At 48.9% G+C, this 71371-nt stretch overlaps 2 protein-coding genes across 2 annotated transcripts; one reads left to right on the plus strand and one right to left on the minus strand.

Annotated features, from left to right (window-relative positions):
• The first annotated feature begins 18307 nt into the window (after positions 1-18307).
• On the plus strand, positions 18308-35916 carry RRM1 (ribonucleotide reductase catalytic subunit M1). Its single transcript, XM_077298946.1, has 19 exons — positions 18308-18484; positions 23503-23591; positions 26296-26473; positions 26685-26785; positions 28323-28382; positions 28453-28492; positions 28806-28968; positions 29063-29204; positions 30974-31057; positions 31528-31689; positions 31805-31884; positions 31972-32173; positions 32669-32818; positions 33325-33546; positions 33629-33705; positions 33964-34099; positions 34174-34269; positions 35166-35354; positions 35516-35916. Exons 1-19 carry the CDS (start codon positions 18361-18363, stop codon positions 35711-35713), a joined length of 2493 nt encoding a protein of 830 aa, XP_077155061.1. The 5' UTR covers positions 18308-18360; the 3' UTR covers positions 35714-35916.
• Positions 35917-68433: 32517 nt separating this feature from the next.
• LOC143817846 (olfactory receptor 52Z1P-like) lies at positions 68434-71174 on the minus strand. The gene is made up of 2 exons (XM_077299310.1): positions 71125-71174; positions 68434-69470 (listed from the first exon to the last, which is right to left on the minus strand). Exon 2 carries the CDS (start codon positions 69442-69444, stop codon positions 68434-68436), a length of 1011 nt encoding a protein of 336 aa, XP_077155425.1. The 5' UTR covers positions 69445-69470; positions 71125-71174.
• Between the last annotated feature and the right edge of the window lie 197 nt (positions 71175-71371).

The following is a 71371-nucleotide window of genomic DNA, read 5'->3' on the forward strand; positions in this document are numbered from 1 at the left end:
CTCATATATCCATTTTAGCTCTGTTCTTAAGGAAAGAGACACGATCACCACCCCGTCTTAATATAGGTTCATCATCAATAACGCGATATCTGAGTTGAGTGACCGAATGTCCCATTTCATGAAAATGCCTAGGAACTGGAAGGTCAACGAGCTTTGTTCTTATAGTACTTTTATGTTTTGAGATCTTCGCTTTAACTTCCATCGTGGTCTCCCCTACATAGTAGAGACCACAGGGGCAGCTCAGGATATAGACCACAAAACTACTTTTGCACGTATAGCGTTTCCGTATCATATATTCTTTCCCCGTATGGGGATGACAAAACACTGCCCCTTTAATCAGGTTATTACAGCACGCACATCCGAGACAGGGAAAATTACCCAGGCTCGGACGGCTCAAAGTAGTTTGTAGGTCCCTCCTCGAGCTGCCAACATCCGATGTAACCAACTCATCCTTCAGATTTTTATTCCTCCTATACGAGAATAATGGGGGCAGCTGAAATTCACTCACACTAGTGTGCCCCCTTGCTAATACTGACCAATGTCTCCGAATTATATCCGAAATCAAACCACTCGAACCATTGTATGTTGTCACAAATGGTATCCTCTTTTTAACCTCAGTAGCCACTCTAGGAGTCAGGAGTTCAGCTCTATCTTTAGCGAGTGCTTTTATTTTAAATTTATTTACATCCCTCTCAGGGTATCCTCTCATGAGAAATTTTTGGCACATTTCATTAAGCCTCATATCTACAATAGAGTCGCTTGAGACAATCCTCCTGACTCTCAGAAGCTGGCTCCAAGGAAGAGATTCTACCATTTTTCGTGGGTGCTCACTAGAGAAATGTAGGATATTGTTTCTGTTTGTCTGTTTGACAAATAAATCAGTTTGTAGAAATCCATCATTCTTATAGACACATGTATCCCAAAATTGCATTTTGGTCTGAGAGCACTCCATGGTGAACCCCAACCCAGGGTAGATGTTATTCAAAAATGAATGGAATTGTGTCAACTCACCAGAGTTACCGTCCCAAATCAAGAAGATGTCGTCAATGTAGCGCCGCCAGCCCCTAACATGACCCCAGAATGGTGAAGTGTACACGTGTTCGCCCTCAGAGAAGTCCAAGAGAGATCTGAACCAATACTGAAACAATGACAGCTGGCATGAAGTAACGATCTGAGTGGAGTTAAATAGGGAAGCAGCTTAGCAATAAACGAGAGCAGCTGATAAAGCCAACCTCAGTGACCAGCAGTTCCGCTCAAAGCCACCAGAGGGAGTCCAAGAGCAGAACCAACCAAAGTACCATTCATGACCACAGGAGGGAGTCCGAGAACGGAATTCACAACAGTACCCCCCCCTTGAGGAGGGGTCACCGAACCCTCACCAGGGCCCCCAGGCAGATCAGGATGAGCCAAATGAAAGGCACGAACTAAATCGGCAGCATGGACATCGGAGGCAACAACCCAGGAATTATCCTCCTGACCATAGCCCTTCCACTTAACCAGGTACTGAAGCTTCCGTCTCGAAATACGAGAATCCAAAATTTTTTCCACCACATACTCCAACTCCCCCTCAACCAACACCGGAGCAGGAGGATCAACGGAGGGAACCATAGGCACCACGTACCTCCGCAACAACGACCTATGGAACACATTATGGATGGCAAAAGAAGCTGGAAGGACCAAACGAAATGACACAGGGTTGAGAATTTCAGAAATCTTATAAGGACCAATGAAACGAGGCTTAAACTTAGGAGAAGAAACCTTCATAGGAACATAACGAGAAGACAACCAAACCAAATCCCCAACACGAAGTCGGGGACCAACACAACGATGGCGGTTAGCGAAACGTTGAGCCTTCTCCTGGGACAACGTCAGATTGTCCACTACGTGAGTCCAAATTTGCTGCAACCTGTCCACCACAGAATCCACACCAAGACAGTCAGAAGGCTCAACCTGCCCCGAAGAAAAACGAGGATGAAAACCAGAATTGCAAAAAAAAGGCAAAACCAAAGTAGCCGAACTAGCCCGATTATTAAGGGCGAACTCAGCCAATGGCAAGAAGGTCACCCAATCATCCTGATCAGCAGAAACAAAGCATCTCAGATAGGTTTCCAAAGTCTGGTTGGTTCGTTCGGTTTGGCCATTTGTTTGAGGATGGAAAGCCGAAGAAAAAGACAAATCAATGCCCATCTTAGCACAAAAGGACCGCCAAAACCTAGAGACAAACTGGGAACCTCTGTCCGACACAATGTTCTCCGGAATGCCATGCAAACAAATCACATGTTGAAAAAATAATGGCACCAAATCAGAGGAAGAAGGTAATTTAGGCAAGGGTACCAAATGGACCATCTTAGAAAAGCGATCACAAACCACCCAGATGACAGACATCCTTTGAGAGACAGGAAGATCTGAAATAAAATCCATGGAAACATGCGTCCAAGGCCTTTTCGGGACTGGCAAGGGCAAAAGCAACCCACTGGCACGAGAACAGCAGGGCTTAGCCCAAGCACAAGTCCCACAGGACTGCACAAAAGAACGCACATCCCGTGACAAGGAAGGCCACCAAAAGGACCTAGCCACCAAATCTCTGGTACCAAAAATCCCAGGATGACCAGCCAACACCGAGCAATGAACCTCAGAAATAACTCTGCTAGTCCATCTATCAGGGACAAACAATTTCTCAGCTGGACAACGGTCAGGTCTATCAGCCTGAAACTCCTGCAGCACCCGCCGCAAATCAGGGGAGATGGCAGACAGAATTACCCCCTCTTTGAGAATACCAGCCGGCTCAGGGACTCCCGGAGAATCAGGCACAAAACTCCTAGAAAGGGCATCCGCCTTCACATTCTTAGAACCTGGAAGGTATGAGACCACAAAATCGAACCGGGAGAAAAACAACGACCATCGAGCCTGTCTAGGATTCAACCGCTTGGCAGACTCGAGATAAGTCAGATTTTTGTGATCCGTCAAGACCACCACGCTTGCACTTTATAGTATTACTCCACTTTTTTGCTGGGCTGCCGGTCTCTGGCAGTTAGCTGTTAGCACACATGATTGTGAAAATATACGAACTCTATATATATATACCTTAGGATTTGTATGTCTCGTGCTGGTATTCTCAGCTCACCATTGTATCCACGGATGTAGTCACTATGTCACTTTATTATAAGTGGTAATATTTTATTTACTATCTGACTGTATCTTTAATAAAGTTTGTGCTATTTGATTTAAATACGTTTGGCAACCCTTTTTGACTCATGGTTCTCCAATTAGTTTTATGTTTTCCACTTCATAGCTAGCAGCTCCCGATTGCCAACATCATAATTACGCTCAGCAGGCGAAAACTTTCTAGAAAAGAAGGCACATGGCTTCATCACAGAGCCATCAGAACTTCTTTGAGACAAAACAGCCCCTGCTCCAATCTCAGAAGCATCAACCTCGACCTGAAAAGGGAGCGAAACATCTGGCTGACGCAACACAGGGGCCGAAGAAAAACGACGTTTCAGCTCCTGAAAAGCCTCAACGGCCCCAGAGGACCAATTCACCACATCAGCACCTTTCTTTGTCAAACCAGTCAAAGGTTTAACCACACTAGAAAAATTAGCGATGAAGCGACGGTAAAAATTAGCAAAGCCCAGGAATTTCTGGAGGCTCTTCACAGATGTAGGTTGAGTCCAATCATAAATGGCCTGAACTTTAACAGGATCCATCTCGATAGTAGAAGGGGAAAAAATGAAGCCCAAAAAGGAAACCTTCTGAACTCCGAAGAGACATTTAGACCCCTTCACAAACAAGGAATTAGCACGAAGGACCTGGAATACCATTCTGACCTGTTTCACATGAGACTCCCAATCATCCGAAACGACCAAAATATTATCCAAATATACAATCATGAATCTATCCAGATACTTTCGGAAGATGTCATGCATAAAGGACTGAAACACAGATGGAGCATTTGAATGCCCAAATGGCATTACCAGGTACTCAAAATGGCCCTCGGGCGTATTAAATGCTGTTTTCCATTCATCGCCCTGTTTAATACGCACAAGGCTATACGCCCCTCGAAGATCTATCTTGGTGAACCAACTAGCCCCCTTAATCCGAGCAAACAAATCAGACAGCAGAGGCAAAGGGTACTGAAATTTGACCGTGATTTTATTGAGAAGGCGGTAATCTATACAGGGTCTCAGAGAACCATCCTTCTTGGCCACAAAAAAGAACCCTGCTCCCAACGGTGATGAAGACGGGCGAATATGCCCTTTCTCCAAGGACTCCTTTATATAACTCTGCATAGCGGCGTGCTCTGGCACAGATAAATTAAAAAGTCGGCCCTTAGGAAACTTACTACCAGGAATCAAATTTACAGCACAATCACAATCCCTATGAGGGGGTAGGACACTGGATTTGGGCTCATCAAATACATCCTGGTAATCCGACAGAAACTCAGGGACTTCAGAAGGAGTGGAAGCAGAAATTGACACCAACGGAACATCGGCATGTACCCCTTGACAACCCCAACTAGACACAGACATTGATTTCCAATCCAATACTGGATTATGAACCTGTAGCCATGGCAAACCCAACACGACCACATCATGCAAATTATGCAACACCAAAAAGCGAATATCTTCCTGATGTGCAGGAGCCATGCACATGGTCAACTGAGTCCAGTACTGAGGTTTATTCTTGGCCATCGGCGTGGCATCAATTCCCCTTAATGGAATATGATACTGCAAAGGCTCCAAGAAAAAACCACAGCACCTGGCAAACTCCAAGTCCATCAAATTCAGGGCAGCGCCTGAGTCCACAAATGCCATAACCGAGTAGGATGACAAAGAGCAAATCAGAGTAACAGACAAAAGAAATTTAGGCTGTACAGTACCAATGGTGACAGACCTAGCGAACCGCTTGGTGCGCTTAGGACAATCAGAGATAGCATGAGTGGAGTCACCACAGTAAAAACACAGCCCATTCTGATGTCTGTGTTCTTGCCGTTCAGTTCTGGTCAAAGTTCTATCACATTGCATAAGCTCAGGCCTCTGCTCAGAGGACACCGCCAAATGGTGCACGATTTTGCGCTCGCGCAAACGCCGATCAATTTGGATGGCCAAGGACATTGATTCATTCAGACCAGCAGGCGTGGGGAATCCCACCATAACATCCTTAAGGGCTTCAGAAAGACCCTTTCTAAAAATTGCTGCCAGGGCACACTCATTCCATTGAGTAAGCACAGACCATTTTCTAAACTTCTGACAATATATCTCCGCTTCATCCTGACCCTGACACAAAGCTAGCAAGATTTTCTCTGCCTGATCCACTGAATTCGGTTCGTAATAAAGCAATCCAAGCGCCAGAAAAAACGCATCTACATTAAGCAATGCAGGATCTCCTGGCGCAAGGGAGAATGCCCAGTCTTGAGGGTCGCCACGCAACAAAGAAATAATAATTTTTACTTGCTGAATGGGGTCACCAGAGGAGCGGGGTTTCAAAGCAAGAAACAGTTTACAATTATTTTTGAAATTCAGAAACTTAGATCTATCCCCAGAAAACAAATCAGGAATCGGAATTCTAGGTTCTAACATCGGATTCTGAACTACATAATCTTGAATGCTTTGTACCCTTGCAGTGAGATGATCCACACAAGAGGACAGACCCTGAATATCCATATCTACACCTGAGTCCTGAACCACCCAGAGGTTAAGGGGAAAAGAGAGACAAAACACACTGCAAAGAAAAAAAAATGGGTTCAGAACTTCTCTTATCCCTCTTTTGAGATGCATTAACACTTTTGGGCCAGCTGTACTGTTATGGACCTGGTGGTTAGGAGCACCCGGAATGACCTGATGAGTAAATTAAAAATCGGGACTAGCTCTGGGTAAGTGGGAACTCTGCTGACCGCAAACCCTACTCCTATCACACACACTAGAAATAGCCGTGGAGCGTACCTAACTCTCCCTAGACACCTCTTCACAGCCTAAGAGCTAACTACACCTAAAGATAGAAATAGAAGCCTTACCTTGCCTCAGAGAAATTCCCCAAAGGTAAAGACAGACCCCCACATATATTGACTGTGAGTTAAGAGGAAAGTCACAAACACAGGAATGAAACAGGTTTTAGCAAAGGAGGCCAGATTTCACTAAATAGTCAGAGGATAGAAAAGGGAACTATGCGGTCAGCACAAAAGACTACAAAAAACCACGCAGAGTAAGCAAAAAGACTCCCCACACCGACTCACGGTGTGGAGGTGCCACTCTGCACCCCAGAGCTTCCAGCTAACAAGGGAATATCATGATAGCAAGCTGGACTAGAAATTAGCAGTAACAACAAATGAACTAGCAAAGACTTAGCTTCTGCTGGAGTAGACAGGTCCTCAGAGAAGTCCAAGAGAGATCTGAACCAATACTGAAACAATGACAGCTAGCATGAAGTAACGATCTGAGTGGAGTTAAATAGGGAAGCAGCATAGCAATAAACGAGAGCAGCTGATAAAGCCAACCTCAGTGACCAGCAGTTCCGCTCGAAACCACCAGAGGGAGTCCAAGAGCAGAACCAACCAAAGTACCATTCATGACCACAGGAGGGAGTCCGAGAACGGAATTCACAACAGTACCCCCCCCTTGAGGAGGGGTCACCGAACCCTCACCAGGGCCCACAGGCAGATCAGGATGAGCCAAATGAAAGGCACGAACTAAATCGGCAGCATGGACATCGGAGGCAACAACCCAGGAATTATCCTCCTGACCATAGCCCTTCCACTTAACCAGGTACTGAAGCTTCCGTCTCGAAATACGAGAATCCAAAATTTTTTCCACCACATACTCCAACTCCCCCTCAACCAACACCGGAGCAGGAGGATCAACGGAGGGAACCTAAATGCTAATGCTAAAATCTGTTTCATTCCTGTGTTTGTTACTTCCTCTTAACTCACAGTCAATATTTGTGGGGGGGCTACCTTTACTTTGGGGAATTTCTCTGAGGCAAGGTAGGCTGCTATTTCTATCTTCAGGGGTAGTTAGCTCTTAGGCTGTGAAGAGGCGTCTAGGGAGAGTTAGGTACGCTCCACGGCTATTTCTAGCGTGTGTGATAGGATTAGGGATTGCGGTCAGTAGAGTTACCACTTCCTCAGAGCTTGTCCCAGGTTTTTCCATTTTAACCATCAGGTCATTTCGGGTGCTCCTAACCACCAGGTCCCTAACAGTCTCTGTCCTGTCCTGCTTCCTTTGTGTCTTCCCCTTCCCAGTGCTCCTTTGGGCTCGCCTGTACTCGGCTCTTACCTAACTGTACTTCATCTTACCCTGCTCTGTCCGTCCTACGCCCAACTTCTCTATTTTGTACCTCCTACTACCTGTCTCCAGGTTCCAGCTTCTGCGTCAATAGTCTCCCTTGGGTCTACCTGGTTAGCTCACCCTTGGGAGGTTAATTGTCGTGGATCTGCGGGTCCACTCCAGGTATTCCAAAAGATCTTACAAAACAGACAGGCCATGGACCCCGCTGGTACCCCGACTCCTACCCAGAAGGAATTATTGTTCCTTAGGGAGAATCATCTAGGATGTCCTTTTTGAAAACCTTGGAATCTCGTCTCTCGTCCCTGCAGGCCTCCGATCCTGGGAGCGCTTCGCAGTTAGCAAGTCTCCAACAGGAGCTGGCCCAACAGCGTGACACTCAAGCTCATATTTTAAATTTGATGGTTTCTGTGGATGATCGTCTTCGCGCCCTCCAGTCTTCAGCTCCCGTCTCTTCTCTGGCCTCGGCTCCTCACCCACCTCCCTGTCTGGCTAAACCTCCTCGCTATAGTGGGGATCCAAAGTTATGTAGAGGGTTTTTAAATCAATGCCAGCTTCATTTTGAGTTACTTCCCATGCAGTATCCCACTGAATGTTCTAAAGTGGCTTTTGTAATCTCTCACTTAGAGGGTGAGGCTTTGGCATGGGTTAATCCTCTCTTTGGGAGCGGGATGATACCCTTGTTTCTCAACTCTCCACCTTCTTTGATACTTTTCGCAAAGTGTTTGATGAGCTGGGTCGTTTGGCCTCTACCACCGAGTCTCTGTTCAACCTTCAACAAGGTATGCTTTCGGTGGGCCAATACGCTATCCTTTCATCCGAATTAGGATGGAATAATGAGGCTTTGGTGGGAGCCTTCTGGCGGAGGCTTTCTCGTCGAATTAAGGACAAGTTGGCGGGTTGTGATACTCTGACTTCCTTGGAGGATCTCATCTCGTTGGCAACCCGCATTGACTTACGTTTTCAAGAACGTTCTCGAGAATCCGCTAGAGAGAGGATATTTCCTCGACTTCCTCCTGTTTCTCCTAGCTCTTCCCGTCCTCGGTCTGAGTCTTCTTTTGCTAATTCTGCCCCAGAACCCATGCAGGTGGATCGTCTTAAGCCTGTGGAGCAACATCGGAAAGAGAGACTAACTCAAGGTCTCTGTTTATATTGTGGTAGTGCGTCTCATCTTTTGTGTTCCTGTCCTTTGAGGCCGGGAAACGCCTCCACCTAGGATTGGTAAGAGAGGTCTCCCTAGGTATCCCAGAACCCTCTCAACCACTCACTCTTTCTGTTCTTTTACATCTGGGTAATAAACGTTTCTCTGACTCTGCTTATATAGATTCCAGGGCAGCTGGGAACTTTATTCAACTCGAGGCAGTTAGGAGATTGCGGATTCCGGTCAGATCCCTGGAGACTCCTCAACAGATTGTGTCAGTCGATGGCCAACCTCTGCGGGAGTCCGTTACATTGGTAACCGAAGAATTGGAATCCAAATCCAAATTGAAATCCTGCATCCTGAGAAGATCGTCTTCTATGTGCTGCCTTCATTATCCCACACGTTTCTTCTTGGATTTCCTTGGTTGAGGACTCATGAGCCTTATATTGACTGGCGGTCTGGCGAAATCCTGCGTTGGGAACTCTTCTGCCAGAGTAACTGTCCGCTTCCTGTTTTGCCAAAAAACCTTCTCGTACAATTTCGGTATCTTCAAATTTACCTACTTCGTATTTGTCTTTCCAGGATGTCTTCAATAAGAAAGAGGCAGAGACTTTACCTCCGCATCGACCCTACAACTGCCCAATTGATCTTGTTCTGGGCTCTACTCCTTCCCGAGGTCGAATTTACCCGTTGTCTCCTACCGAGACTCAAGCCATGACTGAATACGTCCGGGAGAATTTATCCAAAGGTTTTATTCGCAAATCCTCCTCCCCTGCAGGTGCGGGTTTCTTCTTCGTTAAGAAGAGGGACGGGTCCTTTCGTCCTTGTATTGACTACCGTGGTCTCAACAATCTCATGATCAAGAATAAGTACCTGCTACCGCTCATTCCTGAGTTGTTTGATCGCCTGAGTGGAGCCCAAATTTTCACAAAATTGGATCTTCGCTGAGCTTGCAATCTAATCCGTAATCGTTCAGGAGACTAATGGAAAACCGCTTTTAACACGCGAGATGGCCACTATGAGTATTTAGTCATGCCTTTCGGCTTGTGTAAGGCTCCAGCAGTGTTCCAGGAGTTTATGATGTTTTCCGAGATCTACTCTACTCCTGTGTGGTGGTATATTTAGACGACATTTTGGTGTTCTCCTCAGATCTTGCTTCCCACAGAAGGGATGTCCGCCAAGTGCTGTCTCGTCTTAGAGAGAACCGTCTTTATGCCAAACTCGAGAAGTGCGTTCTTGAGCAGTCTTCGCTACCATTTCTTGGCTATATCATTTCTGACTCTGGCTTGCAAATGGACCCGGAAAAAGTGTCTGCTGTGCTTAACTGGCCACATCCTCAGGGAGCAAAAGCTATCCAACGCTTCCTCGGGTTCGCAAATTACTACCGGCAGTTTATCCCACATTTCACCACTCTGGTCGCCTCAATTTCTGCTTTGACTCGCAAGGGGTCCAACCCCCACATCTGGTCTTCTGAAGCTGAAGATGCTTTTCGCTCTCTGAAACAAGCCTTTGCTTCGGCTCCTGTACTCCATCGGCCTGAGGTCAACAAGCCCTTCATTCTTGAGGTAGACGCTTCTGCCATTGGTGCTGGTGCGGTACTTTCCCAAAGATCCTCTTCCGGACATCTGGCTAATTGTGGTTTCTTTTCCAAAATCTTCTCCGCCTCAGAAAGGAACTACGCCATCGGTGACAAGGAACTATTGGCCATAAAATTGGTGCTGGAAGAGTGGCATTATCTGTTGGAGGGAGCTGTTCACCCTTTCAAACATTTCATAAGAATTTGGAATATATCCGTTCGGCGCAAAGATCGAATCCTCGACAAGCCAGATGGTCATTGTTCTTTGCCAGTTTTGACATCGAATTACATTTTTGACCTGGAAACAAGAACTTCAAAGCCGATGCTTTGTCCAGGTCATTTCTCGCATCCGATGTTGAGGAGGAGCCGGCACACATCGTGGATCCCAGCAAAATTATTCTTGTGGCTCCGGTCAGCATGTCTTCTTTACCACCAGGTAAAACCTTTGTCCAGGTGAACGAAAGGTCTCGAGTCCTAAGCTGGAGCCATACCTCAAAACTAGCAGGCCATGTAGGATACAAGAAGACACTCGCTCTCATCCACGCTCCACTATTGGTGGCCGTCTCTTCTTCCGGATGTTCAAAGTTTTGTCGCCTCATGCGCAATAAACAAGATCCCCAGACATCTGCCCTCCGGTCTCCTACATCCACTTCCAGTTCCTTCGGCTCCCTGGCAGCATATCGCTATGGATTTTATTACCAACCTTCCTTGGTCTTCTGGTCATACGGTCATTTTTGTAGTCGTGGATCGATTCTCCAAGATGGCTCATTTCGTCCCTTTGCCAGGATTAACTTTCGCTCCTGAATTGGCGAGAAACTTCATTGCTCATATCTTCCGGATTCACGGTTTTCCGTTGCACTTTGTCTCTGATAGAGGAGTTCAGTTCATCTCTTGTTTTTGGCGAGCTCTATGCAAACTGATGAATGTTACCTTGGATTTCTCTACAGTTTATCATCCTCAGACCAATGGACAAGCAGAACGCACAAACCAAATACTGATGACTTATCTCCGTCATTTTTCCAACGGTCATCAAAATGACTGGTCTGATTTGCTTCCGTGGGTTGAGTTTGCGTACAATAACCACATCAATGAGTCTTCTTCCAAATCTCCCTTCTTCATTGTCTATGGGCAACATCCTGGTATCCCTCTACCGGTACTTCCTGTCTCGGGTGTGCCAGCGACTGATCTTCTGTTCGAGGAGTTCTCCAGGGTCTGGCAGGAGACCAAAATTGCCTTGGAACGGGCACAGGCCAAACTGAAATTGCCCGCTTCTCTTCGCATACCTAACTCTTTTCACGTCTCCCTTTTGAAACCAGTCATCTTCAATCAGTTCCATGTTTCCCCTGCTCAAACTCGTTTACCTGTCTCCGACCCAGATGTCTTTGAGGTTAAGGACATTCTTGCCATGAAAAAGTCTCGAGGTAAAACTCTCTTTTTGGTTGATTGGAAGGGTTTTGGTTCCGAAGAGAGGTCTTGGGAGCCCCGTGAGAACATACAAGCTCCTCAGATTTTATCCAGGTTTCTGTCTGGTCTTAGAAAGGAGGGGAGTAAGGGGAGGGGTACTGTCACAGCCACTCCTTCTGCAGCCGTGCCTGCTGCCGGGACCACCGCCGCTCCCCCGCTCATACTTACCCGCTGCGGCGCGCTCCTCCTGCAGGCGCGCATCCTCTGCTTCATTCTTCTCCGCTCCCTGGTTCTCGTTGGGTGCGCGTGCGCACCGCTCACTCCAGCACATCCTCTTTCTGATTTACAGGTGCTCTGTATCTCCTCTCTGTGATCCTGGAGGACCGTGACCCAGAAGTCCTTCAGCACTCCATGTATTTAAGGCGATTCCTTCCTCTGCTCCTTGCCTGTCTGTCATTTGTGCTTCTGTGACTCAGGTCCACCTTTGTCTTTGCTCTGCCTGTTCTGAGTCTCCGCACTGTCCAACCAGTTCAGCTTCTCTGTCTCTCCCAGGCTTTCTTGTCTCCTCGTCCAGTCCAGCCTTCCCAGTGTCCGCTCCGTACTCTGTTAGTCTGGTGTCTCTGTCCTGTCCTGCTTCCTTTGTGTCTTCCCCTTCCCAGTGCTCCTTTGGTCTCACCTGTACTCGGCTCTTACCTAACTGTACTTCATCTTACAATGCTCTGTCTGTCCTACGCCCAGCTTCTTTATCTTGTACTTCCTACTACCTGTCTCCGGGTTCCAGCTTCTGCGGCAATAGTCTCCCTTTGGTCTGCCCCTAACGCTCCCTGTATAGGGGGTGGTCTACCTGGTCAGCTCACCCTTGGGAGGTTCGTTGTCGTGGATCTGCGGGTCCACTCCAGGTGTTCCAAAAGATCTTACAGCACACTGCAGCGAGGGCGATATAACTACTCCCACTCAGGTAGGAACAATAATTATCAATCCCGCCGTCGCTACAAAGCCTCCCAAACGCACAGGACAACTCCGCTGCCACCAGCTCCGAATTCTTAATTATTAATGGAGCCAACCCAAATCAGTAGCGTAATTCACTTCAGAGGACGTGACAGTATGTTATAGAACAAGGAGAGACAAGCTAGTAATTTTATATATTTTACTCCAAAAAAGGTAGGCAGTGTTTACAGAAGTATAAAAAGATATTTTAAAATTAGACAAGTCATGTGTACAGTAGAATTACAAATAAAATGGGATTAAAGTTGAAAAGAAAACTTACATTTCGTTAGGGACACATCAAGATGCATAGCACATCTGCATAGCAGCTAGACCCTGGACAAAGACCCGTGAAGACTCCTGCTTCACTCACTTATTTGCTAGCCTAAAACCAAGCCACTCCCCCTGTGGTGACCTCACTTAGAGGCTGAATCCTCCCCTTTTCTTAGAGTTATGGCACCCATTTTTATGCCTAGCTCGCTATATGAACCTTGCAAAAGACACAATGATCAGGATGTGCCCCACATCAGGGGGATTTTTTTAAGTGTAAACACAGTGTAGTTAAGGAGAAACCTGCTCCTTGCGCTCGTTGGGTTTAGCCTCTAGCAGTTTCAGTGAGATATAGATCTCTCGATGGACATCCGGAATCTATAATCCTTATATCTCTAGCCCAGATTGGTGCCACTGGAGCGCCCCCACACCGCCGCAGGGCCGAGGGGTACCCGGAGCTGGGCCTCTAGGTCTCAGTCCTGGGGTTGTCACGGTAGCTAGACCCGGTCCGTGGCCCTGTCTGTCAGTGGGGGACGTCCGGTGCAATAAGTGATGTTGTAGCGGTGCAGTTGTGGGGTGCAGGTCGCGGTAAATAACGAGGACACCAGGTTGCAGTCTCTTTACCTCTTTACTGAAGCTCTCTGGGTCCTCAGTCCGGAATACGGCTCACCAGGCTGCGCAAGTCCGGCCGGTCCAATGGCACTTCCAGAGCTCTCCTTGCAGGTGGAAATCGGTGCCTTCCTTCTAGCGCTATGTGTTGCAGTCCTTCCCTGCTGTGCTTACGGAAAGTACCCCACAACTGTTGTGTCTGTTTCTCGTGTTCCCTCACAACAACTTAATTCGCAATGATCTTCCTCGTCCCTCCAGATACTATGGTAGGAACGCACCCGTATGACGGGGAGGCTCGGAGATCTTCCGGGACTCTATCTGCGCCCCTCTCCTGTTGGTACCCCCCTTTGCCTTCCTGGGTGATGCGTGAGACAGTCCGCCTCAAGCTAACTGCCCTGCCGTAGGTCTGAGGTATGGCTTGAAACTCTTTACCTCCTCGGCGTTCCGGCCACCGGTAGTGCGCCTCAGTAAGGTGCTGCCTCTTTCAGCACAACCCTCACTGGTATCTCCTTTCGCTTGATTTCGTTTCTCACTCAGCACAATCTATCTCGCTTCTTAGTCCTTCCTTGGGCACCGCCGCTATGCTGAGCAGGCACGGTCCCTTTACGTTCTTTCCATGCCAAGCCTCTGCCAGGATCCCACCCCTGGCAGAGACCCTACAGTCTCTCCCTTCACAACACCCTCTGCCACCAGGTGTTGCTCCGTTCAATCCCGTCAGCGTTCTCTCTAACTTCCTGCCTGACCCCCAGTTTACCCACTATGGTGGGGAGTGGCCTAATGAATAGCACCCTTAGCTCCCCCCGGAGGCCCAGCTGTGAAATGTATTGGTGACTGTGATACCTGCTCAGAGAACTCCTTCCGTGCCATCGAACGCAGCATGGCCCCCCTTAGTGGCTGAACCATGCTACTGCAACGACCAGGACTCTGGGGCGCTGCACTCCCCCCTGGTTAAACACAGTACTCCGGGACTGGGAAGAAAAACAACAATACAGGTTAGCAAAAAGACATACAATTTTGTTGAGTGCAAATAACAATAAGTATACTTAAGTAGGCTTCCCTTTATGGGAGGTGAGGACACTTGTAACGTTACAAACATAATTAACCTTATAATTTACAGAGTATAAATAACTTCTGTTACCCAACCGGGTATTCTATTTAGTGCAATTTTTGAAATAGTAACTTAACATTGCCTTTAAGAAACTCACACTCTTAGTCTATCAAAGGCCTTCCTATAATCACATTATAAGGCATTTCAACTTTACATTCTCCTTCTTGTGAACCTGCAGGACCGCCTGTCCCTACGGCACCAGGCCTACTGCCTCTCCTTTCTTCTACAGGACCGCCCTGTTCAGCCAGGGCCTACTGCCTTTCGCTACTATACACAGTATAGACATAACATTCCTTTCGGTTGAAGAACTCTGAGCCAGCTCTACTCGGCCCCTTTAAGGACTCACTCTCTAACCCCTACGGGTTCACTCTCTGTCCTTAGCAATAAAGTAACTTTTCAATGGGGACGCAGGGTTTACCTTCTATCCTCACCCTCATTATTACTTCTCTTACTTTCAACTATGCAGGCTTCTACTTCTACCCCTACGGGCTCTCTGCATCTTTCCTGTCTTCAAAACATTATTCAAATTTCACATTTTAACAAATTCAACACATATAACTTAGCATGTAAAACAGTTACATTTCTTTTCAAGGCATCATTATGGCATTACTGTTCTGCAACAGTATCTCTCTCAAGTTCAGTTTCTCACATCCCCTTTAAGAGGAGACCAAGTCTTTCTAAGATAGCTCGTCTCCTCAGCCTACCGGCCCATGCAAAGGTTCCGGCATGGTATCTTCGCAAAGTGTCTTTAACTAGAACCGGTAGGAAAGGTATCTTCGCAAAGTGTCTTTGGCTCAAACAAATAGGACAAATATCTTCGCAAAGTGTCTTTGGCTAAAACCAGTAGGGAGCACCTTTAAGAAGGTGCAAACTATTTACAAGGGAAGTTCGAATCATGCGCAGTTCATGATTTCTGCAGTTCTCTTTTTTAAAACTGTATAAACTTCAGGAAAACAACAGTGACCCCGGGTCAACAAAGGGGTCACCTTTAACCCTAGACGGGTTTAGCAGCAACTTAAAGGAATAAAAGACAAACAGTAACTATTTACATTTTCATGGTATCGAGGTTTAGTTGGACGGCTTCCAGGGCTGCACCTGGCACTTAACCCTTCTCGGCCTGGGCAAAGTGAGGTCCAGGGTTACACCCAGTGTTGGACAAACGCCGTTAATCCGTCTTTCATGTACGATTAAATCATGCGCAGCGATGGAGGTCTGCGCAGCTTGAGTATGGACATCTGCTGCAGCAGAGGTAGCGGCTGCTGCAAGATCAGTCACTGGAACGGAGTCAGCAGCTGTGGCACTAGCAGTCGCCGGGGTGGTGTCGGTCGTCAGGGCAGGGTGGCTCTTCCTACCTGCTTCAGATGCGGTTCCTCCGGTGCCGGTCTGCTCCGTCTCCGCTGGGGTCTGGAACGCTGGCTGCAGGGCCTTGTTCTGCGACGCTGTCATCTCTGCTTGCAGCACCTCGCTTTCCGGCAGGGCCTTGCTTTCCAGCTTCGGAGCGCTGGGACTTCTTCCCTGCTCCGGACCAGATGAGGCTGCCGACAGATGTCCGGTGAGGCTCCTGATGATGGCCTTCTTCCACCCGGCCTCGGTGCTCAGCTGCGTCCGCCGGGGTCGGTCGCTGAGCTCGTCCACTCCGGCCTGCAGGAATTCAGCATCAGCGGTGGAGGCCTGGTTGCGGTGCCCCTCCGGGTGGCTGGGGGAGTCCTCTGCTCCGACCCCACGCTCCGGCTCCGGGCGGCTCGCCATGGCGTCCTCCATGTCGCTCGCTCCTTCTTCCTGGTCCTTTTCCCGCTCTCTTCTTCGTGGGCGGTTTCGTTTTCGTTGTCTCTGCCCACCATTAAGGATCAGGAGGCGGATCTCGGCTGCTGACGGACACGTCCTCAAGGGGCCGAGATATTTAGACTGGGCGGCCATTGTCTTTCGCGCTCTTCAGCTTGTTCACGCCCACTTCCACGCCCTTCTTCTTCTCCTGCGCTCTCCTCAGCGCTGTAATGGCGGCGGTTTTGGCGGGAACTTTTGGCGGTAAATGGCGCAGCACAGTCTTTGCAATAAAGTACAGTCCAAGCACAATAAATCACAGTTCCAAGGCACACATGACCTGATTCTTCAGGCTTAAGTAGATCCTGTTCGTGACGCCAAGTTGGAGCGCCCCCACACCGCCGCAGGGCCGAGGGGTACCCGGAGCCGGGCCTCTAGGTCTCAGTCCTGGGGTTGTCACGGTGGCTAGACCCGGTCCGTGGCCCTGTCTGTCAGTGGGGGACGTCCGGTGCAATAAGTGATGTTGTAGCGGTGCAGTTGTGGGGTGCAGGTCGCGGTAAATAACGAGGACACCAGGTTGCAGTCTCTTTACCTCTTTACTGAAGCTCTCTGGGTCCTCAGTCCGGAATACGGCTCACCAGGCTGCGCAAGTCCGGCCGGTCCAATGGCACTTCCAGAGCTCTCCTTGCAGGTGGAAATCGGTGCCTTCCTTCTAGCGCTGTGTGTTGCAGTCCTTCCCTGCTGTGCTTACGGAAAGTACCCCACAACTGTTGTGTCTGTTTCTCGTGTTCCCTCACAACAACTTAATTCGCAATGATCTTCCTCGTCCCTCCAGATACTATGGTAGGAACGCACCCGTATGACGGGGAGGCTCGGAGATCTTCCGGGACTCTATCTGCGCCCCTCTCCTGTTGGTACCCCCCTTTGCCTTCCTGGGTGATGCGTGAGACAGTCCGCCTCAAGCTAACTGCCCTGCCGTAGGTCTGAGGTATGGCTTGAAACTCTTTACCTCCTCGGCGTTCCGGCCACCGGTAGTGCGCCTCAGTAAGGTGCTGCCTCTTTCAGCACAACCCTCACTGGTATCTCCTTTCGCTTGATCTCGTTTCTCACTCAGCACAATCTATCTCGCTTCTTAGTCCTTCCTTGGGCACCGCCGCTATGCTGAGCAGGCACGGTCCCTTTACGTTCTTTCCATGCCAAGCCTCTGCCAGGATCCCACCCCTGGCAGAGACCCTACAGTCTCTCCCTTCACAACACCCTCTGCCACCAGGTGTTGCTCCGTTCAATCCCGTCAGCATTCTCTCTAACTTCCTGCCTGACCCCCAGTTTACCCACTATGGTGGGGAGTGGCCTAATGAATAGCACCCTTAGCTCCCCCCGGAGGCCCAGCTGTGAAATGTATTGGTGACTGTGATACCTGCTCAGAGAACTCCTTCAGTGCCATCGAACGCAGCATGGCCCCCCTTAGTGGCTGAACCATGCTACTGCAACGACCAGGACTCTGGGGCGCTGCACCACTATGACCTTAAAAGAACATCCATGCTTTATGTACCAGTTTTAACCAGTTTCAGGTGGGAGGGGGAATGAGTAGTTTAAGGAGAGCCTGTCTGTCACAGCTCAAAGCCATATCAATTCTTGAGGGAGGGGGAAGAAGTGTAGGATCACACACACAGGCAGAGGGAGGGAGAAAGAGTGGCTGAGAATTCCAGCCTTGTGTTGGCGGGCAGAGGAAGCTCTGTGTCTGTCACTCTCCCATCATGACAGCGCTGTGCAGTGTTGTGTATAAATATGTGACTTCAGATGTTTCTGTGCCTGATGAAGAGGCCGGAGTAGTCTCTAAAGCTGCGATTTGTTGCCATCTTTTCAGTTCGCCATTAATAGGCATCAACCACTGAGGCCGCTCAGTTCTGAAGGTTTCGGGGGCTCCGCACACTTGTGTTTCTCTATGGATTTTTACACTTTGGTGGTGATAGCGGGGAGCCTGCGGTGTGACGTCATCACTTTCCTATCTGGAGACGTCACAGCGCCTCTCCCCTCACAGTCTGACGCTTACATCACGTGACCTGCCTCCAGCAACATGGCGGCCGCGTACTGACACGGCGCCGCGGTTTGTTGAGTGCGCGCAGCCGTAGTGCAGGTAATATCCGCGCATCCGCCAGTGTCTCTGCCGGCGCATAAACATTGGGGCGGAGCCTCGGTGACTTCTTGGGCCACGCCCGCCTGTCGCATGACGTCACGCCGCCGGCTTTGGCGGGACTTTATGTTTGTGCCGTTCGCGCTCATTTCACTTCAGAGACAAAGTGCGAGAAGGAGATCGGCGACCGGAGGAGGCATGCACGTGATCAAGAGAGGTGAGCGGCGGCAGCGGTCACCCCGAGCGGCCACATACCGGGGCTCATCATAGCGAGCAGCTCGGCCGGGAGTCTGTGCCCCCCAGATAACTATACAGCCCTGATATCCTCCACACCCTGCCCCGATATACTGTCCCCCTGATACTTCCCAGCCTAATGCTCCCCCCACATCCTCACACCCCGCAATGTCACAGTGTACACGCCCCAAGGCCAGCGCCTCGTCCCCCCCCCTCCCCGATGTCGTCTGGCGCTTCGTCCCCCCCCTCCCTGATGTCGTCTGGCGCCTCATCCCCCCCCTCCCTGATGTCGTCTGGCGCCTCCCCCCCCCCCCCCCCATGTCGTCTGGCGCCTCATCCCCCCCCCTCCCTGATGTCGTCTGGCGCCTCCCCCCCCCCCCCAATGTCGTCTGGCGCCTCGTCCCCCCCCCATGTCGTCTGGCGCCTCGTCCCCCCCCCCATGTCGTCTGGCGCCTCGTCCCCCCCCTCCCTGATGTCGTCTGGCGCCTCGTCCCCCCCTCCCTGATGTCGTCTGGCGCCTCGTCCCCCCCTCCCTGATGTCGTCTGGCGCCTCGTCCCCCCCTCCCTGATGTCGTCTGGCGCCTCGTCCCCCCCCTCCCTGATGTCGTCTGGCGCCTCGTCCCCCCCCTCCCTGATGTCGTCTGGCGCCTCGTCCCCCCCTCCCTGATGTCGTCTGGCGCCTCGTCCCCCCCTCCCTGATGTCGTCTGGCGCCTCGTCCCCCCCTCCCTGATGTCGTCTGGCGCCTCGTCCCCCCCTCCCTGATGTCGTCTGGCGCCTCGTCCCCCCCTCCCTGATGTCGTCTGGCGCCTCGTCCCCCCCTCCCTGATGTCGTCTGGCGCCTCGTCCCCCCCTCCCTGATGTCGTCTGGCGCCTCGTCCCCCCCTCCCTGATGTTGTCTGGCGCCTCGTCCCCCCCCCTCCCTGATGTCGTCTGGCGCCTCGTCCCCCCCCCTCCCTGATGTCGTCTGGCGCCTCGTCCCCCCCCCTCCCTGATGTCGTCTGGCGCCTCGTCCCCCCCCCCCCCATGTCGTCTGGCGCCTCATCCCCCTCCCCAATGTCGTCTGGCGCCTCGTCCCCCCCCCATGTCGTCTGGCGCCTCGTCCCCCCCCCCATGTCGTCTGGCGCCTCGTCCCCCCCCTCCCTGATGTCGTCTGGCGCCTCGTCCCCCCCTCCCTGATGTCGTCTGGCGCCTCGTCCCCCCCCTCCCTGATGTCGTCTGGCGCCTCGTCCCCCCCCTCCCTGATGTCGTCTGGCGCCTCGTCCCCCCCCTCCCTGATGTCGTCTGGCGCCTCGTCCCCCCCCTCCCTGATGTCGTCTGGCGCCTCGTCCCCCCCCTCCCTGATGTCGTCTGGCGCCTCGTCCCCCCCCTCCCTGATGTCGTCTGGCGCCTCGTCCCCCCCCTCCCTGATGTCGTCTGGCGCCTCGTCCCCCCCCTCCCTGATGTCGTCTGGCGCCTCGTCCCCCCCTCCCTGATGTCGTCTGGCGCCTCGTCCCCCCCTCCCTGATGTCGTCTGGCGCCTCGTCCCCCCCTCCCTGATGTCGTCTGGCGCCTCGTCCCCCCCTCCCTGATGTCGTCTGGCGCCTCGTCCCCCCCTCCCTGATGTCGTCTGGCGCCTCGTCCCCCCCTCCCTGATGTCGTCTGGCGCCTCGTCCCCCCCCCCCTCCCTGATGTTGTCTGGTGCCTCGTCCCCCCCCCCCTCCCTGATGTTGTCTGGTGCCTCGTCCCCCCGGATTTCGTCTGGTGCCTCCCCTCCCTTCCTGATGGTGTCTGGCACCTCCCCCCCATCTCCCGGATGTCTTCTGGCGCCTCGTCCCTCCCCCCCACAGTCATCTCTGCCTCGTGCAGGGAGCGCTGTCTGCTAGCTTTCTCTGTGGGGGTCTCTCATCCCCTCTGCCTCCATATCAGAAGCAGCCCCCTGTCTCCCCTCCCCCACCACGTGCAGGTGGGGTGCCATCACTGTTCTCCCTGTGGCTCCTGAGCTCTGACCGTTGTCCCCGCACCTCGGTGCCTCCTCCCTCGTGGTTCTCCCCTGTTTGTCCCCGCGCCTCGGTGCCTCCTCCCTCGTGGTTCTCCCCTGTTTGTCCCCGCGCCTCGGTGCCTCCTCCCTCGTGGTTCTCCCCTGTTTGTCCCCGCGCCTCGGTGCCTCCTCCCTCATGGTTCTCCCCTGTTTGTCCCTGCTCCTCGGTGCCTCCTCCCTCATGGTTCTCCCGTTTGTCCCCGCGCCTCGGTGCTTCCTTCCTCATGGTTCTCCCTTCCTCATGGTTCTCCCCTGTTTGTCCCCGCGCCTCGGTTCCTCCTCCCTCATGGTTCTCCCCTGTTTGTCCCCGCGCCTCGGTGCCTCCTTCCTCATGGTTCTCCCCTGTTTGTCCCCGCGCCTCGGTGCCTCCTCCCTCATGGTTCTCCCCTGTTTGTCCCCGCGCCTCGGTGCCTCCTCCCTCATGGTTCTCCCCTGTTTGTCCCCGCGCCTCGGTGCCTCCTTCCTCATGGTTCTCCCCTGTTTGTCCCTGCTCCTCGGTGCCTCCTCCCTCATGGTTCTCCCGTTTGTCCCCGCGCCTCGGTGCTTCCTTCCTCATGGTTCTCCCTTCCTCATGGTTCTCCCCTGTTTGTCCCCGCGCCTCGGTTCCTCCTCCCTCATGGTTCTCCCCTGTTTGTCCCCGCGCCTCGGTGCCTCCTTCCTCATGGTTCTACCCTGTTTGTCCCTGCGCCTCGGTGCCTCCTCCCTCATGGTTCTCCCCTGTTTGTCCCCGCGCCTCGGTGCCTCCTCCCTCATGGTTCTCCCCTGTTTGTCCCCGCGCCTCGGTGCCTCCTCCCTCATGGTTCTCCCCTGTTTGTCCCCGCGCCTCGGTGCCTCCTCCCTCATGGTTCTCCCCTGTTTGTCCCCGCGCCTCGGTGCCTCCTCCCTCATGGTTCTCCCCTGTTTGTCCCCGCGCCTCGGTGCCTCCTCCCTCATGGTTCTCCCCTGTTTGTCCCCGCGCCTTGGTGCCTCCTCCCTCATGGTTCTCCCCTGTTTGTCCCCGCGCCTCGGTGCCTCCTCCCTCATGGTTCTCCCCTGTTTGTCCCCGCGCCTCGGTGCCTCCTCCCTCATGGTTCTCCCCTGTTTGTCCCTGCGCCTCGGTGCCTCCTCCCTCATGGTTCTCCCCTGTTTGTCCCCGCGCCTCGGTGCCTCCTCCCTCATGGTTCTCCCCTGTTTGTCCCCGCGCCTCGGTGCCTCCTCCCTCATGGTTCTCCCCTGTTTGTCCCTGCGCCTCGGTGCCTCCTCCCTCATGGTTCTCCCCTGTTTGTCCCCGCGCCTCGGTGCCTCCTCCCTCATGGTTCTCCCCTGTTTGTCCCCGCGCCTCGGTGCCTCCTCCCTCATGGTTTAAACAAGAGGAAGAAGAGGAGACACTGCTACAAGAATGCACACCACCCAATGTTTAACAAAATAGCAAAAAACACACTTTATTGGCAAAAAACAATAAAAGCACTTAAAATCACTACTCCACTACAGACCACCTGAATACATAACATACATATATAAGTAATAAGTACAGCCTGTCAATATGCCTATAGGATATAAAAACGTATATAATACCACCATCCTACCTAGCGGCCCATGGGGAATCTAAGGGTGACCATATATAATGGTAGCTCACAAAACCCAAAGAAAAGATAGGCAAAATAGCCACAAACCGCCCATATATAATGGTGGAAAAGGGGCCCATAGATGAGTCTAGATCAAAAAGGCATGATACCTGTGGTGGAGTGTGAACCCACCTATAAACTGGCAAGCTGAAATATCCAGGGGACTGGGTGGATCATAGCCCACTATGGGCGCTAGGTAGGATGGTGGTATTATATACGTTTTTATATCCTATAGGCATATTGACAGGCTGTACTTATTACTTATATATGTATGTTATGTATTCAGGTGGTCTGTAGTGGCGTAGTGATTTTAAGTGCTTTTATTGTTTTTTGCCAATAGTGTGTTTTTTGCTATTTTGTTAAACATTGGGTGGTGTGCATTCTTGTAGCAGTGTCTCCTCTTCTTCCTCTTGTTTATGCCATTATGCTGCTACTTGCACCCCCTATCAACATATGATGGTCATGGCTGTGCACCGGTGTTTTTTGGTATTCCTCCCTCATGGTTCTCCCCTGTTTGTCCCTGCGCCTCGGTGCCTCCTCCCTCATGGTTCTCCCCTGTTTGTCCCTGCGCCTCGGTGCCTCCTCCCTCATGGTTCTCCCCTGTTTGTCCCCGCGCCTCGGTGCCTCCTCCCTCATGGTTCTCCCCTGTTTGTCCCCGCGCCTCGGTGCCTCCTCCCTCATGGTTCTCCCCTGTTTGTCCCCGCGCCTCGGTGCCTCCTCCCTCATGGTTCTCCCCTGTTTGTCCCCGCGCCTCGGTGCCTCCTCCCTCATGGTTCTCCCCTGTTTGTCCCCGCTCCTCGGTGCCTCCTCCCTCATGGTTCTACCCTGTTTGTCCCTGCGCCTCGGTGCCTCCTCCCTCATGGTTCTCCCCTGTTTGTCCCCGCGCCTCGGTGCCTCCTCCCTCATGGTTCTCCCCTGTTTGTCCCCGCTCCTCGGTGCCTCCTTCCTCATGGTTGTCCCCTGTTTGTCCCCGCTCCTCGGTGCCTCTTTCCTCATGGTTCTCCCCTGTTTGTCCCCGCTCCTCGGTGCCTCCTCCCTCATGGTTCTCCCCTGTTTGTCCCCGCGCCTCGGTGCCTCCTCCCTCATGGTTCTCCCCTGTTTGTCCCCGCGCCTCGGTGCCTCCTCCCTCATGGTTCTCCCCTGTTTGTCCCCGCGCCTCGGTGCCTCCTCCCTCATGGTTCTCCCCTGTTTGTCCCCGCGCCTCGGTGCCTCCTCCCTCATGGTTCTCCCCTGTTTGTCCCCGCGCCTCGGTGCCTCCTCCCTCATGGTTCTCCCCTGTTTGTCCTCGCTCCTCGGTGCCTCCTCCCTCATGGTTCTCCCCTGTTTGTCCCCGCTCCTCGGTGCCTCCTTCCTCATGGTTCTCCCCTGTTTCTCCGCAGATGGCCGGCGGGAGGGCGTCATGTTCGATAAGATCACATCCCGGATCCAGAAGTTGTGCTATGGGCTTAACGGAGATTTTGTGGATCCGGTGAGTGCGGGACGATGTGTCTCCCCCATGATGAGCCGCTATCGGGTCTCGCTCGGTGGGGTTATTACTGGGGCGTGCTCCGCTCTGAAGCCGGTGGCTTATTGCTCTTCATTCTCTTTAACCCCTTCACGACATGCGCTGCACATGTCCTGTGCCTCCCTGTGAGGTGCTATCCGGCGCTGAGCCCACAGCTTTCCCTGCACGTCTTGATCAGCTGACATGTCCCTCTAACATGGGTGGAATTGCGATCCACCCACGGCTGTTAACCTGTTAAATGCTGCTGTCAGTCTCTAACAGCGGCATTTAATGTGATCACGCTGGAAACCCCGCTCATCGGTGACCCAGTCACGTGTTCGGGGGTCACTGATGCGTGACCTCTATGGCTGTCAGTTGTCGGATTGCTGTGATCGAGGCGCGGTGGTCGGCGCTCCTAGCGAGTGAGCAGTTCTGCTACATCCAGGTGTCGTAGCTGCGTTCTTACCCAATGTCACACGCCAGATCATCTCCTGTATGTAGCAGAGCCGGGGATCACAGCTTCTAGTCTCCCCTGGAGGCTAAAGTTTAGATTACTCACATATATACACATTTGATATCGCCAAGTTCAGATTCGCCCAAGCTATCAACAGCATTGATCCGATCAGTAGACTTAGCGAAAAAAGTCAAATTGCCAGAATTAATGAGCGATCAAACGATCGTATCTGCACCAAAATGGTAGAATTAACCCCTTCATGACCTTGGGATTTTCCGTTTTTCCGTGTTCGTTTTTCGCTCCCCTCCTTCCCAGAGCCATAACTGTTTTATTTTTCCGTCAATATGGCCATGTGAGGGCTTATTTTTTGCGGGACGAGTTGCACTTTTGAACGACATCATTGGTTTTACCATGTCGTGAACTAGAAAACGGGAAAAAAATTCCAAGTGCGGTGAAATTGCAAAAAAAGTGCAATCCCACACTTGTTTTTTGCTTGCCTATTTTGCTAGGTTCACTAAATGCTAAACTGACCTGCGATTATGATTCTCCAGGTCAGTACGAGTTCATAGACACCAAACATGTCTAGGTTCTCTTTTATCTAAGTAATGAAGAAAAATTCCAAACTTTGCTAAAAAAAAAAAAATGGCGCCATTTTCCGTCACTCGTAGCGTCTCAATTTTTCATGATCTGGGGTCGGGTGAGGGCTTATTTTTTGCATGCCGAGCTGGCGTTTTTAATGATACCATTTCGGTGCAGATACGTTCTTTTCATCGCCCGTTATTACATTTTAATGCAATGTCGCGGCGACCAAAAAAACGTAATTCTGGCGTTTCGAATTTTTTTCTTGCTACGCTGTTTAGCGATCAGGTTAATGCTTTTTTTTTTTTTGTTGATGGATCGGGTGATCCTGAACGCGGCGATACCAAATATGTGTAGGTTTGATTTTTTTTTTTTTTTTTTTTTTTTTTTTTTTCTTTTATTGATTTATTTTGATTGGGGCGAAAGGGGGGTGATTTAAACTTTTATATTTTTTTTTTTTTTCACTTTTTTTTTTTTTTTTTTTTTTTTTACTTTTGCCATGCTTCAATAGCCTCCATAGGAGGCTAGAAGCTGGCACAACACGATCGCCTCTGCTACATAGCAGTGATCTGATGTTCGCTGCTATGTAGCAGAAATGCAGGTGTGCTGTGAGCGCTGACCACAGGGTGGCGCTCACAGCTGCCGGGAATCAGTAACCATAGAGATCTCAAGGACCTCTATGGTTACACTGCAGAAGCATCGCTGACCCCCGATCATGTGACGGGGGTCGGCGATGCCATCATTTCCGGCCGCCCGGCCAGAAGCGGTAGTTAAATGCCGCTATCAGAGTTTGACAGCGGCATTTAACTAGTTAATAGGCGCGGGCAGATCGCGATTCTGCCCGCGCCTATTACGGGCACATGTCAGCTGTTCAAAACAGCTGACGTGTCCCGACTTTGATGCGGGCTCACTGCAGAGCCTGCATTAAAGCGGGGGTTCTGACCTCGGATGTACTATCCCGTCCGAGGTCAGAAAGGGGTTAAAACCGTCATCTCTGCACGCAAAAAATAAGCCCTCACCCGACCAGAGATCCCGAAAAATGGGGACGCTGCATGTACATGGAACATGGCACTTTTTTTTTTTTTTTTTTAGTTTAATAAACTTTGGATTTTTCTTCACCACTTAAAAATAATAAAGAACGTAGACATGTTTGGCGTCTGTGAACTCGTAATGTCCTGGAAAATCATAATATCAGGTCAGTTTTACTATTTGATGAACATGGTAAAAGAAAAAAAAAAATCACTTGTGCAGTTGCACTTTTTTTTGCAATTTTACCACACTGGGAATTTTTTTCAAGCACACGACATGGCAAAACTAATGGTGTCGTGCAAAAGTAGAACTTGTCCTGCAACAAACAAGCCCTTCACACGGCCATATTGACGGAAAAATAAAAAAGTTATGGCTCAGGGAAGAAAGGGAGCGAACAATGAAAATGCAAAAACAAAAGAGGGCTGCGAGGTAAAGGGGGTTAAATGGGTAATCTAGTCTCCAAAAAACGAACCCCTGCCCTCTAGATCAGGGGTATACAACCTGCGGCCGGGGGGTCTACAAACAATGAGTGTGAGGTGGGGGGCGAGGACATGATCACATCCACAGCTCATTCCTGGAGCTCTAGGACCGTCACGTATTTGAGTTTTCGGCTTCTTTTGTCCTCAGGCTCAGATCACAATGAAAGTCATCCAGGGCCTGTACAACGGGGTCACCACGGTGGAGCTGGACACCCTGGCAGCAGAGACCGCCGCCACGCTGACCACAAAGCACCCGGATTATGCCCTGCTGGCAGCGCGCATCGCTGTGTCTAACCTGCACAAGGAAACCAAGAAGATCTTCAGCGGTGAGCAGTCAGCCTGGGGCCACAGTATGTAGGGGGTCTGCTGTAAGGGGGGCTGCCATAGTAAAGAGCACAGACCTTCACAACGATGGTGAAGACTGGGGGCAGAGCGCAGACCCCAGAGCTGCCATCTGTTTCCTATAATGGGGGTTTCGGGTGCCCCCTTACCCTTGTGTTGCCGGTTATTGGTCTAACGGACATTCTCTATTTACAGAGGTGATGGAGGATCTGTATAACTATGTGAACCCCCTGAACGGGCGGCACTCTCCCATGGTGTCTAAGGAAACGCTGGACATTGTATTGGCCAACAAAGATGTAAGTGCCGCTGTCCGGAGACTGTATAATACGTAGTAGCACAAGTGACGGCTCTGGTGTACGCTGCGATCACCGAGGTTTAATGTGACGAGTGTCAGATCCCGGATCCTCCGCCTCCTGGGTCTTTGGCGTTAGTATGATGTCTGCACACCGCTCCGTCTGCTGGAGACTGGTATATAATACGTAGTAGCACAAGAGACCAGCTCTGGTGTACGCTGCGATCACTGAGGTTTAATGTGACGGGTCTCTGATCTCTGAGCCTCTGGGTCTATGGCGTTAGTGCGACGTCTGCACACCGCTGCGTCTTATGGAGACTGGTATAATACGTAGTAGCACAAGTGGCGGCTCTGGTGTACGCTGCGATCACCGAGGTTAATGTGACGAGTGTCAGATCCTGGAGCCTCTGGGTCTTTGGCGTTAGTATGATGTCTGCACACCGCTCCATCTGCTGGAGACTGGTATATAATACATAGTAGCACAAGTGGCGGCTCTGGTGTACGCTGCGATCACCGAGGTTTAATGTGACGAGTGTCAGATCCCAGATCCTCCGCCTCTGGGTGGGCCTATGGCGTTAGTATGATGTCTGCACACCGCTCCATCTGCTGGAGACTGGTATATAATACATAGTAGCACAAGTGGCGGCTCTGGTGTACGCTGCGATCACCGAGGTTTAATGTGACAAGTGTCAGATCCCGGAGCCTTCACTTCTGGGTCTTTGGCGTTAGTACGACGTCTGCACACCGCTCCATCTGCTGGAGACTGGTATATAATACGTAGTAGCACAAGTGGCGGCTCTGGTGTGCGCTGCGATCACCGAGGTTTAATGTGACAAGTGTCAGATCCCGGAGCCTTCACTTCTGGGTCTTTGGCGTTAGTACGACGTCTGCACACCGCTCCATCTGCTGGAGACTGGTATATAATACGTAGTAGCACAAGTGGCGGCTCTGGTGTGCGCTGCGATCACCGAGGTTTAATGTGACGAGTGTCAGATCCCGGTCCTCCGCCTCTGGGTGGGTCTATGGCGTTAGTATGACGTCTGCACACCGCTCCATCTGCTGGAGACTGGTATATAATATTTAGTAGCACAAGTGTCCGGCTCTGGTGTACGCTGCGATCACCGAGGTTTAATGTGACGAGTGTCAGATCCTGGAGCCTCTGGGTCTATGGCGTTAGTATGACGTCTGAACACCGCTTCGTCTGCTGGAGCCTGGTATAAGATGTAGTAGCACAAGAGACCGGCTCTGGTGTACGCTGCAATCACCGAGGTTTAATGTGACAGGTCTCCGATCTCTGAGCCTCTGGGTCTATGGCGTTAGTGCGACGTCTGCCCACCGCTTCGTCTGCTGGAGCCCTGGTATAAGACGTAGTAGCACAAGTGGCGGCTCTGGTGTACGCTGCGATCACCGAGGTTTAATGTGACGGGTGTCCGATCTCAGAGCCTCTGGCTCTATGGCGTTAATACGGCGTCTGCTGGAGACTGGTATAAAATGTCCTAACCGTCTGCAGACACTTAATCATTTCATCTTGTGTTTCTCAGCGTCTCAACTCCTCCATTATCTATGACCGAGACTTCTCCTATAACTTCTTTGGCTTTAAGGTAAGTGTTGCGCCGTGGCCCCGTGTGACTGTGCTGGACGCCGCCATTAAGTATTTTGCTTCTCTTCCAGACTCTGGAGCGCTCCTATCTGCTGAAGATTAATGGAAAAGGTAATGGACACTTGTGCAAGAGATGAGCCGATCGCTGTATGTGACCGTAGTCCCAAAATCTGCTTCGATGTGCGAGGCTCCAATGCTGCGCAGCAGCGCAGGTCTTACTGTGGGTCATGGGGATATGTTGTGTCTCCTAATTGTGGGGGTTTAGGCCCCGAGTTCATCAGCTTCCCCCCCCCCCCTTCCTTGTGGTTCTCCTCGCCCCCTCGTGACCAGCGTAACAACCCCCCGCTCTTGATGGCTCGCGCCCTCAGTCTTCAGCCCGATTGAGGATATATGTGATATAACGTCTCGTTGTCGTCCCCCGCAGTGGCAGAGCGCCCCCAGCACATGCTGATGAGGGTGGCTGTAGGAATTCATAAAGAGGACATTGAAGCAGCGATAGAAACCTACAACCTGCTGTCTGAGAGATGGTTCACCCACGCGTCCCCTACTCTGTTCAACGCCGGCACCAACAGGCCCCAACTCTCCAGGTACGTGTGCAGCCGTGTGGGGTGGGGGGGTGCAGCCGTATGGGGCGGGGGGTGCAGTGTCCAGCGCCGTGGCTCACCTTGCCTCCTTTCCTAGCTGCTTCCTGCTCTGCATGAAGGATGACAGCATCGAGGGCATTTATGACACCCTGAAGCAATGTGCGCTGATCTCAAAGTCTGCCGGAGGCATCGGTCTGGCTGTGAGCTGTATCCGGGCCACGGGAAGCTACATCGCCGGGGTGAGTGCCGCCATGTTGTCACTGACCATGTGGCTTCTAAGGGTCATTGTCCTGTAGAAATGAAGGTGACGCCCAGCAATGCAGGAATGATCAGTGACCCGCTGGGTGTCATTACTCCTGAGCCGGCCTCCACTTATCATACCCTGAACGGAGCAGACTTTCTGTAAAGTGATTACTGACACTTCAGCATAAGGTGGACGTTGGGAGTAGTTGTCCCCATGGCCCTTATTTACTAGAGGCGAGAGGTGTTTTCTTTTGGACCCCGGCCGGTATCGGGGGAGCAGGGCTCTGATGCTGGAGGAGAGGACAATAGTCTGTAATGCTGTAGTTTGACCCTCTGCAGCGAAAAGAGAATCCTACGGCTGCTCGCCCACCCGACATACCGGCGGGCACCGCTGTCCAGGAGTAAGGGCACCGTCACACAGTGCCATTTTCATCGCTACGACGGCACGATTCGTGACGTTCTAGCGATATCGTTACGATATCGTTGTGTCTGACACGCTACTGCGATCCGGATCCCCGCTGAGAATCGCACGTCGTAGCAGATCATTTGAAACTTTCTTTCGTCGTCTAGTGTCCCGCTGTGGCGGCATGATTGCATCGTGTGACACAGGTTGTATACGATGTGCGCACAGTAACCAACGGCTTCTACATCGCAAATACGTCATGAAATTATCGCTCCAGCGCCGTGTATTGCAACGTCGTAGCGATGAAAATGGCACTGTGTGACGGTACCCTAAGACCACTTGTGGGACCAAACCTTGGTCTGGCTGCTGGGTCACAAAAAACTACATTTGCAGCAAGATTTTCTGTTTCTCCGGTACCGAGGTTCACGCTGCACTCGGAGTCCGTAATGTCTCACAGCATAGAGCGCAGCAGCCGGCACTTTCCTATACAGGCGCTGCCATGGAGAATCCTGTACTGTGTATTATATGTGGTGTGTGTAGTCTCACAGCGTAGAGCGCAGCAGCCGGCACTTTCCTATACAGGGGCTGTGGTGGAGAATCCTGTACTATGCATTATACGTGGTGTCCGTAATGTCTCACAGCGTAGAGCGCAGCAGCCGGCACTTTCCTATACAGGGGCTGTGCTGGAGAATCCTGTACTATGCATTATACGTGGTGTCTGTAACGTCTCACAGCATAGAGCGCAGCAGCCGGCACTTTCCTATACAGGGGCTGTGGTGGAGAATCCTGTACTGTGCATTATACGTGGTGTCTGTAGTGTCTCACAGCATAGAGCGCAGCATCCGGCACTTTCCTTGTACAGGGGCTGTGGTGGAGAATCCTGTACTGTGCATTATACGTGGTGTCTGTAGTGTCTCACAGCATAGAGCGCAGTAGCCGGCACTTTCCTATACAGGGGCTGTGGTGGAGAATCCTGTACTGTGCATTATACGTGGTGTCTGTAGTGTCTCACAGCATAGAGCGCAGCAGCCGGCACTTTCCTATACAGGGGCTGTGCTGGAGAATCCTGTACTGTGCATTATGCGAGGTGTATGTAGTGTCTCACAGCATAGAGCGCAGCAGCCGGCACTTTCCTATACAGGGGCTGTGCTGGAGAATCCTGTACTGTGCATTATACGTGGTGTCTGTAACGTCTCACAGCATAGAGCGCAGCAGCCGGCACTTTCCTATACAGGGGCTGTGCTGGAGAATCCTGTACTGTGCATTATACGTGGTGTCTGTAGCATTACCTCTGTTATTCTTCTGAACACCTAAAGCCTAAATTATGTAATCTGTCTTTTTCTTTTTCTCTTTGGTCTTCAGACAAACGGTAACTCCAACGGCCTGGTTCCAATGCTGCGTGTCTATAACAACACTGCTCGCTATGTGGATCAAGGAGGAAACAAGGTTTGTACCTTTTTCAGTGGGGGTTCATAGTTTCTTCGTTTCTGGGGTGAGGGTGCGTGGTCTCTTGGCTTCTGGGGTGAGGGTGCGTGGTCTCTTGGCTTCTGGGGTGAGGGTGCGTGGTCTTAGTTTCTGGGGTGGGGGAGCGTGGTCTCCTTGCCTGCAATAATAGTCTTTGTAGTTTGCCCAGTGGGAGTTCTGGTGTGTATAATGGGGGGAGTAGTCTGTCATTGAATAGGGCTAAGTCGCAGCTTTTGTGTGCAGAATCTGCAGTAAGCCTGTACAGACATGAGGGGCTTATTGCATACACATACTTATGTGACTATGTAATACATTATTCCTCTGCATAGTCGGTGCTGCTACCCTCCCCTGGTCCGGCCCGTGTGACTGGGGCTATTTTTATTTTTCCCCCTGACTTTCTGCGTCATTTGCTTTTGGGGGAATGGATCTATAACTTATTTTGTGGTCTGCAGAGGCCGGGAGCCTTCGCCATCTACCTGGAGCCGTGGCACTATGACATCTTTGACTTTCTGGACCTGAAGAAGAACACTGGCAAGGAGGAGCAGCGGGCGCGGGATCTCTTCTTTGCTCTGTGGATCCCAGATCTCTTCATGAAACGAGTGGAGTCTAATCAGGTACAAATCAGTAAACGCTGCGGATAGAAGCGGACTCGTGGCCTGGGAGGAGGCTCTCGTGTATTGGTCAGTGATGGATTAGCTATCTGTACGTGTCCACCATGTTTCTCTGTAGGACTGGTCCCTGATGTGTCCTCATGAGTGTCCCGGCCTGGAGGAAGTTTGGGGGGAGAAGTTTGAGGAACTCTATGTGAGGTGGGAGCAGAGACCGGAAAACCGTCAGTTTGAGGGCGACGTGTTGGGTTATCGCTTATTGCATCTTATATATGTCCTTTGTCGCAGATACGAGAAGGAGGGTCGGGCTCGCAAAGTAGTGAAGGCTCAGCAGCTGTGGTACGCCATCATCGAGTCCCAGACCGAGACCGGCACGCCGTACATGCTCTACAAGGACTCGTGCAACCGGAAGAGCAACCAGCAGAACCTGGGCACCATAAAGTGCAGCAATCTGTGTACGGAGATCGTGGAGTTCTCCAGCGACAAAGAGGTGAGGATGGCAGAGGTCCACCGCGCGGGGATACGTCTGACGGCCGGGCCACTATCGATAGTCCCATCTTAGCAGGTTATCCAAGGTTATCGGGTGATAACGTTCTGATCATTGTAGAAAGGCCACTGTGGTGTCCCCTATAGTGCTCATGTCTGGGCCCCTGAAGTGCATAGGTAGCCCGGGTACAGACACTGCGAATGGCGCAGGGATGGGCACAGATACTGCGAATGGCGCAGGGATGGGCACAGACGCTGATTTACTATCTTTGTGCAAAAAGAAAAGAGCATGAACCGCACATCCCAAAATCATATACGTTGATCTAAAGCCGCTAGGCAAAAATTTATATACTGAACATGAGGTTTTCAGTTTAACATTCTGATCAGACTGTATGAAGCCCACTGCCCCTTCACGGCAAACCTTGTAGTGGGTCCTACCGCCCTAACGGAGCGGAGCCGTGCGGCGATTTACTATCATTTTGGATTTCCCTGTTTGTAGGTTGCTGTGTGTAACTTGGCTTCCCTCGCCCTGAATATGTATGTGACCCCTGAGCGGACCTATGACTTCAAGAAACTGGCAGATGTGACCAAAGTGGTGGTCAGGAACCTGAACAAAATCATTGATATCAACTTCTATCCAGTGCCTGAGGTGAGGCGTGCCTTCCTCCTCTTCCTCGGCCTCGTGCCTTCCTCCTCCTCTTCCTCGGCCTCGTGCCTTCCTCCTCCTCTTCCTCGGCCTCGTGCCTTCCTCCTCCTCTTCCTCGGCCTCGTGCCTTCCTCCTCCTCTTCCTCGGCCTCGTGCCTTCCTCCTCCTCTTCCTCGGCCTCGTGCCTTCCTCCTCCTCTTCCTCGGCCTCGTGCCTTCCTCCTCCTCTTCCTCGGCCTCGTGCCTTCCTCCTCCTCTTCCTCGGCCTCGTGCCTTCCTCCTCCTCTTCCTCGGCCTCGTGCCTTCCTCCTCCTCTTCCTCGGCCTCGTGCCTTCCTCCTCCTCTTCCTCGGCCTCGTGCCTTCCTCCTCCTCTTCCTCGGCCTCGTGCCTTCCTCCTCCTCTTCCTCGGCCTCGTGCCTTCCTCCTCGGCCTCGTGCCTTCTTCCTCCTCGGCCTCGTGCCAAGTCTGTAAAGATGTCCACCCATCCTTATCACTTTTCTTTTCCACAGGCTGAATACTCCAATAAGAGGCACCGGCCCATTGGGATCGGGGTGCAGGGCCTGGCCGATGCCTTCATCCTTATGAGGTACCCGTTTGAGAGCCCGGAGGCGCAGTTACTGAACAAGCAGATCTTCGAAACCATTTACTACGCGGCGCTGGAGTCCAGCTGTGAACTCGCCAGAGAGTTTGGCGCCTACGACACCTACAGCGGGTCTCCTGTTAGTAAAGGGGTAAGGAACATGGCGGCGTCTCCTCAGTCTGCGGGTCCGAGGCTGCTCCGGGTGAGGCTGATCCAGGGTTATGTGTCCTCAGGTCCTGCAGTATGATATGTGGGACGTCACCCCCACCGACCTCTGGGACTGGAAAGCTCTGAAGGAGACCATTGCCAAGTGAGTGCAGCTAGACCCCCGCTCTATTGTTCTGTTATCAGCCATTTACAGGGCTCTTGTCTGTAGCGCTCCCCCTGTACGAGGAGTGGAGCACATAACACTGTATAAATATGGCTGTAATGATTGTGGGTGTGCGGCTGCTGCTTCTGACTTAAGAGGCGGTGCTGCTGCTGCAGAACATCATCCCTGCACTGTTATCAGCTGTCCGTGCGAGACTGGTCATTAATAAACTATGCTTTTTTTTTTACCCCTGCTCAGGCACGGTGTTAGAAACAGTCTGCTCCTGGCTCCGATGCCCACGGCGTCCACCGCACAGATCCTGGGCAACAACGAGTCCATTGAGCCGTACACCAGTAACATCTACACCCGCAGGGTCCTGTCCGGCGAGTTCCAGGTATGTCAGACACCAGTGCGCCGTAGATCCACCTCGTTCGCCTCTGCTCTACAGCCACGCTTCTCTCTACGTAGATCGTGAATCCACACTTGTTAAAGGACCTGACGGAGAGAGGCTTGTGGAATGAGGAGATGAAGAATCAGATCATCTCCTGTAACGGATCTATTCAGGTAATCTACTAACTGCGGGGCGGTGTATTGGTGGCTGTATGAGAATAATCAGAATATCAGCTGTGATGGCATATGTTGTATGGGGGGGCTATCATGGTGGTCTAGTGCTGGACATCCACCGTAAAGGAGCCCCCGATCACTGGGGGCCGGCAGCAGGACCTAATGCAGTGAGACCTTTTACACTGGTCGTCCACTACTGAACATCTTCCATGTTGGTTCCTGCTGGCTGCTTCTTTCTGCAGGAGTTTTTGGATGACCGCTGCAGATGATCGCTGTGATTGGCTGCAGTTGTCACATTCTGTCAGTCTAACGCGAGAACAGAGACTGGTTTCTTGTTAATCGCTTACGGGGGGCAGTGGACGGTCTGCATTCGCCTCACCACTAGGAGGGTGCACTCTTCAGGAAGTGTTGGCTCTGCTCGGGGGCTAAGCCTTCATCTACACCCACCGGGTCCAAACCCCGACCCTAGAAAGTCACGAGGAGAATGTGGAGCCAAGAGGGGCCGCAGCTCTCACCGCAGGATGTCCACTTTACTGTCCTGAAGATCTTTCCGCAGCTGTGATCCATCCATGATCTGTAACTGGAGATTTTATGAACTATGAGGAGAGTGAGACGAGCTGGAAAAAGAGAAACGGCCGTCCGCACCAGAACACCGACTGTTAGAAGGAAAGGTCCAGACAAGAGGATGCAGAGCTGTGCTCAGGAAAGGGGAAGAATAACCGTCCTGGAGCTGCAGACCCTTCTCTGCCCCCTAAGTGACGCTCACCCCAATATCCTGGTTACCAGCAGGCGGCATCTGATAAGTGGATAACCTCTTTGAGCTGCCCTTTAGGTGACTTATTCCGATTGTACGAGGTTTCTGTGGCTTGTACTGGATGTCATTTGTTTCTGTTTAGAGCATTCCTGAGATCCCTGATGACTTGAAGGAGCTCTACAAGACGGTGTGGGAGATTTCTCAGAAAACGGTTATCCTGATGGCGGCGGACAGAGGAGCCTTCATTGACCAGAGCCAGTCTCTGAACATCCACGTGGCGGAGCCCAACTACGGCAAGCTGACCAGCATGCACTTCTATGGCTGGAAGCAGGTATGTCTTGTGGGCCGACTGGTGCCGTGCCGTTACTGGCCGTGCCGTTACTGGCCGTGCCGTTACTGGCCGTGCCGTTACTGGCCGTGCCGTTACTGGCCGTGCCGTTACTGGCCGTGCCGTTACTGACCGTGCCGTTACTGACCGCTCGCCTCTTACAGGGACTAAAGACCGGCATGTACTACCTGCGGACGCGGCCGGCTGCTAACCCCATCCAGTTCACATTAAACAAGGAGAAGCTGAAAGAAAAAGGAGGCCTTGTAAATGGGGCAGAAACCACGGAGGAGAAGGAGCGAAATAAAGCCGCCATGGTGTGTTCCCTAGAAAACCGCGATGACTGCCTCATGTGCGGATCCTAGAGGGGACGACACAACAAACTGTGAAACTTTTGGCTGCTGCTGTCCGGCCAGTCCCTGCTCCGTCTGTTCTTCTACGCACATTCAGTCTGCAGTCTCTTGGGTTCTGGGCCTTGTAGTTCTGTTCATTCACTGGAGGTCACGACAGGTCATCGCTCCATGCTGTCATTCTCACGCACTAGAAACTAATGAATTGATTTTTTCTACGAAGGTCTGAGTGTGTTTATTGTCAGATAGGAACAGGTTAATGTCGGCATGACTTGTGCGGCGTGTGGTTGTGTTCGACTGACGTCGCTCCTGCGGAAATGTGCTGAGCAAATCAGATGATGCAGGCGACTTGTATCATGTTTCGGTGGTTAGGTTTTCTGAATTCTCAGCATGGGACCTGAAATCATTGGCGTATAGTAAGCCAACCCATATGCTTGAACGTGGAGGAGATGGTGGTGGTAGTTTTTACTTTACCAAATAATGAACTAAAAAATGGGTGAAAAAAATGGCACCATAATTCTCCATGGGGGTGAATGGGGAACCAACTACCATTATGTGGGTTTCCCAAAAAATGTAAATCTTGACATTTTATTGCTTTTTTTTTTTTTTTTTTTTGTTTGTTTTTAAGTCTCTAAAATTAAACGTTTACATCCACCGTATAGTTTTTTGACATCCCTGGTCAAAATTACTGTTATTGTGAAATTAAGCAAGTTTGAAACTATCTGAAAGGCCTAAAGTTACAGATGACACAGGTCCATTTATATTTTAGGCAAAAATATTTTTAATTTTAGATTTTCAAAATTACAAAAAGTAAAATGGGCCGATGCAAAAGTTTGGGCATCCTTTGAAATTTGTGTGCTCGGGTAACTTTGGCTGAGGTTTCAGACCTTAGTTAGCCTGTTTAGGGTTATGGCTTGTTCACTATCATTGTTAGGAAAGGCCGAGTGATGATAAAAAAACAGCCTCCTGTAACCTTGTGCCAATATGTAGCAGTCATGGCTTCTAAACGGCTGTCGAGCACTCTGGTGGAGGCCAGAAAGCAGGAGAAGGCTATAAGGAGAGAGCAAGGCATGTTCAAGTTGTCATTTCTTTTGAAATGTAATTAGGAAATGGCAGTTACCAGGAACAGTGGAGATCAACATAAGGCCTAGAACATCAAGTTAAATTTCAGTGAGAGTTGCTTGTAGAATTGCAAGAGGGGTAAATCGGAACCCCCGCTTGACTGCAAAAGACCTTCAGAAAGATTTAGTAGACTGGAGTTGTGGTACATTGTTCTACTGTTCGGAGACACCTGCACAAACATGGCCTTCATGGAAGTCATCAGAGGAAAACCTCTCCTGTGTCCACACAATGGAATTCAGCGTTAGAAGGATGTGAAAGAACATCTAAACAAGCCTGATGCACTGAAGGTAAAATAGAAATCTGGGGCCAGAATGGTCGAAGGTGGAGAAAAAAAGGGAAGAGAATGACACCTCACCAACCATTAAGCATGGAGGTGGATCAATCGGGCTTTGTGGTTGTATTGCAGCCAATGGCTCAGGGAACATTTCACAGATAAAGGGAAGAATGGATTCAATGAGATTTCAACAAATTCTTCATGCAAACATAACACCATGTGTAAAAAAGATGAAGGGAGGAAGAGGCTGGCTTCTACCAATGGAGAATGGTCCTAAACACACATCACAATCCACAATAGACGACCTCAAAAGGGGCAAGATGAAGGTTTTACAATGGCCCTCACAGTCCCCTGATCTGAGCGTCATTGAAAATCTGTTGTGAAACCTTAAAATAGCAGAGGATGGAAGACGCCCCAGGAATCTCACAGAACTGGAGGAATTCTCCGAGGAAGAACGGAGGAAAATCCCTCACACAAGAACTGAAAGACTCTTGTATGGCTACAACATGCGATTACAGGCTGTGCTACTTACAAAAGGAGGCGCTACTAGGTACGAACCATGCAGGGTGCACAAACTTTTGCTTCAACCCACTTTCCTTATTATAATTTTTAAATTGTAAAAGATTAAAATATATAATTTTTTTTGCTTAAAATACAAAGGAAATGTCATCTGGAACTTAAGGCCTTTTAGAGATAAGTTCATCTGCAACTTGTTCTACTGTTCACATCTACAAACCAATTTGACCAGGGGTGTACAAACTTTTCATGCCAGTGTACAGTTTGTTTTTTTTCTATTTTAGAGACTTGCTTTGTGTTTTTTTGGGTTTTTTTTATAGCTTGTTTTTCTATCTTCATAAATCTCACCTTTTATAGGGGCAGTAATATGAAATATGCTTATTAGTCATGTGCTTCATTGGGGGACACAGGAAACCATGAGCGTACGCTGCTACCTCCAGGAGGAGGACGCTAAGAAATACACTTGACGTGTCCACACGTCCCTGTGACCTGGTACTTACAGACCTGTGCCGTATGGATACGTCATGGCAATTTTGTGTACACAGATGCTGCGCTCTTCGCTCGTCCTTTCGAGGATCAGGAATAGGGGTGGCCGTGGACGATCTGATGATAGGTCCATTTGAGGAAGACCCTGGAGGAAAGATAAAGGATTCCTCTTCAATAAGCCTCCCCCTAGATCACACCCAAAACAGCAATGACGCCAGAAATCCGGTGGGAGGAAGGCTCCAACATTTCCTCCATCAATGGTTGGCATTACCTGCCTCTCAATGGACAACAAATCTATTAAGGGCCTGCCACTGAGTTTTACCAAAACCCCACCACGGAGAGTAATATTCACCCAGGTGGCCAAGAAAAATCCGCACTTGAGAAAGAAATTCGAATCCTACAGAAGAAAGTACTAAAAAAGGTACCATATCAACAAGTTGGACAAGGGTTCTACAGCACTCTTTTCCTTACACAAAAACCAGATGGTTCAATGAGAACGATATTCAACCTAAAATCGTTAAACCGATATATCCAGGTGGAAAAGTTCAAAATGGAGACTCTAAGGTCGGCAGTGAAGTTACTCAGTCCAGGGTGCTACATGGTGGTAATAGACTTAACCGACGCCTATTACCATGTACCAATCTGCAGGAGGTCTCAGTAGCTCCCCGTATATTTACAAAAATAATATCGGAAATGGCATCTTACGTAAGGAAGGAAGATATACTGCTGGTACCCTATTTGGATGACTTTCTTGTTGTAGGGGACGACGAACAAAAATGCGGAGAGTCAGTCACGAGTGTACTAGAAATCCTGACAAAATTGGGCCAGATAATAAACTTAAAGTCAAGACTAAATTCCTTGGAATCCAGCTGAATTCAATTGAGCAAAAATTCGTTCTTCCAGACAAAGTTTCACTCCATCATTCAAAAAATACGCCGAGTACAGACGGGTCAACCCATCTCTCTAAGGTCCGCAATGTCACTTCTAGGGGTCCTAACAGCGACAATTCCAGCAGTCAAGTGGGCCTAAGCCCATACAAGAGAATTACAACATCAGATCTTGTCCGAACAGTCGGTGGTTCCATGCAATCTGAATCGGGAAAATACTCCTCACCACAGGTACAAGAATCGTTGGCTGAGCACGGAAAACTTAATAAATGCTGTACCATGGTAAATTCAAGACCCGGTAGTACTAACTATAGATGCAGGGCCATTAGGGTGGGGAGCACACTTGTCAGATCTAGTTCTACAGGGTCTGTGGGAACCCTCAATGAGAACGGCATCCTCCAACCTAAAAGAGTTGACAGCCGTAAGGCGAGCACTTCTCCAGGCAGGCAAAAAGGTCCAAGGAAACACGTCACAATACTGTCCAACAATAGTACTACTATAGCATTCATAAAACGACAAGGAAAGGAGGAACAAGATTGACGTCCCTGATGTCGGAAGCCAAACGACTGTCCGAATGGGCAGAAAACAACCTTTTGTCTTTATCAGGAACGCACTTAAAGGGAAAAGAAAATCTTGTGGCGGACTTCTTAAGTCATCATGTATTACGCCAGGGAGAGTGGTCCCTGAACCAAGACGTATTTGGGAAAATCTGTGCTATCTGGGGCATGCCAGAGAGATTTATTTGCCACACGAAAAAAATGACAGGTAAACCGGTTCTACTCCCTCAATCCAAGAGAATACCCGGAGGGGGTAGATGCACTGCTACACCAGTGGAAATTTCATTTAGGGTATGCATTTCCTCCAATTCAATTCCGATAGTCCTAAAAAAGATTTGAGAGGACAAAGCGCGGATAATCCTTGTAGCACCCTTTTGGCCGAGACTGGCATGGTTCACATTGCTCAGACGCATGTCTATCTCGGACCCATGGATCCTCCCGGACATACCAAATCTCGTACACCAGGGCCCGGTGCTACATCCTCAAGTGCACAGACTCCATCTCACTGCCTGGAACTTGAGAGGGGACTGTTACTAGCAAAGGGTTTCTCAAACTATTTTGTAGACACGCTGCTCACCAGCAGAAAGAAAGTAACATCAGATAAGTACCAAAAGATATGGGAAAAGTTCCTGGAATTCTCGGGATGGAAGATGTCCAATACGAGCCAGAAAGTCCCGGTAAAAGAAATACTGTAATTTCTTCAAAAAGGGCTGGAAAGAGGGTTATCTACTAACACCCTACAAGTACAAGTCTCTGCCCTGGGTGCATTGTTCGACCAAAAACTTGCATATCACCCCTGGGTCTACCGGTTCATCCGAGCTTTATTTGCAGCGAGACCCTCAATTATTACCTAAGGTTCCTCCCTGGGATCTAAATTTAGTCCTAAATGCCTTAACCTCTACTCCTTTCGAGCCTCTTGCTTCTATCTCGGAGAAGGCCTTAACTTTAAAAACAGTACTCCTGGTTGCCCTAACATTGGCTCGGCATATCTGGGAGCTGCAAGCTATTTCTGTAAATCCTCCATATACTACCTTTTTGGAGGACAGAGTGATCATAAAAACTGACCCGGCCTTCTTTCCAAAGGTCAGTTCAAAATATCACAGGGACCGGGAAATAATTTTGCCCTCATTTTGTGCAAATCCAAAATCCCAGGGAGAAAAAGCTTTTCATTGCCTTGACGTAAGACATTGCCTACTCCAATACATAGAAATGTCAAAATCATGGCTAAAGTAGTCAACCCTTTTTGTCTCCTTCCGGGGGGCAAACTGGTAAAAAAGCTTCAAAATCAACTATTGCACTGTCTTACTCTTCCTCAGGTCAGACTCCCCCACTGGGTATAAGGGCTCACTCTACAAGGGCCATAGCCATGTCCTGGGCTGAAAGGGCAAATGCGTCTGTAGAACAGATTTGCAGAGCAGCAGTATGGTCTTCACCCTCCACTTTCTTCCGCCACTACAGGCTAGACCTAGGGCCCTCAAATCTAGGCTTCGGTAGGAAAGTGTTATCTGCTGTTGTCCCACCCTAGGATTCTATTCTATTTCTTCCTCTCAATGTGCGGTGCTGTCATGGGGAAGGAAAAAAATAATTACCGGTAATTTGATTTTCCAGAGCCATGACAGCACCGCATTAGTTCCCCGCCCTATCTTGGTGATGGTTGCGTGATGCACAAAAAAACTCCATTAAACGTAAAAGAAGGTGTATAAGAGTGACCTTGTTAAGTAATATACAGGTCTTCTAACTTGGTGGTTACCTTGCATACTCTGAAACAAAAACTGAGGAGAGAGGTGCCGCCCCTTTTATCTCTGCTACAGGTTTCCTGTTCCTGGGGGTGGATACCATCTCTCAATGTGCTGTGCTGTCATGGCACTGGAAAATCAAATTACCGGTAAGTAGTGTTGAGCATTACGATACTGCAAATATCGGGTATCGGCCGATATTCGCTGTATCGGAATTTCAATACTAAGTTCCGATATTTTTGCGATATCGGATACCGGAATCGGAAGTTCCCATAGTGCAATTATGCACTATAATGGAGTGTGGGCGGGGCATGGGCGGAGACTGTGCGTGTGCGCGGGCGGGGTCTGTGTATGCCTGCCGGGGCCCATCAGACGATGCCTGCAACAGTGACAGTGATTGACACATTAGCCAATGATGGGACAGTAGTAGTCCCATCATCCGGCTAATGTGTTGAATGTAAAAGAAAAAAAAATACTACATACATACATAACCCTAACCCTAAAAAAAAATAGTCCCTAGTCTCACTTTATGCCATTGCTGTGTGAGAAATTTTCCCACGCAGCAATTGCCATAAAGTGAGACTTTGAACTATAGTAACCTCAGAGATGCACTGCAGGAGCCATTGTCTCCTGTCAGTGTGTCACTGAGGGTCCTATAGAGCAGTGACATCACCTGATGTCATTGTTCTATAGGGGAGAACATCGTGGGACACTCGTTATTAATTGGACTACGGCGGACAGGTAGTATGCGGTTTATTATTTTACGTTTTTTTCAGGTGCTGAAGTATGGTAAGTATGGTTAAATAAAGAATATTAAAATACATTTTCCTAATGTGTGCGTGTTTTATTAACCCTTTCTTACTATTTGGATTAATAACGGATAGGCGTCTTATTGACGCCTCTCCGTTATTACCCCGGCTTAATGTCACCTTACAATAGCAAGGTGACATTAACCCCTTATTACCCCATATCCCACCGCTACACGGGAGTAGGAAGAGAGGGGCTAAGTGCCGGAATAGGTGCATCTTACAGATGCGCCATTTCCTGGGCAGCTGCGGACTGGTATTTGTAGTCGGGGGGAGGCCAATATCCATGGCCCCTCTCTAGACTATGAATATCAGCCCGTCATATCAATATCAGCTGTCTGAGTAGCCTTTCTGGCTATAAAATATAAGGGACCTCACGTCATTTTTTTTTTTTTTTTTTGGGGGGGGGGGTCCCCCTATTTTAATAGCCAGTAAAGGCTGCGCAGACAGCTGCGGGCTGATATTCATAGCAGGCTACAAATATTGGTCCTCGGCCGTCGGCTTTCCCCCCCGGGCGCAGAAAATTGCGCGGGAGCCCACACCGGTTTTTCTTTTTTTTTTTTAAATTCAACGCTCATTAAGGAATCTTTCACACTTGCGTCTGTACGGGTCCGTTGCTATGTGTTGGGCCGACGTACCGACGCACGTTGTGAAATTTGTGCACGACGTGGGCAGCAGATGCAGTTTTTCAAAGCATCCGCTGCCCATTCTGAAGTCCGGGGAGGAGGGGGCGGAGTTTCGGCCGCGCATGCGCGGTAGAAAATGGTGGATGCGACGGACAAAAAGCGTTCACTTCAACGTTTTTTCGTGCCAACGGTCCGCCAAAACATGACGGAGCCGTTGCACGACGGACGCGACGTGTGGCCATCTGTCGCCATCCGTTGCTAATACAAGTCTATGGGTAAAAAACGCATCCTGCGAGCACATTTGCAGGATCTGTTTTTTTCCGCAGGATGTTTTTTTTTCCACCGGATCCATTTTTTCCTCTCGATCAGTTTTTTTTCCGCAGGATCCGTTTTTTTTTCGCCGGATCCGTTTATTCCGCCGGATCCATTTTTTTTTCCGCTGGATCTGTTTTTTCCCGCCAGATCCGTTTTTTTCAAAGCTCGCCGGATTGTGCCTGATGTGTGAAAGCAGCCAGATGTATGGATAGATATATCCATAGATATATAACAGGAAGGCCGATGTTTCTAAGGCTACTTTCACACTTGCGTTTTTAGCAATCCATCGCAAACTGTGCTCGCAGGATGCGTTTTTACCCATAGACTTGTATTAGCGACGGATCGCGACGGATGGCCACTTGTCGTGTCCGTCATGCAATGGATCCGTCGTGTTTTGGCGGACCGTCGGCACGTACAAAACGTTCAAGTGAATGTGTTTTTTTTGTCCGTCGCGTCCGCCATTTTCTACCGCGCATGCGCGGCCGAAACTTCGCCCCCTCCTCCCCGGACTTCAGAATGGGCAGCGGATGCGTTGAAAAACTGCATCCACTGCCCATGTCGTGTACAAATTTCACAACGTACGTCGGCCCGACTCAGCGACGGACCCGTACCGACGCACGTGTGAAACATTCCTTAATGAGCGTTGAGTTTAAAAAAAAAAGGAAAAAAACGGCGTGGGCTCCCGCACAATTTTCTGCGCCAGAGGGGGAAAGCCGATGGCCGGGGGCCGATATTTGTAGCCTGCTATGAATATCAGCCCGCAGCTGTCTGCGTAGCCTTTACTGGCTATTAAAATAGGGGGACCCCAAAAAGAGTGATGTGGGGTCCCACTATATTTTATAGCCAGAAGGGCTACGCAGTCAGCTGCGGGCTGATATTCATAGCCTAGAGAGGGGCCATGGATATTGCCTTCCCCCCGGCTACAAATACCAGTCCACAGCCGCCCCGGAAATGGCGCCAATTCCGGCACTTAGCCCCTCTCTTCCCACTTCCGTGTAGCGGTGGGATATGGGGTAATAAGGGGTTAATGTCACCTTGCCATTGTAAGGTGACATTAAGCCGGATTAATAACGGAGAGGCGACAATAAGACGCCTATCCATTATTAATCCAATAGTAATAAAGGGTTAATAAAACACACATTAGTAAAAAAGTATTTTAATATTCTTCATTTAACCATACTTCAGCACCTGCAAAAAACGTAAAATATTAAACCGTATACTACCTGTCCGCCGTAGTCCAATTAATAACGAGTGTCCCACGACAATCTCCTCTATAGAACAGTGACATCGGGTGATGTCACTGCTCTATAGGACCTTCAGTGACACACTGACAGGAGACAATAGCTCCTGCAGTGCATCACTGAGAGGTTACCTTAGGACAAAGTCTCACTTTATGGCAATTGCTGCGTGGGAAAATTTCTCACACAGCAATGGCATAAAGTGAGACTAGGGACTATTTTTTTTCAGCGGCGGAGGAATACAGTGCGGAAGGATACCTTCCTCCCATCATTGTATTCCTGAAGCCCCTGGTGAGCGGTCGCATCAGCTGATGCTGCCGTTCTCCACGGGAGATCTTCGTGGGACACTCGTGGATTTCTGCGGACAGGGAGTATATTGGTTGTTTGTTATTTTAATCTTTTTTACAGATGACACTGGCTTCGGGGAACAAAGTGACAAGTGATGGTGAGTATGTAATCTATGTTTAATGTACTGTATGTATGTATGTAGTATTTTTTTTTTTTTTACATTCAACACATTAGCCGGATGATGGGACTACTACTGTCCCATCATTGGCTAATGTGTCAATCACTGTCACTGTTGCAGGCATCGTCCGATGGGACTTGTAGTCCCATCGGACGACGCCTGCACACACGCACAGAACCCCGTCACGCCGCACAGAGCCCCGGCACGCCGCACAGAGCCCCGGCAGCCCGCACATAGCCCCGGCAGGCATGCACAGACCCCCGGAAGCCCTCACATAACCCCGAGACGCCCGTACAGAACCCTGGCAGGCCCACACAGACAACAGTGTCCGCCCACGCACAGGATGTAGAAGAACAGTAAGGGCTTATTTACATTCCGATATTTGTGTCCCATTGACTTGCATTGGTATCAGTATCTGTGGTATCCGATATTTTTTGGATATCGACCGATCCAATCCGATACCGATACTTCTTGATATCGGAAGGTATCGCTCAACACTACCGGTAAGTAATTATCATTTTTCTGAATTGCTGTTTTGTTCATTCTGTCTCCCAAAAATCGAAATGGTAAGTGATCAAGAAATGTCATGCGTCTGAAAATGGTACCAATAAAAATATCAACTCGTCCCGCAAAAAAAAAAAAAAAAGCTATCACATGACTCTGTGAGCCAAAATATGGAAAAATTGTGGGGATGCAAAAAAAATGGGGATGCAAAAACTAGTTTTTACAATAAAAAGCGTCTTTTAGTGTGTGACAGCTGCCGAACAAAAACCTGATATAGATCTGGTATCGGTATAATCGCACCGACCCGAAGAATAAAGTCACCTAATCATTTATACTGCATGAGAAACGGCGTAAAAAATAGATAAAACCGATTCTTCACATGCTATGGATTTGTTCATTCTACCTCCCAAAGATCGCAGTATGGCTCGGCTCACATTTATCTTGCGCACTGCATTGAGCACTTAAATCAGGTTTTCTGTGTAAATCTCTGAAATATGTGATTCAGATGCAACCTATGGCAGAAGATTCCCTATAATGAGGCAGATGGAGGCACTATGGATGCCGTCTGGCCGCGTAGGAATCCGCACTGTCCACATCTTTTTAGGTGAGCATAAAAATGCAGTGTGCCACAGTTTTGTGCACCTCTGAAAAGGACACCGCTGAACAGAGGCCAGACAGATTCCAGAGTACCTGCTACCTCATTATAGTGAGTGGATCCCTGGGGGATTTCATGTGAATCGCGTCACTCAGGGATTTAGAAGAAAATCCTAAAGTGCTCAGCATAGAGCACAGGATAAATGTAAAATGTTCCCATTAAAAGCTTCTACTCAGTCCACAAAAAAGCAAGCCCTCACTCAGGTCCATCATCTGTTAAAGGAAATAAAGGGTCTTCCACCTTACTGGTAGCGCAAAGGCTGTGGAAATGCAAAGTGGCTTCTTACCTTTGAAAAGAAATTCTGCGCTCCCAAATCCAAATGCCTCCTCCCTTCTGAGCCCCTGTGTTTCTAAACTACATATACAGGTCCTTCTCAAAAAATTAGCATATAGTGTTAAATGTCATTATTTACCATAATGTAATGATTACAATTAAACTTTCATATATTATAGATTCATTATCCACCAACTGAAATTTGTCAGGTCTTTTATTGTTTTAATACTGATGATTTTGGCCTGCCTACAACTCCTGATAACCCAAAAAACCTGTCTCAATAAATTAGCATATTTCACCCGACCAATCAAATAAAAGTGTTTTTTAATACCAAACAAAAAAACCATCCAATAATAATGTTCAGTTATGCACTCAATACTTGGTCGGGAATCCTTTGGCAGAAATGACTGCTTCAATGCGGCGTGGCATGGAGGCAATCAGCCTGTGACACTGCTGAGATGTTATGGAGGCCCAGGATGCTTCAATAGCGGCCTTAAGCTCATCCAGAGTGTTGGGTCTTGCGTCTCTCAACTTTCTCTTCACAATATCCCACAGATTCTCTATGGGGTTCAGGTCAGGAGAGTTGGCAGGCCAATTGAGCACAGTAATACCATGGTCAGTAAACCATTTACCAGTGGTTTTGGCACTGTGAGCAGGTGCCAGGTCGTGCTGAAAAATGAAATCTTCATCTCCATAAAGCATTTCAGCCGATGGAAGCATGAAGTGCTCCAAAATCTCCTGATAGCTAGCTGCATTGACCCTGCCCTTGATGAAACACAGTGGACCAACACCAGCAGCTGACATGGCACCCCACACCATCACTGACTGTGGGTACTTGACACTGGACTTCAGGCATTTTGGCATTTCCTTCTCCCCAGTCTTCCTCCAGACTCTGGCACCTTGATTTCCGAATGACATGCAAAATTTGCTTTCATCAGAAAGAAGTACTTGGGACCACTTAGCAACAGTCCAGTGCTGCTTCTCTGTAGCCCAGGTCCGGCGCTTCTGCCGCTGTTTACCTGGGGAATGCGGCACCTGTAGCCCATTTCCTGCACACGCCTGTGCACGGTGGCTCTGGATGTTTCCACACCAGACTCAGTCCACTGCTTCCTCAGGTTCCCCAAGGTCTGGAATCGGTCCTTCTCCACAATCTTCCTCAGGGTCCGGTCACCTCTTCTCGTTGTACAGCGTTTTCTGCCACATTGTTTCCTTCCAACAGACTTACCATTGAGGTGCCTTGATACAGCACTCTGGGAACAGCCTATTTGTTGAGAAATTTCTTTCTGGGTCTTACCCTCTTGCTTGAGGGTGTCAATGATGGCCTTCTTGACATCTGTCAGGTCGCTAGTCTTACCCATGATGGGGGTTTTGAGTAATGAACCAGGCAGGGAGTTTTTAAAAGCCTCAGGTATCTTTTGCATGTGTTTAGAGTTAATTAGTTGATTCAGAAGATTAGGGTAATAGGTCATTTAGAGAACCTTTTCTTGATATGCTAATTTATTGAGACAGGTTTTTTGGGTTATCAGGAGTTGTATGCCAAAATCATCAGTATTAAAACAATAAAAGACCTGACAAATTTCAGTTGGTGGATAATGAATCTATAGTATATGAAAGTTTAATTGTAATCATTACATTATGGTAAATAATGAAATTTAACACTATATGCTAATTTTTTGAGAAGGACCTGTAGTGTCCATGTTTGCCATTTCTGTAGTGATGAGAGCCCACCTAATTTATGGGTGCTTGTCTCTAGAAGCGTAAGCTGTGCATAAGGTACCGGCCACTACAACGGCAGTTTGCAATTTTCACTCGGCAACATCCACTGCTGCTTGATTCTGGAAAACACCCATGGAGATAAAATCGTCTCTACACCTGTAGATAAATTCCCAAAGGGGTATAATTTTCAAAATGGGGTCACTTGAGAAGGAATTCTGCTCTTCTGACATTTAGGGGCTCTGTATATGGAGTATAGTATGGAAATAAAAATGTTTTGCCTCCTGGGAAAAGGAAAACTGAAACCTTCCCACAAGAAAATAGGACCACTAAAAAGTGTATTCTGGCGCAGAGATTGGTGCGCGTCCATCACGTGACATTAAGAGGATGGCGGCTGTTCAGGGGGAGATGGTGAAAAGCTCAATGATTAGTCATCTGACGTAGCAAGACATTGACTGAGTATTTGCAATCTTACCCGGTAATCTTGTATCATGTTGACTTCTCTTGTATTTGACATTTTAAAGAATAAAAAAAAATTATGGTTGCATATAACGATCAGCCCTGCAGCATATTTGCTGTAATAATCTGGCGTAATAAAGGGATCTAAGATATCTGCAATACACCGAGCTGGCCTGAGCATTGCAATCATAACACTAGAGAGACTGTTTCCAAGTTTCCACCATCTTTTGTCTTTTCCACATTGGTATTTTCCGGCCTTCTAGAATTTCTATCCTTTATTACAAAGCCTAATGTTGGTCTGGATGGACACTTGTAGTAAGAGACGTCTGATCTCTGGGGTGCTCAGACTATAGATCAGTGGATTGATCAGGGCAGGAATGAGCATGTAGGTGGCGCTGAGAAGGTTGTCTGTCTCTTCAGACACTGATGGAGACACCCTGTAGAAAGTAGATGATGAAAGTCTGGAGAAGTAGACGATAAGGATGACCAGGATGTGTGTCCCACGTGTGTAGGGACTTGTCTCTGAGCACCGGAGGAGATCTTTAGTGCTACCCTCAGGATACTAAGAGTTACAGAGGAAGCTTATGTCTAGTGCAGTGGAGAAGACTCCAGCCCAGCCCCACCAGTTTATTTTTGGTGGTATTGCTACAAGCTAAACTTAGCAGTGCCATATGCTCTCAAGCAAAATGGTGGATGATGTTTGACCATCAGTAATCCACCTGTGAAGCAAGGACGATCACAGGACTGATGAAGGCTACGCCGCAAACTACTGCTGCAATAGTCAGGAGGACCAAGTTCTCCTTGGTCATTATATTGGGATAACGCAGCAGCTTACAGGTCGCAATATATCAATCCAGCACCATCATCAGCAGAATATTACAGTCCAGCAGGATGATGAAGTAAATGAAGAACATCTGAATTAAACATTCAGCCAGCGTGACGGTATTCTAATGGAAGATGAATCCAAGGAGCATCTTTGGCACTATGGTGGTCGTGCTGGAGGTGTTTACTGCACACAGCATGGCCATGAAATCATACATGGGAGCTCTCCGTCCTCACCGTGCGAACGATCATGCTGTTGGTGACCAGGATTACGAAGAGGTGTTGAGATTGAAGGAAGCCAGAGAATCCCAACAGTCTTGGTGATGAAGTCTTGGTGAGAATCATGTAGAGTTACTGGTGGCATCGACCATCACAGGAAGACCATTCAGAGGAACCAAGCACCTGTCAGAAAAAGATATCAGGATTGTCAATTTCTACGTTGTAACCTTAATTGTGTCCTTTCTTCCATTCCTTTGCTGTTTCCCCCAAATGGTGAATTGGGACTTATGTTGTTATCCTGTTTTTGAGAGTAGTGCTGACCTTATTTTGTGTTTTCTGGAATATCTTGATAATGTACAGTAATTTAGGGGGATAACATCCCAGAAATGTTCTTCTGCCCCTTGCTTCGGGCTGTGGGCTTTGTAAGCGTAAAGCAAACACTTGTATTTCCTGAGACTTCACCGACTCAACAAAAAACTAGAAAGTAAAAAATAGAATTAGAAAAACTTTTGAAAAAAATTTTAAAAACTTAAAGAACTTTCTGCCTCTCCCTTGGTTTCTATGAGTACGACGGAGGCAAAGTGACCTACCGGCGAGGGTCATAGTCCCAACATTGAATCTTGATGCTCTGACCATGGATCTGAGAATTTTAAGAAGACCATAAGAAGTTTATATGCAGAGACTTCTCATTCGGGATTGTGATATTAGTAAAGTCGTTTCTTCCCTGAGTGGATTTTTACAGATTTGGACAAGATACCGAAGGGAAATTTGAGACACAGGAGATCTGTTCATTGTTTGGGGTTTCTAGTTACGAGACTCCATTTTTATATACCATGTTAGTGAATTCTGAGTTATTGGACGGCGGTCCTTTGTTCTCGGAGTTGAGAGGTTTTGTCTTGTTCTCTTAAAAACCTGTTCTGTGGCATCCAGACGCGCCATTGACGTGGGTGATAGGCACTGTGGAATACTTTATTTTCCCTCTGGTGGTCCTGCAAGAAAATGGTTTAAATAATTTACAAAAATTTTACATTTTTATTAAGAATTTGAACATGTTACATTCATAGCGCAACATTTTAGTCGACATTTTAATGCAAAACTTTTGATTAAGGAAAGTACAATAAGAAGACAGGGATACAAGGAAGGAAGGAGGGCAAGGAAGGGGGCCCGAGTGGGGATATCTGTTAGGTTTACGATTACTAACTTTCACCTGGAGAGTCGGAGACGGCCGAGCTATTTAGATTGAATAGAGCTGAGGCGAAAGGGGTGTAGTTAGCGTATTCTACCCAGGGAAGCCAAATTTTACCAAACTTACAGACTTTGGCCATAAGTACGGTTGTCAACTTTACATTAATTATGTACCATGAAAGGCGTCTTGTCACTTCCAGTCAAGGTTTGGTTTCTTATAGGCCAAACTATGGTTTAATTAACCGCTAAAAATATAACAGAGATGAGGGCTGGGAATACTTGGGATACAAGCAGAGACTCAGAGGACAAAGCAGAGCACAGTTCTCGCCCCTGAAATTGATCTCAAACGAGGGGGCACAGATGATCGGCAGGTTATTGATACCCCAGCTCATGTGGCGGCTGGCATGAAGGTATTATTACTTTCCTGCTATTGACTACTTATTGATGGTACTTCCTTACTTTAGGGCAGCTTATTACAGGTGCAGGTCCATTCTGCTATTATTAGCCAGATATTATATACTAGATTGTGGCCCGATTCTAACGCATCGGGTATTCTAGAATATGCATGTCCCCGTAGTATATGGACAATGATGATTCCAGAATTCGCGGCAGACTGTGCCCGTCGCTGATTGGTCGAGGCAACCTTTATGACATCATCGTCGCCATGCTGTGCCCGTCGCTGATTGGTCGAGGCCTGGCGGCCTCGACCAATCAGAGATGCGGGATTTCCAGGACAGACAGACAGACAGAAAAACCCTTAGACAATTGGGTATTCTAGAATATGCATGTCCCCGTAGTATATGGACAATGATGATTCCAGAATTCGCGGAAGACTGTGCCCGTCGCTGATTGGTCGAGGCAACCTTTATGACATCATCGTCGCCATGGCAACCATTATGACATCTAGGTCGATACTGTGCCCGTCGCTGATTGGTCGAGGCAACCTTTATGACATCATCGTCGCCATGCTGTGCCCGTCTCTGATTGGTCGAGGCAACCTTTATGACATCATCGTCGCCATGCTGTGCCTGTCTCTGATTGGTCGAGGCCTGGCGTCCTCGACCAATCAGAGATGCGGGATTTCCAGGACAGACAGAAAGACAGACAGACAGACAGACGGAAAAACCCTTAGACAATTATATATATAGATATATATTAGCCATATATTAGCCAGACTGGCACAAAAAATATTGGAGAGAACAAAACCTAGTTTTACGACAAATCAATAACAACCCTGGCATAACAATCTCACCAAAAAACTCTGACAAGCATCCAGGGTTGCGGAGTGGCGTTGGGAAAAAACACGCCTGCCAGACAACTTCACTGCTTTTAAACAAGCTACACTTGCCTTCAAACTAGCCCTCACCTCTGCTAAACAGACATATTTCACTAACCTTACTGTATATCTTCAGTATCCAACAACCCAAAACAACTGTTCAGCACATTTAACTCTCCTACGCCCCCACTGCCACCTTCAACTCCCCTCATCTCTTCTGAGGATTTGGCCACCTACTTCAAAAACAAGATCGACCAAACAACACAAACCCTACTGTTCCACCTCCCCAACCACTCCATATACCAGACCGCACGTCTAAACTCTTTCCACCTCCTGTCGCCTCCAACTCAAAAATATTGCCAGAATCCATCGCTTCCTCAGCCTAAAATCTACTAAAACTCTTGTGCATGCCCTCATCATATCCCACCTCGATTACTGCAACACCCTCCTCTGTGGCCTCCCCGCTAACTCTCTTGCACCACTCCAGTCTGTCCTCAACTCTGCTGCCCGGCTAATCCACCTCTCTCCTCGCTATTCTGCTTCTCTCTGTAAATCCCTCCACTGGCTCCCAATTCCTCAACGAATCCAGTTCAAACTACTAACACTGACCTACAAAGCCATCCACAACCTGTCCCCTCCCTATATCTCTGACCTAATCTCCCGATATCTTCCCCCACGCAATCTTCAATCCTCCCAAGACCTCCTACTCTCCTCCACACTTACTCATTCATTATCCACCACCCTCGGATCCTTCAGACGGAACCTGAAAACCCATCTCTTCAGGAAAGCCTACAGCCTGCAATAACCATTCTGCTGCCTCACCAACCACCCGAGCTGCCGCGTCGCCACCGCCCGAGCTGCTGCCTCACCAACCACCCAAGCTGCCGCCTCACCACCACCCAAGCTGCCGCCTCACCACCACCCAAGCTGCCGCCTCACCACCGCCCGAGCTGCCGCCTCACCATCGCCAGAGCAGCCGCCTCACCACCACCAGTGCTGCAGCACCCCCGACCTCCTGTCTCTTCCCCATTATCCCATAGAATGTAAGTCCCCAAGGACAGGGTCCTCTCCCCTCTGTACCAGTCTGTCATTGTAAATTTGTTTACTGTTAACGATATCTATAACCCTGTATGTAACCCCTTCTCATGTACAGCACCATGGAGTTAATGGTGCTATATAAATAATAATAACAATAATAATAGTAGGGAATCGCTTATTCAGTAGGGATTCCCATGGATTCTCTTAAGGTTGATATTGGTGACCGTGAGAATTAGAAAGTGTGCTCAGATCCAGAGTCTACGGACTATAGTGGTAGATATCTCCGATAGAAGTGCAGCCTCTAAAGCATTGGGGGAGTAGCCAGGAAGTGCTTTGGCCACTCTGGCCGGGGTCAAGTGCCAACTGGTCAGCACCTTATAGTTTGTTTCCAACATTAAAGTGTTTTGAGTCCCATGGACCATTCTTGGTCAGTTAGAGTTGGTCCAATGTCCGATTCCCAATGAGAAATACATGTTAAACTTCGCCTACGTGTGGGGTAATTTATATGAGACTAGATGGCAGCCCGATTCTAAAGAATCGGGAGTCTAGAATCCATATATACTTTATTTATTCAAATGTAAGAATAATACAATTAATAAATAATAGTAAGAAAGAACAAAAAATGGCTGCACTCACCAGCTCTTGACAATTCTTGTTATTTAAGGTACAGTTACATAGGATCCATGAACATGCTTATGAGGGGAGTGATGAAAGACATCAGACAACAACTTTGCGTGTTGTGGCAAATGCCACAACAACGGTTCTTTGCTTAAGAACAATAATGTAAATAATAAATAATATGTATCAATAACTATGTATATTGGTATGTTCTATGACATGTTAAAATATTTCATTATTATGTGGAAAAGCTCTTAGTACCCATACTGGCGCATACTTGTGTGCCCATCAGGTATTTTCACAGTAAAATTTTCACAGGTGGGGCCCCTCGTCCTCCGATTTGGTGGGCGGGGACCCTCGGCCTCCGATTTGGTGGGCGGGGACCCTCGGCCTCCAATTTGGTGGGCGGGGACCCTCGGCCTCCGATTTGGTGGGCGGGGACCCTCGGCCTCCGATTTGGTGGGTGGGGACCCTCGGCCTCCGATTTGGTGGGCGGGGCCCCTCGGCCTCCGATGTGGTGGGCGGGGCCCCTCGGCCTCCGCTTTGGTGGGCGGGGCCGGGCCCCTCGGCCTCCGCTTTGGTGGGCGGGGCTCCTCGGCCTTCGATTTGGTGGGCGGGGCTCCTCGGCCTTCGATTTGGTGGGCGGGGCTCCTCGGCCTCCGATTTGTTTGGCGGGGCCCCTCGGCCTCCGATTTGGTTGGCGGGGCCCCTCGGCCTCCGATTTGGTGGGCGGGGACTCTCGGCCTCCGATTTGGTGGGCGGGGACCCTCGGCCTCCGATTTGATGGGCGGGGCCCCTCGGCCTCCGATGTGGTGGTCGGGGCCCCTCGGCCTCCGCTTTGGTGGGCGGGGCCGCTCGGCCTTCGATTTGTTGGGCGGGGACCCTCGGCCTCCGATTTGGTGGGCGGGGACCGGCCTCCGATTTGGTGGGCGGGGACCCTCGGCCTCCGATTTGGTGGGCGGGGACCCTCGGCCTCCGCTTTGGTTGGCGGGGCCCCTCGGCCTCCGATTTGGTTGGCGGGGCCCCTCGGCCTCCGATTTGGTGTGTGCTCTGCCTGGGGCCACTGTGCTCTGCCTGGGGCCCCATATGCTGCCTGGGGCCCCTGTGCTCTGCCTGGGGCCCCATATGCTGCCTGGGGCCCCTGTGCTCTGCCTGGGGCCCCATGTTCTGCCTGGGGCCCCATATGCCGCCTGGGGCCCCTGTGCTCTGCCTGGGGCCCCTGTGCTCTGCCTGGGGCCCCATATGCTGCCTGGGGCCCCTGTGCTCTGCCTGGGGCCTCTGTGCACTGCCTGGGGCCCCATATGCTGCCTGGGGCCCCTGTGCTCTGCCTGGGGCCCCTGTGCTCTGCCTGGGGCCCCATAAGCTGCCTGGGGCCCCTGTGCTCTGCCTGGGACCACTGTGCTCTGCCTGGGGCCCCATATGCTGCCTGGGGCCCCTGTGCTCTGCCTGGGGCCACTGTGCTCTGCCTGGGGCCCCATATGCTGCCTGGGGCCCCTGTGCTCTGCCTGGGGCCCCATATGCTGCCTGGGGCCCCTGTGCTCTGCCTGGGGCCCCATATGCTGCCTGGGGCCCCTGTGCTCTGCCTGGGGCCCCATGTTCTGCCTGGGGCCCCATGTTCTGCCTGGGGCCCCTGTGCTCTGCCTGGGGCCACTGTGCTCTGCCTGGGGCCCCATATGCTGCCTGGGGCCCCTGTGCTCTGCCTGGGGCCCCATATGCTGCCTGGGGCCCCTGTGCTCTGCCTGGGGCCCCTGTGCTCTGCCTGGGGCCCCATATGCTGCCTGGGGCCCCTGTGCTCTGCCTGGGGCCTCTGTGCACTGCCTGGGGCCCCATATGCTGCCTGGGGCCCCTGTGCTCTGCCTGGGGCCCCTGTGCTCTGCCTGGGGCCCCTGTGCTCTGCCTGGGGCCCCATATGCTGCCTGGGGCCCCTGTGCTCTGCCTGGGGCCACTGTGCTCTGCCTGGGGCCCCTGTGCTCTGCCTGGGGCCCCATATGCTGCCTGGGGCCCCTGTGCTCTGCCTGGGGCCACTGTGCTCTGCCTGGGGCCCCATAGGCTGCCTGGGGCCCCTGTGCTCTGCCTGGGACCACTGTGCTCTGCCTGGGGCCCCATATGCTGCCTGGGGCCCCTGTGCTCTGCCTGGGTGTAGGACACTGGTGACGTCACTTATCTCCGGACATTAGCTCCGGACATTAGCTCCGGACATTATCTCCGGACATTAGCTCCGGACAAAGCCACGGAAGTTGGCACAAATTGCAGGAAGTAGTATTCTAGGCAATTATATATTAGATGGAGCCAGAAGCGTGAGGGTCCTGACTGCATCTTTAGATGTACTTGGTAGGGCAAAGTCCCTTAGTATAGTGACGATGAAATGTTTGAGTTGTAGGTAACGGAATATTTCTCTAGAAGGGAGTTTACATGTCTCTTGGAGACTTGGGAATGGGATCACGCCGTCAACATTAACCCCTTAACGACGGACGATACACTTTTTAACGGCGCTGAGAAATAAGGTTATAGCTCCCCCCCATTGTCGTAAAATCTCCGGGGTCTCGGCTACTGGGGAGACCCTGGAGAACATAATTCTAGTTGGTTTATACCATTTCCCATTCATTTCTCTCTGATATGATCTAGCACATCAGAGGAAAGAAAAATGGGGTGCCCCAAGACCCCCTGGTACCTTTGGAGTCCTTGGACCATCATGCATCCCCCAGCGGTTGGTGTCTTCTTCCTGGAAGAAAATGACGGCGCATGCACAGTGCTCCCGCCGAGATCTGCTGGCCAGCACCCGGCAACAATAGATTTTCCTATTGGGTAATTTTGATCACTGTGATCAAAATTTAAAAAAAAATAGTAAATCAAACCCCCCTTATCACCCCCTTAGTTAGGGAAAAATAATACGTTTAAAAATGTATTTTTTTCCTTTAGGACTGGGGCTAGGGTTATGGTTAGATTAGGGTTAGGGCTGTGTTGTGGTTAGGGTTGGGGTTAGAATTGGGGGTTTCCACTGTTTAGGTACATCAGGGGTCTCCAAACACGGCATGGTGCCGCCATTGAATCCAGCCAATTTTGCATTCAAAAACTCAAACAGCGCTCCCTCCCTTCTGAGACTGCCATGTACCCAAACCGTGGCTTTCCCTCTCATACATGGTATCAGCGTACTCAGGAGAAATTGCACAACAAATTTTGTGGTCCACTTTTTCCTGTTATCCTTGTGAAAATAAATAAATTTACTTCCAAAGTAAACTTTTTGTGAAAAAAGTAAAATGTTCATTTTTTCCTTCCACATTGCTTTAGTTCTTGTGAAGCACCTGAAGGGTTAATAAACTTCCTGAATGTAGTTTTGAGCACCTTGAGGGGTGCAGGTTTTAGAATGGTGTCACACTTGGGTATTTTCTATCATATAGACCCCTCAAACTGACTTCAAATATGGTCCCTAAAAAAAAAATGGTGTTGTAAAAGTGAGAAATTGCTGGTCAACTTTTAACCCTTATAACTCCCTAACAAAAAAAAACTATCTCCAAAATTGTGCTAATGTAAAGTAGACATGTGGGAAATGTTACTTATTAACTATTTTGTACAATATGACTGATTTAAGGGCACAAAAATTAAAATATTTGAAAATTGCATAATTTTCTAAATTTTTGCCAAATTTCCGTTTTTTTTCATAAACACAAGTAATATCGAAGAAGTTTTACCACTAACATGAAGTACAATATGTCACGAAAAAACAATGTCATAATCAGTGGGATCCATTGACGCGTTCCAGAGTTATAACCTCATAAAGTGACAGTGGTCAGAAGTGGAAAAATTGGCCTGGTCACTAAGGGGATAAATAAGTGGTGGAATCTAGTGATCCCTGCAGAAATCAAAGAAGGAAAAGATGAGAGGGACTCGTCACCTGGGGGGAACTGTGAGTTACCCAATAGCGGGGCGAGGGGTAAAAAAGATGACACCAGATGTGAGGAATATTTCATGGAGTCCCAGATTTTAAGTGAGTGTATTATCATGGGATTGGCAAGGCATCGAGAGGTGACACTCGGGGGCTTCATGGGAGAACCACAGAGGGGGTTCACGGGAGGCATGGTGTAGGGTTAATTGGGCTAGTTTTATTAGATTGGGCACCACCCAAACGGTGGCGGAATAGTGTGGCTCTATGACGCTGGGAATATCTCCTTCCCTGACCAAGGGGATAATTACGCGCTGAGTTGATTTAAGGTATTGTTATCGGACGGGCACTGGAAGTACTGGAAATAAAGTAATTTAGGGAGTATGGTCAATCTTGAGACTTGTAGGTCAAGCCCCTCATTGATCTGACTCGTAAGGGGGCTGATCTCAAAAACTGGTCAGCTCTGGCTGTGGAGGCGTTTGCTTTATTAAAGAAATGCTTTATGTCTGCCCCTGTTTTGGTCCAGCCTGATCCGTCTGAACCGTTCATCATTGAGGTGGACGTGTCAGAGGTGGGGGCGGTGTTGTCCCAAGGACCCACCACTTTGACCAACATGAGGTCCTGTTCTTTCTTCTCGAAATAATTCTCTCCGGCTGAGATGAATTATGATGTTGGGGATCGGGAGCTTTTAGCTATCAAGTTGGCCTTTGAAGAATGGAGGCACTTTTTGGAGGGGGCTTTTCATTGGATCACGGTGATTGTGGACCACAAGAACCTGTCTTATATTGAGTCAACCAAGCGTTTGACTCCCAGACAGGCTAGGTGGTCACTTTTTTTTTTCTCACGCTTTAATTTTTCTATCACTTCGGCCTGGTTCCAAGAATGTCAAGGCGGATGCCTTATCGCGCAGCTTGGATCCGATATCACCTACCGAACCTCCTTCCTCCATTCTTCATCACGCGGTGGTTGTGACTGTGGTGTCCTCAGAATTGGAGCGGGAGATTCCTGAGGCTCAGTCTCTTGCTCCTCCATCATTGCCTGACAACAAGTTCTTTGTTCCGGTCCAGTACCGATTGAGCGTGCTCCAGGAGTTTCACGATTCTGCTCTTAGTGGGCATCCTGGAATCCTGGCCACTCATAGGGCTATTGCTAGGCTGTTTTGGTGTTCCTCTATGACTTCTGATGTCACCGTGTTTGTGTCTTCCTGTGATACCTGTGCCCATGCTAAAAGCTCTCATAACCGGCCGGCCGGGGAATTGGTGCCATTGCCAATTCCAGATAGACCTTGGACTTATTTGTCCATGGACTTTATCACTGATCTCCCTCCTTCCAATGGCAAAAATGTGGTCTGGGTGGTGGTGGATAGATTCAGTCAAATTTTGTACCTTTGGCGGGACTGCCTAATGCTGAAGCACTTTCTAGGTTGTTTGTTGAGCACGTGGTGTGGTTGCATGGTGTGTTTTTGAATGTGGTTTCAGATAGGAGGGTACAATTTGTGATCAATTTCTGGAGGGCTTTTTGTAAAAGGTTAGTGTTGTGAATTCTGCTCTTGGGCTCCCTCCGGTGGTTGTAAGTGGTAGCGCTGCTGTCTCTGAATCGCAGCATTTATCAGGTGTGTTCACTTTCTGCAAATCTGACTGGGCTATTTAGTCTTGCTTCACCCTTTAGTCAGTGCCAGTTGTCCATTGTTCCTGGAGGATTCACATCTCTGCCTGGTCTCTCCTGCTTTGCAGTTCTTTTCAACAAAGATAAGTTCTGGCCTTGATTTTTTGGCTGTCCACATGCTGTGGCCTTATTGTTCAGTTCTTTTCCATGTTTTTGTCTTGTCCAGCTTGGTCTGTATAAGGATTTGTTTAGCCAAGCTGGTATCTCTGGAGATGCAGATATACCCTCCATATCTTTAGTTAGCTGTGGAGTTTTTGTATTTTCTGTGGTGGATATTTTCTAGTGATTTAATACTGACCGCATAGTACTCTGTCCTATCCTTTCTATTTAGCTAGAAATGGCCTCCTTTGCTAAATTCTGATTTCAGTCTGTGTATGTTTTTTCCCTCTCCTCTCACAGTCAATATTTGTTGTGGGCTGTCTGTCCTTTGGGAATTTTCTCTGAGGCAAGATAGTTTTCCCTTTTCTATCTCTAGGGGTAATTAGTCCTCCGGCTGTGTCGAGATGTCCAGGGAGTGCTAGGTACATTCCACAGCTACTTCTAGTTGCGGTGTTAAGTTCAGGGTCTGCGGTCAGTACAGGTACCACCTTCTCCAGAGTACGTCTCATGCTGCTCTTAGGCCACCAGATCATAACAGGTTAGGTATTACTTTGGCCTTCTCCTTGGCCTATCATCCCGAAACTAATGGTGAGACGGAGAGGACTAATCAGTCACTTGAACAAGTTTTGCGGTGTCTTGCCATGTCCCAGCAGGACAATTGGTGTTCTTTGTTGCCAGTGGCTGAGCTTGCCTTTAACCCCTTAAGCCCCGAGGGTGGTTTGCACGTTAATGACCGGGCCAATTTTTACAATTCTGACCACTGTCTCTTTATGAGGTTATAACTCTGGAATGCTTCAACGTATCTTGGAGATTCTGACATTGTTTTCTCATGACACATTGTACTTCATGATAGTCTTAAAATTTATTCGACATAACTTGCGTTTATATGTGAAAAAAATGGAAATTTGGCGAAAATTTTAAAAATTTCGCAATTTTCCAACTTTGAATTTTTTATGCCCTTAAATCACAGAGATATGACACGCAAAATACTTAATAAGTAACATTTCCCACATGTCTACTTTACATCAGCACAATTTTGGAACCAAAATTTTTTTTTTTTGTTAGGGAGTTATAAGGGTTAAAATTTGACCAGCAATTTCTCATTTTTACAACACCATTTTTTTTAGGGACCACATCTCATTTGAAGTCATTTTGAGGGGTCTATATGATAGAAAATACCCAAGTGTGACACCATTCTAAAAACTGCACCCCTCAAGGTGCTCAAAACCACATTGAAGAAGTTTATTAACCCTTCAGGTGTTTCACAGGAATTTTTGGAATGTTTAAATAAAAATGAACATTTAACTTTTTTCACACAAAATTTATTTCAGCTCCAATTTGTTTTATTTTACCAAGGGTAACAGGAGAAAATGGACACCAAAAGTTGTTGTACAATTTGTCCTGAGTACGCTGATACCCCATATGTGGGGGTAAACCACTGTTTGAGCGCATGGCAGAGCTCGGAAGGAAAGGAGCGCCATTTTACTTTTCAATGCAAAATTGACTGGAATTGAGATGGCACGCCATGTTGCGTTTGGAGAGCCCCTGATGTGCCTAAACTTTGAAACCCCCCACAAGTGATACCATTTTGGAAAGTAGACTCCCTAAGTAACTTATCTAGATGTGTGGTGAGCACTTTGACCCACCAAGTGCTTCACAGAAGTTTATAATGCAGAGCCGTAAAAATAAAAAATCATATTTTTTCACAAAAATGATCTTTTCGCCCCCAATTTTTTATTTTCCCAAGGGTAAGAGAAGAAATTGGACCCCAAAAATTGTTGTGCAATTTGTCCTGAGTACGCTGATACCTCATATGTGGGGGGGAACCACTGTTTGGGCACATGGCAGAGCTCGGAAGGGAAGGAGCGCCATTTGGAATGCAGACTTAGATGGATTGGTCTGCAGGCGTCACGTTGCATTTGCAGAGCCCCTGATGTACCCAAACAGTACAAACCCCCCACAAGTGACCCCATATTGGAAACTAGACCTCCCAAGGAACTTATCTAGATGTGTTGTGCGAACTTTGAACCCCCAAGTGTTTCACTACAGTTTACAACGCAGAGCCGTGAAAATAAAAAATCTTTTTTTTTCCCACAAAAATAATTTTTAGCCCCCCAAATTTTTATTTTCCCAAGGATAACAAGAGAACTTCGACCCCAAAAGTTGTTGTCCAATTTGTCCCGAGTACGCTGATACCCCATATGTTGGGGTAAACCCCTTTTTGTGCGCACGGGAGAGCTCGGAAGGGAAGGAGCACTGTTTTACTTTTTCAACGCAGAATTGGCTGGAATTGAGATCGGACACCATGTCGCGTTTGGAGAGCCCCTGATGTGCCGAAACAGTGAAAACTCCCCAATTATAACTGAAACCCTAATCCAAACACACCCCTAACCCTAATCCCAATGGTAACCCTAACCACACCCCTAACCCTGACACACCCCTAACTCTAATCCCAACCGTAAATGTAATCCAAACCCTAACTTTAGCCCCAACTCTAACCCTAACTTTAGCCCCAACTCTAACCCTAACTTTAGCCCCAACCCTAACCCTAACTTTAGCCCCAACTCTAACCCTAACTTTAGCCCCAACCCTAACCCTAACTTTAGCCCCAATCCTAACCCTAACTTTAGCCCCAACCCTAACCCTAACTTTAGCGCCAACCCTAACCATAACTTTAGCCCCAACCCTAATCCTAACTTTAGCTCCAACCCTAACCCTAGCCCTAACCCTAACCCTAGCCCTAACCCTAGCCCTAACCCTAACCCTAGCCCTAATGGGAAAATGGAAATAAATACATTTTTTTAATTTTATTATTTTTCCCTAACTAAGGGGGTGATGAAGGGGGGTTTGATTTACTTTTATAGCGTTTTTTATATCGGATTTTTATGATTGGCAGCTGTCACACACTAAAAGCCGCTTTTTATAGCAAAAAAGTTTTTGCGTCTCCACATTTTGAGAGCTATAATTTTTCCATATTTTGGTCCACAGAGTCATGTGAGGTCTTGTTTTTTGCGGGACGAGTTGACATTTTTATTGGTAATATTTTCGGGCACATAACATTTTTTGATCGCTTTTTATTCCGATTTTTGTGAGGCAGAATGACCAAAAACCAGCTATTCATGAATTTCTTTTGGGGGAGGCGTTTATACCGTTCCACGTTTGGTAAAATTGATAAAGCAGTTTTATTCTTCGGGTCAGTACGATTACAGCGATACCTCATTTATATCTTTTTTATGTTTTGGCGCTTTTATACGATAAAAGCTATTTTATAGAAAAAATAATTATTTTGGCATCGCTTTATTCTGAGGACTATAACTTTTTTATTTTTTTGCTCATGATGCTGTATTGCGGCTTGTTTTTTGCGGGACAAGATGACGTTTTCAGCGGTACCATGGATATTTATATCCGTCTTTTTGATCGCGTATTATTCCACTTTTTGTTTGGCGTTATGATAATAAAGCGTTTTTTGGCTCGTTTTTTTTTTTTCTTACGGTGTTCACTGAAGGGGTTAACTAGTGGGACAGTTTTATAGGTTGGGTTGTTACGGACGCGGCGATACTAAATATGTGTACTTTTATTGTTTTGTTTTTTTTACATAAAGAAATGTATTTATGGGAATAATATTTTTTTCTGCTTTATTTAGGATTTTTTTTTTTTTTTTTACACATGTGGAAATTTTTTTTTTTACCTTTTTACTTTGTCCCAGGGGGGACATCACAGATCGCTGATCAGACAGTTTGCATAGCACTGTCAGATCAGCGATCTGACATACAGCCGTGCAGGCTTACCAGTGCCTGCTGTGGACCCGGAAGTAGTCCCTGCAGGACCCGGATGCAGCCCCACGGCCATTTTGGATCCGGGGCCTGCAGGGAGGAGACGCCCGGTACAAGGTGAGTACATCGCCTTGTACCGATCGTCTCAGGGAAGCACACAGGGAGCCCCCTCCCTGCGCGATGCTTCCCTGTACCGCCGATACACTGCGATCATGTTTGATCGCAGTGTGCCGGGGGTTACTGTGCTGGGGGCGGTCCGTGACCGCTCCTGGCACATAGTGCCGGATGTCAGCTGCGATAGTCAGCTGACACCCGGCCGCGATCGGCCGCGCTCCCCCCGTGAGCGCGGCCGATCGCATATGACGTACTATCCCGTCACTGGGTATTAAGTCCCAGGTCACCTCGACGGGATAGTACGTCATATGGGATTAAGGGGTTAATAATCATATTACTCAGTACACGGGCACCTCTCTGTTCTTTTGTAATTATGGCTTTCACCCCCATTCTGGTGAGTTTTCCAGGATGGACTCGGGGTGTCCACGGGCTGATTCAGCCATTCTGCGGCTGTGGGAGGTATGGGGTGAGGTTCAGAGGAACATTGGTGAAGCTCAAGTCAAACATAAACAGTTTGCGGATAAGCGACGATCTATAGGATCCATATTCCTGGTGGGAGATAAAGTGTGGTTGTCTACCAAGAACATTCGGCTGAAAGTTCCTTCCACTAAGCTAGGTCCCAGGTTTATAGGTCCTTAAGAGGTAATTGAAATTGTCAACCCAGTTGCCTTTCGCTTATGTCTACCTCCGTCGATTCGGATCCCCAACGTGTTCCATAAATCCCTCCTGAAGCCATTTGTACCTTCCTCTGGTGTCTCTCCATCCCCTCCGCCTCCAGTTTCTGTGTATGGGCAGATGGAGTATGAGGTGGAACGCATTGTGGATTCACACATGGTCTGCAGTTCACTGCAGTATTTGGTCCATTGGAAGGTTACGGTCCTGAGGATCGATCCTGGGTCCCGGCACGATCGGTTCATGCCGATCGATTGGTTCGGGCATTTCATGTATGGTATCCTGGGAAACCTGGGGGTCTGGTGGCCCCCCCCTTGAGAGGAGGGTACTGTCATGATCCAGACTGGGTTTTGAGTCCTGAGTTGGGCCCATTAATCACAGTCCAGGTGCCATGGACCACAGTGAATATATCTGTCACGCCCCTGGATTTGATCCCTTGAGCCTATGTTTTGTGGTTGGCTTCTCTTTCTGTCGAGCCACAGGAGACACAGAAGACGCACCTTTTCTCTGGGTGTTTGGGTTCTGCTTTTTAAGGTGCAGTCTTCACAGCTTCACACAGGCATTTTGTCATGATCCAGACTGGGTTTTGAGTCCTGTTTTCCCTTTTTCCCTGTCTGGTCATGTCAAGAGTTAACCTTTCTCAGCCTCTGTCTGCGTTCAGGTTGGCTATTTATCTCCGCTGCTTCCTGCAGGCGATGTCAGTTATAGTTTTTGCCTAGTGCTGCTGTAGCTGACTCTGATTGCTCTGATTAGTCCTTCTGCGTTTGCTGTCTGAACCTGTGTCTGTGTTTTCCCGTTTCCGTCTTGACTCAGTGTTTCCTTTTAGTGTGCAGACTCCCTGGTTTTGACTTGGCTTGTCTCCTGACCTGTTTCTGTCCTTTGTCTTTTGGCGTATCCTCTCCTGACTGTTATGGACCCCCTGGCTTGTCTCTGACCGGGAGTTTGCTTATTCCTTTGGTACTGTGCTACAGTCTACAATTTGACTATTCTGCTGCTACCTGTGGTAGCCTCACTGCTGCTCTGCAGGTCCGCTCTGTTTAGGTGCAGAGCTGCTTCCTTTCTACTGCCATTTAGTGAAGCCTGCACCTACCTGCATTGCAGCATCATGACACGTTTTCATTTCTGTGCCTATCATCTTTTGGGTGCAGCTTTAGATTCGGTCTCCCAGTGGGCGTTAACGCTGGTGATAGATTCATTTAGATGTTCTGACATTGTACTGATGTTTGAAGCCAGTCTGTGAGCTTTGAGCTATTTCTTTGCTATACTTTACACTTCTCTACTGTTTATCTTTAGTTAGTAGGCAGTATATTTGTGAAGAGTAATTGCTTTATTCTTTGTTGGTATTTCGTTAGTTACTTTATTCACTTTGGGATCTTTCTTTTGTTCAGCACACTTCTCTTTTTGTTACTGTAGTTCGCACTCTGCTCTGCCCTCCCATTCTTTACGAGGATCATTGAGCAACTCATTGGCATTTTAGGCCAGAGCTCAGAATCTCTTAGTCTGTGGTCAGGTCTATCTCTGCACCCGCAGGCACCAGTATGGAATGCTGAGTCAGGATATCTTATTTATACAGGTAACAGTGGGGTCAGTTGCAGTTTTTAATGTATGACCTATTTTCACAGGTATAGCTAGACTAGGAGCTGTTAGGAGCCTTCAGGGTGAGCCACTCTCTAGTGGGGGCAACATTGTGTTATCTTAGGGTGCCAACCTCCACGGTCAGGTAGGAACACACCAGGATCAGACTAGGGCTTTTACCAGTCTGAACAGGGATCAGTCAGGTTTAGGTATTAGTCTCCCTGGGTTGTACGCTACCTGTGTGCATGTGCTTGTGCAGTCAGAACAATAACACAATACTGGGAGAGGTCATGTTGTCTTATGCTAAAGAAGAAATGCCCTTGAAATGGGAAAGTGACCCCAAACACACCAGCAAGTGGGCGACATCCCGGCTCCCGACCAACAAGACTGACAGACCTCAGTGCAATGGAAAATTTGTGGAGTGACGTCAAAAATGCAGAAGACCCTGTGATGTCCCCGCTCAGCAAGTGCTGAATATCTGTCCGCAGGGTCCGATGTTGGGGGGCTCCATGCCGTACAGATGGGGAAACGGCGAAATATTAGATCAGAGATTAACAGATAAGTCTGGACACAAATCTCAGTTTATCCCGTTTGTTAATGACGCTGCAGACGATTAGTCCTGGTTCTTCATTTTCAGTTTATAAATTAATCTTTTGCTCCTGTTTTATTTAGTGTTGGATATGCAGCTCCCTGCGCCTCTGAGTGTGCGGGAGTCCACCTGCAGCTGTGGTCATGCACTGTGTCAGCCACTAGAGGTCGCTGCTGACATATAAATCCCATAGAACACTCACCAGGGAGGATTCTGGGATCTTCAGAATGGGAAGTTTCTTACCAGACTCATTGCTCTTGTGTACATCGCTGCAGATTATGCTGGTGCTATATAAACAGCTGGAAATGAATCCTAATACAGGCGTTGATCAGAGACTACACATTGTATGGCAGATTCAATATGATTTCATATATTACACACAGGACACCATGTTTATGTGACCCCCCACACACTATTTATATACTACTGGCACAGCTGAGGGTTCGTTACAATGTTCCAGGGCAGGCAAACCCTGTGAGGCCAAACACAAATCTCCCTCTTCTGTTGCATCTCCTGGTTGATCGCTGTGACCTACACTGATACATTGTAGCAAACCCCCCAGCATTGAAAGGCCAGGATGGGTTGAAGGCGTGGGGGCATGGAGGATTCTCATCAGTTACAGCATGTACCTCACCTTACAAAATAATTACCATCTCTCCTCCGACACCTGGAGAAGTGGATTCTATGTGGAGAATCCTATAATGTCAGATTTGGAAGGGACCTCCTGGGTCATCATGTCCGACCCCCGGCTCAATGCAGGAGTCACTAAACCATCCCAGACAGATGTCTGTCCAGCCTCTGTGTGAAGACCTCCATTGAAGGAGAACTCACCACCTCTCGTGGCCGCCTGTTGTACTCATTGATCACACTGAAAGTTTTTCTAATCTCTTATCTGTGTCTTCTCCTTTCAGTTTCATCCCATTGCTTCTAGTCTTTCCTTGTGCAAATGAGAATAATGATGATCCTTCTACAATGTAACAGACCCTCTGATATTTGTAGATGGCTATTAAGTCTCAGTCTTCTTTTTTGCAGCTAAACATTTCCAGATCCTTTACCCATTCCTCGTAGGACATACTTTGCAGTCCGCTCACCATCCTGGTCGCTGTTCTCTGAACTTGCTCCATTTTTATGTGGTGCCCAGAACTGGACCAGTATCCAGGTGAGGTCTGACCACGAAGGAGAACAGGAGATAATGACTTCACGTGATCTAGACTCTTTCTGTTAATACATCCCAGAATTGCATTTGCCTTTTTGCTGCTGCATCACACTGTTGACTCATGTGCAGTCTGTGATCTACAGTATTAGTATACCCAAGTTTTTTTTCACACGTGCTGTTGCTTAGTTCTATTCCTCCCATTCTATAGATATAATTTTCATTTTTCTTGCCAGATGAAGAATCTTGCATTTCTCTCTGTTAAATGCCATTCTATTAGTCACTGCCCATTGTTCAAGCTTATCTAGGTCTTTCTGAATCCTTTCTCTGTCTTCTCTAGTTTTAGCTATCCCTCCTAGAAGACTGGAAGATTGTGTGCACATGATCTCTATAACTATGCTAAGTTGGCATGGTGTACTACATGGTGTGATGTCAGCACTGTGTCCTCTAAGCCAATCAGATATTTCTTCCTTGATCCTCCTCCCCGCTCACAGAATACAGAATCACAGACACAGCGGGAGAAACTTTAGCTGCACCCCCTCTGCTGACACAGCAGACTATCTCATAAAGAGCGAGAGACGCTGCAGCTGCATCCCCCTCCTCTCGCACAGCACAATGTTAAAAGAGAAGCTGCATCCCCCTCCTCCACTCAAACAGTGTAATGTCTCATAGAGAAGCTGCAGCTGCATCCCCCTCCTCTCGCACAGCACAATGTTAAAAGAGAAGCTGCATCCCCCTCCTCCACTCAAACAATGTAATGTCTCATAGAGAAGCTGCATCCCCCTCCTCTCACACAGCACGATGTCTCATTAAGAGAGAAGCTGCATCCCCCTCCTCCCCTCACACAATATGATAGCGGACATTTTAGTCCAATAGACCTTTCACCAGAAGGCTGAACTTCATGCAACATAAGTGAAACAGACCTTGGATAGGAAACCCAGAGACAAGAAGTGTATATAAGCCAGATAATTAAAAAATATAATTTATTAATTCATCAAGTAGAACAAGTTAAAACAAGGAAGAAGATGACGCATCAGGAAATAATTCATATAGTAGAAAATTCAATGCTATGTAAAGATATTCAAATAGATGGTATACCTGTATGGAGAGTGGACCTGATGAGATATCTAACCGTCACTTTAGAGTCGAGCATCCACACCCCAGGCGGTAGATGGCAATGTGGCGGCACAAGTTCTGCTATATGCACAGCTCTGTCCTCCAGAGACATCCAAAGATACAGTCACAATTCTGCTGACTTGCTGTTAGCTCTCAGGATTGAGAACCTCACGTTTTTGATGGCCCCGGCTGATGCAGTGTTCAGACCACATGATGCTTTGTGTTTACATCTCAGCCCTATACCTTAGGATTGCATACACCATAGGATTGGATGTACGTAGATAAACCACCCCCTCCCCAGGACAGACTTATCCTGCAGTTTCTATGGAGCTTACTCTCTTGCCTTTTGCAAGTTTCTTGATATCTAATTTCTTCCTCATGTAAATCTTCATGAGGCAGTTCCTAATCTCCTTCACTCTGAGGCCATAGATTATTGGGTTGACCATGGCCGGGAAGAGGAAGTATATGGCGCTGATGAGGTTCTGCATATTGACTGGTATGGCATCACCAATCCTGTAGGCAATGGAGGATAAGAAGCCACTAGTGTAGATGAGCATGGCCACGATTAGGTGAGTGCTGCAGGTGTGCAGGGCCTTGTTAAGGGCCGGACCTCTAATGATCCTCATGGCAGTGCGGAGGATGTTCAGATAAGAGATCAGGATGAGGATTCCATCAAACCCTGAGACGTAGATCCTGACAGCAAGCCCGGTGATGTGCACCTTGGAGACATCTCCACAGCCAAGGTTGAGGAGCACCATGTTCTCACAGGCAAAGCTACGAATAATGTTCGAGCCACAGAACTGGACCTTGGAAACAGATATAACAATGGGGCAAACGAGGAGGGCACTACGAAGAAGACCGATTGCCAAAAGTTGCAGCAGAAACCGAGTGGTCATGATGTTGTGATAACGCAACGGCTTACAGATTGCAACGTATCTGTCCAGAGCCATGAACACAACCACCGCCGACTCAAGAATGACGGTCAAGTAGATGAAGAACATCTGCACGAGACAACCACCCAAAGAGATCTGGAAGACACTAGCGGCCAAACTCAGCAGGAATGGCGGCATGATGGCGGTGGTGCAAGAGACATTGACTGCGAAGAGGACAGAGATGAGTGTGTACATGGGGGAATGGAGGGTCTTCTCCACCCAGATCCTAAACAGGATCAGACAGTTCCCTGCGAGAATCACCATGTATACAAAAAGAAAGGGGACAATAAGGAGGCTCCTGTGCTCCGAGAGGTCGGAGAACCCAAGAATAAGAAACTCTGTGTGAGAGAAGAAACTTCTGCTCTGGTTCTGGTGATGGACATCCATTGTCAAAGACTTTTCAGTAGTGATCCCTGGGGAAAGATGGAGAAAATTTACAGGTAAGGACATTCTGTGCAACAGAGACGCAAACCCCCAAAATAAGCGTAAAAAAAAGGGTCTTCCATCAAGTAAGTGATCCCATTAAAGAAGTTATTGGGGAGTCACTCACAAAGGACCCATCTCTAGTGGCCAAGCAAAAAAGTGAGCAGATCCAAGGCTTTTCCTTCTCTTCCCCTTTCTTCACCACTTGTCCTCTTTCCCTTCCCTTCTTTCTTCCCTTCCCCACCCTTCTTTCTTCCCCATCTCTGCTCTTCTCTTTGACACTTTTTCCATATCAGAAAATATCAGATATCAGTTTCGTAAAAAGCATTAGGGGGGCACTTACTTTCTGTCAGGGATATGATATTTGTCAGGACTTTTCTAATTCCACAAATCCCTGATATCACAGGCTGGGAAGGTCACGAGTACCACCCGTTATGATCTTTGGAGCGCCCAGCTCTCTGCTGCCTCCTATCATCCAGACAATTACACGATTGGCCGACAACCAACAGAGAAGGCCGCAGCCTCTTCGCACCACTAGGCTGGTTATCAGAAAACTAATGGTGAGCGTACGGCATATACACCTCCGGATTCCAACACATGGAGTATCTGTACACACCCCGATCACAGCTAACTCTCTGATAACCTCAGACTGCTCTCCGCCACCACTAATCTGTTTCGTTCGATAAGACATCGTTAACAGAAGCTATCACTTCGAGGCGTCGTTTACAGAACAAAAGGAACAGAACTATTAAATCTTATATTTAATCCAAAGTGAGGCAGTGTTTATGAATAATATACAAAAGATTTTACAAGGGAGACAAAACAATACAGCATAAACAGCTACATAAAAGGAGAGCGCTTTGATTTGGCTGTCGATAAATGGGGCCCCTACATACATGATATGTAGCTCTCAGCACGAACGCTGATGATAATTCTGATTGATCTTTTATCAGACCATGAGTCTCACCCGCACACCCCTCTATGATGACCTTACAAGGGCCCGGTTGTGGGCTGGACTCAGCCCTTCATAATTTGAGGAAATCCCAATTTATGGAATAACTCCTCATAAGATGGCTGCTGAAGTTTGAGACAGATGTCATCTTTATATCGGGATTTTAGCTACGCTTAGAGACCAAACACGGCCTAGCTGCTGGTGGTTATATGGCCCCTATGGATTTGGCGCTTTTTGGTGGGGGTTATAATTATGAGTAAATGTGGCCTACTTATCCCAGTGCCAACAATATACGTCTCATTAATACTGGATGTACAGAAAATCCAATATTCCATATTTTCCCCCAGAGACATACTGTCTGCTCTCTCATTGTACTGCCGTGACCATGGCTAGTTGTAAAGGGTGTCAGATCTTCTTTGATCCATTTCAGACCCTAATAAGACCTTTCCTGTCTCTGTGTGGACAACAGAAGTCCTCTGCAGTCACCTGGATATAAAGAGGAATCCTGACATTTTAATTAATCTACTTCACATCTGTGTCACTGACATTTTACATAAAGGCACCGACCATTGTCTCCTCAAGACAGAAGAAAGGAAAAATGGAGGGGGAATGAGGGACTGTGAGGATTCTAAATATTTTCTGTGACACTTTCCAACAGGATTGTACTTATATTACAGATCTCTTGTACTCACAGAGTCCTGGTCTGGAGAATCACATCGTGGCCCAAAAAGTCACATCCTCCCCACCGCCGAGACCACAGCGTCATCAGGAGAACTGCACTGTCCCTGAGAATAAGGAGAAATGCAGGTTACTGCTCTCTGGTGTCAGCCACTCCGGTCAACAAAACCAACACCCCAGCTGCAGACAATCTGACATAATCTGCTGTACGTAGTCTTACATAGGACTGCATGTGAATGTGGTGTTACATGGGACTGCAGG

The sequence above is a fragment of the Ranitomeya variabilis genome, chromosome 3 (genome assembly GCF_051348905.1).
Source record: "Ranitomeya variabilis isolate aRanVar5 chromosome 3, aRanVar5.hap1, whole genome shotgun sequence".
Classification (NCBI taxonomy): Eukaryota; Metazoa; Chordata; class Amphibia; order Anura; family Dendrobatidae; genus Ranitomeya; species Ranitomeya variabilis.

Excerpts from the sequence above, each read along its gene's own strand:
- RRM1 (XM_077298946.1), top strand. The coding sequence starts at position 18,361 with ATGACGTCACGCCGCCGGCTTTGGCGGGACTTTATGTTTGTGCCGTTC. Across the intron at positions 29,205-30,973 it reads CGGGAAGCTACATCGCCGGG|ACAAACGGTAACTCCAACGG; the intron begins GTGAGTGCCGCC and ends TTTGGTCTTCAG. Across the intron at positions 34,100-34,173 it reads TCCTGTCCGGCGAGTTCCAG|ATCGTGAATCCACACTTGTT; the intron begins GTATGTCAGACA and ends CTCTCTACGTAG.
- LOC143817846 (XM_077299310.1), bottom strand. The coding sequence starts at position 69,444 with ATGGATGTCCATCACCAGAACCAGAGCAGAAGTTTCTTCTCTCACACA.